Raw genomic sequence first — 67,787 nt, forward strand, 5'->3', positions numbered from 1 at the left:
TCTGGGCTGCCGGTTCCCTGCCCCTGACAATTACAGCAAATGTTTTTGTTAGGCCAGATAAGAGCGATTCTTGCCATCGTACAGTCACCACTGCTGATCTCAGGTCTTGGAAGTCCATTTTTGTGCAAGTTCGTTACAACCTGCTTGCAAACGTCTGCCCAGAGCTGTCCGACCAGTGCCGCGCTGACACTGTGACGTGGCTTTAGAGGCTTGCGTTACTGGTGTTGCCAAACCCGCCCAGCCTTACCGAGCCTACAGACAGTTTATAAATTTCCACACCTCTCAAAGACGTGACTTCGTCAAAAGGATGCAAGATGTAGAGGGAGATTAAAAGCGCATAAAGTTAAAAGGAAGAAAAGGATTAACTATGCATCAATCAGACAGAAGGGCATGTACTACACAAAGAGCTAAAGCCTGGGACTATTGACGGAAATCGCTTGAATATTGTTCTGTTTTAAACGTTTGCGTATGCTAGAAGCCATATGTAAACTTTTCCACACGGAAGAGCTGGTGAACTGTCTCTGCAGGTGAATTACTATACTTCTCCCCCTAGATCACCGGTGACAGCTTTTGAGTATGATTTAGATTTTAGGTGGATTTACTGGGCAGAGACCATCCCTGTGGTGAGTGGAAAGAGATGGATTACTTTGAAACTTATCAGGTTAGGACTAGGGAGGGAAGGAGGAAAAAAGAAGTGCTCTGAAAATCTGAAAAGAAGCCTCTGAACTCTAAAAAACGGGGTCTCAAAGACATAGGGTATGAAATAGGGAATATGAAGCCAGAACACACAGACAGAGGAAAGAGTCCCCATGACATGACTCAGGAGTTCCGAAAGTCAGAAAGAGTTATGGGACATGGTGGGAGCACACGGACAACAGCTCTTGCAACACCCAAAACAACATGAAGTCTGACGTAACTGAAGGAGTAAAGAAGAGAAGATGGCAGATAAAAAAAAAAAAATCAGATTTGTCACTTTTCGCTGAGCCCTGTAGGCTGATAGAGTAGACAAACGGCCTTCAAAGGAGGGTTTCAGAGAAGCAACGGTGTCAAGATCTGAATCAGTAGCCAAGACACCTCTTTGGAAAACTTACACTGAAGGAGGGGAATGAGCACTGAGCAGTCAAAGGAGACTTCATAGCAGACAAGGTGTAGGATGAAGGACTAGAGCAAGGGGTGCTGTTACAACTGTTGATACACCGAAGGCACGTTTTTGCTGCAAAGAAGGAAGATGCAATAGCTGTCAGCAGCCCAGATGCATATGGAGAAGGAGAATGACCCTGAGGTTACAAGTCTGAGTGACAGGGAGAATGTGGCACTATCAAAATCAGAAGTAAGGAGAGATTTGGAAGAAAAAGTAAGGAGTTCTGTTTTGGCCAGATTAGGAATGATCTGAAGGCAAAACAACCAGGATGATGTGTCAGGGAGGCAGTCAGATATGCAAGACTAGACAGAACAGAGCAGAGGGTTTAAGAGTTATAGACAGAGCGATGATAGCCAAATCCGTGTAACTGGATGTTGTCATCCAGGGACATGGGTACAGAAATCTCCAGGCACATCAGGGAGTGACTAAATTCCTTCCTTGACATCTCACAGAGTTCCTACCTAGTTCCAAAAGAAATTATCTAAAATAGAGCTGCAAAAACATGCATAAAAAAACCTGTCTCTCCATAAAATCTAAAGATCATACTGTTTCTAAAATTAGGGCAACCACTAAATGAAAGTTAACCTGAACAATAACTTTAGCTAAACTTCAGGTCACATGCATCTAATATAATGAGATGAAGAATATGAAAAGGCCATTCATAATGGAATTCATTGAGTTAGGAATGCCATGCTTAGCTGCCTTATAACATATAATTAATGATCCTATAAAAACCCAGCAGCACAAACTCTCCTGGCTGCCCGCAGAACTGTTCTTTATGCTGGGTAGGGCAAGCAAGCATCTGCTTCCACAAATACTGCCCTTTGAGAAGCTGAAAAGCTTTTTTTCCCCTGCTCCAACAGGGACCACACTGCCATTTCCATGACACGCTGAGCTTTGAACCGTTACCCACATCAGACTATAGCATTTGGCAACCCAGTACACATCTGTCATGATAGACTGGTTATTGGTGAAATGTTAAAGAAAAAGTCATTAACTCTTTTCCATTGCTTCTAATACCCCACCTTCCTCTAGATTACTTATAATCCCCACTAAACCCACCCTCTGTTTATAGCCTTTTAACACAACGGAGGAATATATACTATCTGGAGAGCTGTCTTGCCTTATACCACTCCCAACCATTTGGTACAACAAAAGACGTTCTCTCTCCATCAAAAGGCGTGATCCCTCCTGAAGCCTCGATGCTCAGATTCAAGGTTAAAGGATTAAGGCCTGAAGCATTGAGTACCAGAGGAAAGGAAGCCAAATATCAAAAGAAACACAAAAATCAATCCTCTTCACTGCAGGAGCAGTGTGAAGAACAAATCAGCTGGGCTGAATCTAAAATTTTCTCTGCGTGGCTCTCAAAAATTAGCACTGTTATAAACGTAATGGGTAGCTCGGCAAAGCCTCAGCACCCATGCAAAGCCACAGAGTTCAGCTCAACACACCAGTAGAGTCTGGAAAGTTTTATGTCAGAATAATTCAGTGGCAAACACACAAAGTCCACTTCAGAGAAAGTGAGAGCTGGAGAGCGAGCGAGAGCACGCGTGCCGTTATCTTTATATGTAGTCTGTATATCTGCAAGTAGCAGGATCTAATATTTACTGCAGTTTGCCTTTTGCTTCAACTCTCCGTGTGCTGAAGTGCAGCCAAGGTCACAAGAGGGGTGGGGGAGTGGGTTTTAGCTTAGTGCAGCTGTGATCATGGCCAGAACAGCAGGCTACAGAGGATTTCTTGCTTAACTTTGTAATACCAATAGCTTTTGTTCTTAGTCCTGCCCCATCAGTTCTGATATAAGCTTTTAAATGGCATGAAAGTTGTGCGGGTGGGTTTAAAAATCTCCTAATTTAAAACTACCTTCCAGAACATTTTGTTTTATAAGATTTTTCTTAACTTTTCCAACTCACAAATTTCTGGGACATATGAATATCTAGATTAAACATCATTTTCTCTTCATCCAAGATTACATATAAAAATAAAAAGTAACAAAATGATATGTCTGGAAAAGTAATCCACTCCAATTTACAAAAATAGAATTCAGGTTTTCAAAATTCAATTCAGGCAGTAAACTAACAGTGTCTACATTTTCCTGTAAAGGAGGCATCTGCAAATGACTTGCAAAAATGTCTCTCACTGTCTGCAAGTGTTGGCAAGGAACAAACTCCTTCAGGAGATGCATGAATTTTAAATATTTCAACCCAAAGAAAAAAAAAATAAAATCTTGGGGCATGTTCAGTTCTGATACGTGATGTTACAGAATCATACCCATGCCGGAGACTGGCAGGAAATCCAAGTTTTGCGAAAATATCAAAGCACTTGAGTTTTACAAGCCTATTTTTACTGATTGCCATCCTATGTTTAGCAGTGTTTCTAACACCAAAGTTCCTGTTCCAAAGGCTTCTGAAGACCTCACCTACAGGTTGGCTCCATCTGACTAAACTACTTACAGTATCTCCTACTTACATCTTATACCTCAAGCCTATCTGGAGGCTTCCTGCTCAAGGTTACTTCGGACTGTAATGGAAATGATGTAATACTGCTGTGTGCAGCATATGTGATCATGAGAACAGAATCAGCATAATTCAGGTAAATGTAAGACAGGCAGCTTCAAAACCCTGCCGCAGTCAGAAGAAAACCTGAAAATGAGTGAACCAACCACGTCAGTGAAAATTAACTCCCCACCCCCCAGTCCGATAATGATCACTGCCTACCTTAAAAAGAAAAATAAAACGCATGCATAGATATATGTAAAAAATTGCCACATACCCCCATTCAGCAATAAGCTTTTAGTAACAACATCAGGACAAAAGCCTTCCCCCTGAGCAAGAAAACCTACCACACCTTCGGAGTCTGCACGTGGCTCTCGTGAAGCAAAAATGTGTATCTGACTGTACTGTCCCGTTACATCATCACAGACACTGTCAGCCATCTGTTGAAGGGATGCTGTGCCTGTACATAGCCAGACAATGCCATAAGAGTAAGAAAAACTCATATCTGCACCTAATTCAGCATTTGCACTGTTGGCAGATCTGCAAGCACTTTTTTTATCGACCAAATGAGTGTCCCTTCCACAAATATCCTATCTAAAAATGACATAAACTTCAATTTAAAACTATCTGGAAGAAGAAAGTAACTTGGGTGTTAGAAGGAGCACTAACAAGTGGGTAAGCGGCTTCCAGATACACAGATTTTATGGGCCATTTGCAAGCACAGTCGATTTAAGCCCGATTTAACTTGCCAGTCTGCCAACGCAGCACATAGACGAAAAAAAATCCCAACAAACTCTATTCAATACATTCCTAAAAGTTGGCCAAGTACTATATAGACACACCTGAACAGACCAAGGACAGCTCATGGGTGAACTGAAGCCTGGGAGGTCTTGGACCCTGAGCCAGCGCTGGTGACAGTTTCTCCTCCAGAGGTTTGGGACCAGAGTAAGAGGAGGTGACGCATGCTGGCGTGAGGGAGGACTGGCAAAACCCCTCCAAATAGGAAACAAAATGGGTGCTACCATTGCCACCGGATTTTACCGCTCAGTGCCCTTCAAAAAAGGGAGCAACGGGGCCAGCGTCAGGTCAGAGGTGGCACAGCTGGGAGATGGAGTGTGATTTTTATTCTGTGTTCCAGTTAGTTGCAGGGGGTGTGTGAGCAAACCTGGATATGCCTGGGACAGCAGGGGGAGCTGCGAGTCCGCGATCCTCCGCACCTCCCCTTAATTGCCTCGGATATTTGGACAAAAACACACAAGTATGCCTGCACATCACCGCCGAAAGATGCCTGCACGTCGAACACTCCGCAAAAAAAAAATATGAAATTGAGTTCATAACAAAGTATTAAACAAAGAGCAAGCGAGAATTGTCACCTTCTCTCACAAGATAATAAAAATAGTTACACCATAAACATAAAAATCTTTTAAAAGACCCCTGACAGCATTCCCTCCTGGAACTATCACCATAGCAATGAGCATTCAAACAGGGGATAAAGTACTCCTGAATTCTGCATTTGATATTTTCAACTAACTAAAAATACAAACTGGAAGAAATACACACGGGTGATACAGAATCAGGCACACAGATATAAAAAGCCTTCAACGAAATTAAAGGTGGCAAAATCCACCTGCAAATCTTTAATACTCCAGGAAATAAACCCTTGAACCAGGTAGCATACACTGAAGGAGTGCCTGCAGACGACTGTAAACCCATCCTGTAGCCGCTGTACCCTGCAATTCCTACTTGTAACACTTTGCACAGGTCAGTCTACGGGTGCTGTGGCAGAACTGGGTGAACGCTGAGGAAAAGATGCACATCTGAGAGACAGCAGCACAAAGCTGTACTGGCAGAGCTGTACAGGAAACCTAAGAATTGGAAAAAAGGGGAACCTTGTATTTTAAGATTTAGGCACACAGCACAACTCTGGGAGAGGGTGCTTGCACAGTAGAGAACCCTATCTTCTCTAGTTGATGCTATTAAATAGGTCTTATTTCCATGATATTCAGAACCAAAGTTAAGATTAAACAAAGGAGAGAGGAGTGGATTGTTTTAAAATTCCTCTCCCAGATGCAGACGTGCACACAAAAGCAGGTGCCGGGCGTATTGATCCTACCGAATACGCATGGAGTGGGTACTTGAGCGTGTACCAAGCATCTGCGTCTGGGAGATGGAAAGCGCTTCGTAAAAGGCTGTTTTATGCTAAACAAATGCATCAGGTTATGTTTTTATTTTGAATATTTTAAAGCGTCTCGAACACTGGGGCAGACTTTAAAAGAAATGATACAGACAACTTGCCATTAATTGTACAAGTTACTATCTCCATAGCTGAGAATTGGCTGTGGGCTCACTTAGGAGCACAACAAGCGGCTGAAAACCATCCTCAATAAAACCTGCTCTGACTGCTGCACCTTAGAGAACTGGAGATCGTGCATCTGAAGACTCTTCAGGTCCCACACGCCGGCCCAGATGCATGCAGGCAAGGGGACAGACACATTTCTTCCCAACAGTTCGACATACCCAGCTGGGGAAGTAACAAATTCAACACTGCAAATTCATACCATGACCATCCAAAGAGGCGGAGATGGACAACGCTTGCTGACTTTTGATAATGAAAACCATAATGGCACATTTAGAAGAGAAAACGAAAAACGCATCCATTAGAAAATTTGGCTGTAGTTTGTAGTAGTCCCCCAGATAAAAGTTTTCCTTTGCACAAACAGTCTATAACCAAAATCTGTATCAGAAATCAAACTCTGCCCTGTATTTGCTCATGGAGTCTTTCTTGCCTCTTTTTAAGGAGGGAAAAAATTAATCCCTACAGGAGATGACAAGATTCCTTTTAAAGTACATATCTCATTTCTGACTACAATTACCTTTCAATAGCCTGGCACAGCTGCACACTCCTATTTGCTTTGTGTTTTTCATTAAGGGCTCCTCTATTATTTGTACCCATCCTATAGCATTTATGCCTGGCAGTGATGCACATTCCCTTGCCTGCGATTCTTCCCACATATAGTAGAGAATAAATTGCAATTAGATTTTCGTAATTGTAGATAATTAACTCAAAATGAGCTGTTAATTATAAAAAACCCTATGTTTTTCAGTTCTTGATTATATTATTTATTTTACTTCTAAACTCCAATACCTCACTTCAGCAAGTTTAGTATTTTAACGGACTTTCACCATTTCTTTTAAAATACCACGATATTTTTAAGCTAAGTTTTGCTTATTTGAAGACTGAAATCAAGTGTCATGCTGTGAGGTTTGCTAGAGAAGCTCTCATGTACGAGCTGGAAGTCAGAGCGGGCTGGTTTGCCATTAGGGTTCCGATATCATTTGCTGTAACAAGAACCACTTGGCAGGTCAATTAAAAAACAAACAAGAACAACAACAATGACAAAAATCAAAGCACACACAAAACCACAAAAAGAGACTGTTAAAAAAAAAAAAAAAGATACATTCCTACCAGCTCTTCCTCCTTCCTAAGCTCTAGCCACACACATGCACACTCTCTCAATACTGAGGAAAACATCACTTACATATTCAAATGCATAAAAGAGACAAATGGACTTGTCTTCTGTAGCCTCTTTCAGCCTTACATTAGAGTAAATTATTTAGGAACCATTCATCTGGTAACCTTTGCGAAACTGTAGATGGCATATAGGAAGAAAAACTTCTAAGTGTTTTGCTGCCAAAGTTTGGGACCAGCTGGCATGGCAACTTGAGACTGCGCGAACACATATTAACTTTGAAAAATTACAGCAAATTAAACCAGGGTAATGAAGAGAGGGTGGGGAACCTTTTGAAATCTGGAACTCTCATTTTGTTAATGGCACAGGTTTTCCTCATTTTTCCCTGCTAGGCTGTGTAGATTTTTGCAGCTTTTTGGTAAACTGTTGTCAAGAAGCCCTACAGATGTTCTAGGTTACATATTTTTTCTCCAAGGGGCTGTGTCTTAAACATATCATGACTCTCCATCTCTTTTGTTACAGTGATCACGCTTCGATCACTTCAGTCTGTGTGAAAACAAAGCAAAAAACCGTTGTTACACAATGAGGACATTCCAGTAACTCACAGCAGCCAAACACCTGACTAAGCAGTGAAGTATTCCAAGGAAACTAACAACTCCTCTTGTTTTGGAGAATGAAGTCTTACACCTTTTCAGTGAAGAGGAATATCAAAAAAAGAAAATAAAATCAGTATCACCTGATGTTAAAAAAGTAAGAAAAAAGAAAGTATTGGACCTATAGTTTATAAATAAATTAACAGCTCTTCCAGTATTCTCGTATTGGAGAGAGAAGCTTATTATTTTAAAGTCTCCTCTTGTCACTAAAGAAGGGGCCATTCAAAGGACAGCTGCTCTCCTTGTCCACCAAACAGATGTTCTCTTTACTCAAAAGCACATCTACAGCTAAAGCACAGAAAAAGAAGTGGTTACTGTTTCAGAAAGGGAGAAAAACCCTGTCAAATTCAGTTTTTATTTGTCTCTTTTCTAATAAGCCTGAATCTTCTTCCAGCATTAACAGGAAATGCGAAAGGGTAGGACAGAAAGAAAAGACAATAATGTATTGATTAAACTTTTAAATAGCATGCAAAATTGAGATAAAGAGCTCAATATTGGCTTAAGTCTACTTCCAGTTATTTCAGTGGCAGTTTGCTCTGCTCGTACTGAAACAGAAGTGCAACACAGCATTGTTTAAAACACAAGTAACTGCCGCCAATTGTAAGAGATCATTTCTATCTGGGATTTAAAGGATAATGTATTTTTTACATCAGATCCAAACTAAAACTAAAGATGTTCAGAATCTAATTGAAAAAATAACAAGCAGTACCTAAAACAGAGAACAAAAGCTAAGATTTTGTGAAAACTCCATTTTGCACTGGGCTAGGTTAGTGTCCTGAAAGGACAACACACCAAACCTGAAACCTCTACAGGAATCAACACCCAAACCTTGAGTAGTAACAGGTCAACATAACTACGGAGTTGACTCATAAAACGACACAGCCAGTGAATTTTACCTTTCCCGCAGAAAAAAGCTCTTAATCTGAAACAAACACATGAACAAATACACTTGGCAGCCAACAGCACGCTGTCAGGAAGATATACCGACACTGTGAAGTACTTAGAATTGAGGAGAGAAATTACCGTAGCCCCATGCTGTTGTCGTTCATCATCAGAGCAAGTTCCCCAGGCACTTCATCAATGGGTACATCTCCTGAGCCAGGTCCGTGGCCTCTAAACCTGAAAAAGCAGAGTTAGCTGGTTTTTTGGATGGTCAAATCATCACACCAAGAAAACACACAAAGGTGAGTCGTGTGTCTACAAACAGAGCACTTAATAAATTTGAATGCAGAAGCTTTTGTGACTGCTTTCACACTTTCAAATATACTTTTGTATCAGAAGGCTGACATGCCCAGTGCCTTTGCTTCTAAAGGTTTCCATTGGGGAAAAAATAGAAAAATTTCATTTACTGATTTCCAAGGACCTGCTCCCTTAAGAAAATGGTCACAGTATCCAATAACAAACAACCCCGTTGGGCTCAGATTACAGCTCCAGCAGCACCAGAGCTCAAAGGCATCGTGTGTAAACTGCATAAAATGCAGAATTCTTTTGAGATGGTTGTGTCTCCTGAAACAATGGGTCCACAGATGATACTCCATTTTTGATAGATTACCTCACCTTTTTCTTTCTCTCCAATGAACACAGAAAAGTCAACAATAGAGGTACTTCTCTGCTTTTATTTGAGTAAAATTCCTGTTTCCAGGTTTTACTCCTGTGTGCCTACTGTGGTGTGGCTGGCACCAGGAGACACCAAGCTGCCCCTTCCCTGCACACACCCCCTTTCTGGACACCCAAGCAGCTATTTCAGACAGAAGGAAACTGCAAACTGACAAGTACTATGCTCACTCGAGGCTAAGTAGGGAAATGTGGAAAATTAAAATGCAATTACAATGCAGCATGGCCAAAAAAAGGATCAATTCATACTTTCACTAAAAGAGCAGAAGAGTTAATAGCCAGTAATTACAAATGGTCAGACCTTTCACTTGTCTTTCACTTTCAGCAGCTCAGAATGGACCTTAACCAGCACTCCACCCATGCAGAAGGACAGGCAAAAATAAACACTATCTGGAAATGGATTTTTGTTGTATTGCTTTTTTTTTAAACTGTCATGATGTTAAGAGATGAACTAGGTTAGAGTCTCCTGACAATGAAGCAAAGGGTATTTGAGCTTAGCTAAACAAATTCTTATTGTTTGTAGTATATAAAATTACCCTGTTAAGAAGTGCAGAAGTGAATTATATACCTAGAACTGAAACAGAACTGTGATGCCCAGGAGATTTACCTGTATATATCAAACATTTAATTCTAAAGAGACAGAGTATTTTTTTAAGAGCAAGCACACTATATTCTAGTTGCTTTTCTTCAAAAGAATATGGCAAATGTGCCTTCACCTGCACCTCTAAAAAGACATTACAAAAACACTGAGTCCTCAGATTGATCACACATGGTTTTCTTTCATACAATTCTTTTAGGTAACTAGAGCTATGTAAACCAGGAAGTTTTTCAGAAAAAAATAATGGCTAAAATAGCTATAATAGCATTAACAAAAACATCATTATATATTTAATGTCCATTTTTTCTGGGCTTATGATGCCTCAAATGCTGAAAAATATCCATCAGCAATAAAAACACCAAAGAACTCAGTGTGTCTGTCCTTCATATTCTACTTGGTTTTCATTAGAGGGATGCATGCATAGAATTAACGTATTTGATGATTAAGAATCCATCTGTTCCTACTTAATTCTCAACTGAAGTTATAACCCTTCTTTGTGACCTCAGTCATTTTCAACACACATGATTGTGACTGCCTTTAAGACAAGTATTTTTAAAGCCATATAAACACATTATTTTCAATGTAACCCACAATCCAAGACAACAAATAAAAGACCACCTAAATTACAGTGCTCTCTTTCAGAGTTTGAAAAGCAACCAGGGGGATGGGATTAAGAAGCGAGGTGATATATTCCTCCATGGCTGTTGCAGTACGTGAATGTAGGAAGTGGGTCATGTAATGCAGACTTTCATGGGATGCTGTCAGCAGCTCTCATATTAAACGAGTGTCAAAATAAGCATCCTTGTGAAACCCTCCTATTGCTTCTTCTAAAAGACTGCTAGGTTTTTCCCCATCGCTTTCCCTTCCTAACGCTGAAATGCTGGTACTCAACGGAGTTACACTGGCGAATTCAGCTTGCTTTAACCTGCTTCCTTTTTAGTGTTGTTCTCAGCTCTAGTAATGTGATACCAATAAACCAGTTTCTCCCTCTTTCTCAGTCTCCACTTATATTGTCAGGAAGGTGTTACCTCACCTTCTGCAACAATCTCATGGGCCTTTCAAGCCATATCCCATATTTCTATGTTTATTGCCTTTCCCTTCTCCTAGTTTTAAACATGTTTTTTGCCTAAGCCTTGGCATTCTCCCTTCCACAAACACCAGTGGAAAAAAAATGTCCTTGCTACACAGAGCCACCTCCTTTTCCACATATATATATATGGAAAAAAATATTTACTCCACATATATGTAAAAAAAAAGATCTCCACCTTTTCTGTATAACACATTTCTTCCAGTCCCTACCTAGGAAGGTGCAGTACTTCAAAACTGACCTCTTCAAGGAAAGAAGGCAGAATGATGCATCTATGTCATCCACACTCAGCTGCTCTCTGGCCAAATGTCTCGTATTCCTTCAAGTGCCTGCACTGAGATCAACCTCTCATTTTCTTCTGCTGCTCTCTTCCTACCTGGTCTTTTAGCAGCACTGTTCTTGTGCCTTTCTACTACATGCAGTTTCCCAGCAGTATATATATAGTGAAATACTAAGAAGTCTCTTCTCTATATCACCATTAAAATTTGTGCTACAGGTCTTGCTTATCTTATCAGTTCCATTGTCCCACTTTAATTAACTATTGCCCATATGTTCATTAGAAATTTTAGATTCTTTTTTTTTTTTAATTATAAACCTCAAAATCACCTGTTATAATCCATGCGGGATTGGTGTAGTTGCTGTTGTTTCAGTAGCAGTTTTGCTTCTTGCTTAGCCAACAAATGTTGGAGTCGTTCTTTTTCAATTTCCAGCTCCATTTTCTGCAGAAGCAGCTTCTGCCGTCTTTCTTCATACAACTTTTTGGCCTGCTCCGTTTCCTTAGGCTGCGAGTCCATGCTGTCATTCAGCCCAGAAACAAGAGAGCGCCTAGAATAACCACAGGTTTTCTGAACCGGCCCAGAGTGTGTTCTAAGTACCTGGCTGACATGGTGGCTCTCTTGCACACTCCCTGAGCTCCCTACATGCCTGCAGGTACAACCATGACTCGCCTGCTGAGGGCACGTGCTCGGAAATTTATTTGCTTTCTGATCCACCTCCCGAGCTGGTTTTACACGGTGAGGGCTCCTCTGCTTGGCTGGGGAAATCACATTGTTACACTTTCTGTGCAAGCGATTTTCTACCGGGTGTTCCTTCAGACACTCCTGACGGTTGTAGTGGGTTTTAGTCTCATAACCGTGATTATTTCTGCAAGGCTGAGACAATGCAACACACGCTGGGCTCCCAGCCTTCGATGCTCTACTGTTCTTATAAACAGTTTGAGGTCCTGCAATATCCAAGTAGGAACCATCCAGCTCCAAAGATGGTTGTTGGCATGAGCTCGTCTTACTGAATACCTGCAATAAGAGAAACAATTCCCTGTGAAGTACCAAAATTTACCTTTGCGTATTAATTTCGCTTGGAAAAGGTGTTCTCTCAGAAACAGACTTGCTGCATCATGCTGATGGACATACAGCCAAACCCAAGAAAACGTTTATCAGAAGACAGACACAAATCCGCTATCAAATCTACATTTCATTCCATCTACACAAGTATAATAAATGTAAAACTACTGCCTGCAGGATCCTCAGCATTAAATGAGTCGCTTCAGAGTATCAAGTAGTTGTGAGCATCTAGGGTTACATAAAATCAACTTGAAGAGTGGCAAAAAAACATTAAATGTTAATGTTTGAAAATGTTTAATTTTGAATACTGAGCCAAAAAATCCATTCAGCCTCTATAAATACTCTTTGATTGGCCATTACACAGCAGGAGATTTGATGTAAAACATTTCACCTTGCACTGAATGGGATATTACTTACCGCTGGAAATTTGATGAGAGTTTTTGAAATATCTTTACAGAAACACAGATAAAAACCAACTACTTTCTGTAAAAAATGGTTGTACATCAAAAGCTGTCATTTAAATACAAAACATGTTTAAATTCAGCTATAAATGTAAGTGATTTTTCAATTAAGCTGGGCAAGTGATTATACTCTGATAAAACTCTGAAGAAAGAAAGCATCTGTAATTCACATTTGTCAACCCAGTGCAGGCGAATTCTAGTGCTTTTGTGATACTTGTGGATATTATGTAACAGACATCAAAATCCTGCTTGCATCCTGGAGTATCTTTGCACTACGGTTCATCTAGACAGTTAAACATTTGAGATTTTATGTACATCAGAACAGCAGTGAATCAGGCACCCACATTTCTTTTGCTGTACCTGTGCATTAATTTCAATAACATACTGTATTTAAACTCCCCCAGCCTCTGTGACCTTTCACAAAGACCTAATTTTTTTAATTACAGAAGCCAGGTTTGTTAAAGATAACAACACTACTACAGTGGAAGTGGTTTAGCAGGGAAATTTGATGAAAAGTATTATCTGCACTCTGGCAATAGATAGGGGTTGTCCACATAGAGTGGAAACAGTCAACAAGGCCCAAAACACTAGAAGTTAGGAATGCAAGCAAGCATCCAGTGATGATTAGAATAGAGAGATATAACCCAAATCTATGCAGTGTTTATATGTATAATTTAAATTCTTTTTTATAAATAAACAAAATACCAAATATACTCTGCTGCCCTTCAAGACAACCAATTACAAGTTTCTTGCAGACTTCACAGAATGTAAATTAACATGGATTAGCACCTGAATACTGATATTTTATTATTTCCAGTTTTGTGGATACAAATAGATCCTCTCTGCCATGTGATTGAAAGCCAAGGATGTCATGCTTTGCCCCAAAGGGCCCAGTGATTTGGAGGCCTTTGCATTAATGTCAGTGCTAAATGTCTGAGCAAAGTCTGGTACTTGGGCTGGGTGAAAAGTGCAGGACATGAAAATATTTTAGAGTCAGAGGGGCAGGCAGGGCAACTGAGCAGAAATGCAACATGCTGCCAGAAAGACGGAGTTTTGTTATTTATTATTTGTAGCATGCCATCCTTGTCTGCAGTATTTTCTAGACAAATAGAGACTAAAAAGACCTTTTAATCTAAATTAGACAATACATAAAGGGACGACCACCAACTGGAAAAAATATTACAGAAGACGTAAAGTAAGAGAATCCTGTGGTTACACGCCCTCTCTCGTTTCCCACCTCACCTGCTTCTGCTAGCATAGCTTTTAGGGCACCAAGAGAAAGAGACTTTCAAACTGGCCGGTTTCCCAGCCGCCTACAACAGCGGAAGGTGGCACACCTGAAGGTGTTCGTAGGGGATCTTTATCAGAGCTGGAAGCTTAGGATGGTCTACAGACAGCGTACACCTACCCTTCTGCAGCCCATAAACAGAAGTAAGCAGGAACAAAAAAAATAAAGACTCAAAAGATGAAATAACTGCGAATTTCTTTATTTTAGCAGTTTGTTTTATTGACTGAAGAGACAAGAGAAATCTAAGCACACTAACGAAGATGATACAAAATAATCATCAGGAGCAGGTTTAAGAATAAAGGCCCATGTGGCAAATTAACTTCATGGCTGAGACTCTATTAAGAGTCCCTGAAGGCCCTAAAGAGAGGTACCAGTTAGCATTTGTTGACCTTGGCTGCCATTAAATCTGCCCTGATGGTCTCAGAAATGGCATTGACATTTAAAGACTTCATAACAAGGCAGAGAAACTTTAATGTTATTTCACATTTACAATATGTTTGCAGGGGGGAAAACTCTCATTAATCTCATTTAATGCGAGTGGGGGTTTTTTATTCCTTCTCAAGGAGGTCATGCTAGGCAGAAGACTAAGTTCCACCATGCCTTTGATGGCTACTCAGTACTCTGCAGGGCCTAACCCCAGGAAAAATTAACTCCTGAGAGTCAGAAGCTAGTCGACAACTTACTTAGCAATTTGTGTTTGTCTGTTAATGCTTTAATTGAAAACTACAGCTGGATGGCAGACGCTGCAGGGCAACAGACTGACATTTACACTACCAGGGATCAAATGAGACCAGAGCATGCCACGACAGAACTATAAGATGCAGGCCAGGTGAAGGGGAAAATTAAAAAACCCAAAAAATTCCAAAGACACACCTACTACCATGAGTCTAAAGACACACAAGCATAAGGAATTGGGTAGTTTTACAAGATGAGTTAAAGAAAGATATTGCCTGCGGGACACATGGAAACCATGACGGACCATGATGGAACAGCTGTGCTTTCCCCTCTGTGGAGCTCTTCCAGGCTAGCTGTATGGTATTTAAAGATACAACTTCCTTTAACTGAGGTTTAAACAAACAAACAAACTCAGACTGCTCCTTGCAACATATGGAGTTAATAAGACTTGATCAGATGTGAAACTCTTGCATAGAAACCAGGAGATATTAAAAAATAGTTCAAATAATCTTTAGAGGGGTTTAAAGAGGAAGACGTGGGGAGCTCTACAAAATCTTTACTGCAATCCCAGTAATTTTTGCTCAGGGATTCAGAGCAGAGCTTAAACAAACATCCAGTCCTTAAAACTTCCTACAAACAGACAAACAGCACACCAGTTTTATGCATGCAGCATTACGATCTCGGCAAGTTCTTCTTAAATGCCACTTGTGCGCTCTGCAGCGTTAATTCACAGCGCTAGCAGCGGAGACACCTCCACAGACTGACTCCAGCACACAGGGCTTTGTACGGCAAGGGGTGAACCAGTAACTGGACAGATCTTACAATCTCAGCACAGGCAAGGTCCTGACTGATTTCACTGGTAGCTCTGCATGTACTACGCACGTTTAAGAAACAGCCCAAAGTCATTACCTCGAGAAGTCTTGCACTCTGAGGGCAAACGCTACGGTCCTAGCAAAATACAGTGCTGTTACAGAGCACAGCAAATTTCCTACAGGTGTTAACAGGGTCAGAGTTTAACCCATAGCAACTGGGTTTGTAGTATGTAGCTGAAACATATTTTAATTCAGAAAAAGAGGCTATAAACTAAATTTGTTCTCAGTTCTATCTTGAGAACATTTCTCTAACCCGGGTTTTCAGTTCTGGGGTTTCTTTTGGTGAGGTGGAAACAGAGGAAGGAACACGCAGGTTGAGAACAAGACCATTGTGTTGATCTGAGCAGGGACCCTGGGGGAAGCCAAGAAGAACAATCAGAAGTAACCAGAGGAGAAATACAGAGATTTAAAGATATTTAAAGATGAAGAAAAACATCTAAGTGGACAAATTAGTATGTACCATAGACAGGGACACGTTAAAGAGCACCAGGGGCACATATTCATAGAATCACAGAATGGTTTGGGTTGAAGGGACCTCAAAGACCATCTAGTTCCAACCCCCCTGCCATGGGCAGGGACACCTTCCACTAGACCAGGTTGCTCAAAGCCTCATCCAGCCTGGCCTTGGACACTTCCAGGGATGGGGCATCCACAGCTTCTCTGGGCAACCTGCTCCGTGACTACTCACCCTCTCCGTGAAGAATTTGTTCCTGATACCCAATCTAAACCTCCCCGCTTTCAATTTAAACCCGTTACCCCTTATCCTGTCACTACAGGCACTTTTAAAAAGTCCCCCCCAGCTTCCTTGTAGCCCCTTCAGGTACTGGAAGGTGCTATAAGGTCTCCCCGGAGCCTTCTCTTCTCCAGGCTGAACACCCCCAACTCTCTCAGCCTTTCATCATAGAAGAGGTGCTCCAGACCTAGCTGACACATTCACTAAAGTACAGATCCCAAACCTAGAACTCAGTCACCACCATGCAGTGTTGACGTATGGGTCTCATCTGAATGAAGCTTGGCTTTGTGTCTGCAGGTCTATTGACAGTATAAGCACTTGCTCTCATCAGTCAAATGAGGAGAATATATCATAAATCAGTTCAGGTGGGATATCAGGGCCACAGAAATGCCGTTTTAAGAACAATTATTTCAAGTGACAGGACTATTCGAAGTGTATTACTAGTGATTAAGGAGCTATTCTTTCCAAGAGTTTGTAAGAATTTATCAAGGAGAATGTAAAAAGCTAAAGATTTTAAAGTAAATTAGTAGGAACTACTGAAGTCTATAATTTTTTTTTCTTTAAATCATACAATACTTTATTAAAATCTCTACCATAAGTAAGCTAGTATCAGTCATTACAAAGTGCTCACATAATAGCAACTGTCTCTGTCAGTACCTAAGATAAATACAGTAGATAACTCGGAAGGTGAGCTGACCATTTTTCAAGCAAGAAATAAAGCACCATTTTCTGTAATAATTACATGTAGCTATGATTACCATATTCCACTGAATAGAACAAGTGGTCTCAAATCAAAGAAACAATATGTGAATGACAGTCACAAGCCAGTATTTTTCCTGTAAAAATCTACTGAACTCAGTACACTGAACAGGTGTAGCAAAAAAAGAAAGAAAAATAATAAAATAAGATCACATCACAGAAAAAGTGAATCTATAGCTGCTAGCTGACAGCACAGGAACACCTCCTATGTTTGCATTGCCTTTAATTTTTTTCCTCCTCTTTGTTAAGTGGGTTTGAGCTGGGATGCCAGGTGCACAAAAAACCTGCATTCAAAGTTGCATGTGAGCATTTGCTGGCACTCAGCTTTAAGTATATATTTTGCATTCATAAACATGCCACCCTTCTTCTTCAGCTACACAAATATTGTAGATAATCTCTAACAAACGCTTCCATTTCAGATCAGCAAACTGGTTTTACGTTGGCTGATAAGGCAGTCATTAATAATACAGTGCTCCAAAAAAACCAAGGCGAGGTGCCTGTATGTGCAGTCTTGGAAGTCACTGTGAGCAGAATGCCCATTAAGCCCAAACAGTACGTACGCGTGGCAATGCAATACCTGACCACTAAAATTAAGCAAACATGTTTGCTTTCCGAAACAAAACTATATCAGACCTGTTTGCACTATAGAAAAATGCCACTGCGCTAATCTTGACAGCACCAAGTCTAACTATTAACATTCAATGTGCTGCCAACATTATAAAAACGAAAAATCACAATCTTCTGACTTCAATTTTTTACTTCTGCCCTTTATTTTACTGAAGAATCAGTAGTTCAAGACCTAGATAAATATTTCAAAAACTATACTATTTGTGAGCAGAGCAGGTCACTACCATTTCCCAGTGCATTTGGAGTTCATGTGAAATAAGGGCAGAAGAGTGATGAGCTGCATTTCTAACATGGGCATACACAGAATAGTTGTCTAGCTGATAGAGAATGCGTAATGCAACATCTGCACGGTGTGCCTTGCCAAAGCCCATCCCAAATAAATGTAGTGCACTCTCCCTAGTGCAATTAACTCTCGTACTCTGGCAGGTTTTGCTAGAAGATCATCAAGGTAGATTACCTTCCAGCATATGAACTAAATACTTACAGGTGTTATATCATCAGTTATTACTTACAAACTTCTGCATTTAACAAGACATCCAGGCAAATGAATGATCTAATTTATGAATTATTTATAAGAATTTCACAGCATGCTCCTGGCGTCATCCATGGCCTTTTCCAGGTCATATGACACCAATTAGAGCTGAATTTTAAATTATTCAATAACCTGAACTCTCTTGTCATTTAACATATAGATATCAATGCAGTAAACAAGTTAAGTCTAATGGGCCCTGGAGGTTTGCGTTCCTCCGCCCATCAGCAGCAGAGGCTGTATGCTACCACCGGAATAGAAAATAATAGAATGCAGCAGTCAAAAACATTTGCAAGGTTTTAATAAGTTATTTTGGCTCCCTTAGGGATTTTAGTGTAACTTACAAGCACTGAATCTAAAACATATTAAAGTCCTTAGCTATGTGCTTTTAAAACAAAATTAGGACATAGCAAAAGATCAGGTCTGACACTAACCCTAATTTAGGCCCTTAATTTGAAATGTAGCGGAAATTACGGTGTAAGCAAGATTTACTATGCACAACTCATTACCTTCAGGCTCTCCTACAGTATAGCCGAAAATAGCCCCTCTCCCAACATACATACATCTGTCTAAAGATAAGGCTACATGCAGGGAAATGGAAACGTCAATTTAACAGCTATCTGTTGACAGGTATACCTCACACTCCTTAGCAATTGGGTGGAGAAGGGACCTCCACCATCCTTCTATCCTAACAGCACTGGAGAGACCAGCACTTTAGGAATCCATCTGGATTTGTGTGTTGGCTTCAAGACGTACCCATTTTAAGAAGAGGTTTAAGGACCTTTGCAGAACATTATAAAAGAAGAGAGAGGGGACGTAACAGCCTCTGAAGCAATGCAACAGACATCTTAAAACCATCATTTTCCACGACGACTACAAGAAGAAATCAACAGCAAAGGTACCGGAGAGGAACAGCACAATTAGATACGTGATTCTGCCTCAGTGTGAAGTCTGCAAGACACACACAGCAAGCAGACCACATCCTGGCTCCAGATCAGTTGCCCTCCGACATTGCGTGAGCCTGCGAGCATGGCTTCATGAGGGAAGGAAGACGTACAGAACCCCCACCTACTGTTGATTCCAGCCTAAGAAGCCCAAGACATACTGGAAAAGATCTGAGATTAGGTGCAGCCCATACAAGCCTGAACTGTGCCCAGCACCGACGGACTTATTTTTAGAGCACCTGTGACCCGGCTTTCCGAATGTTGCTGTAATAAACCCTAGGCCCACTCCTGCAGACGGTTGCTTGCAGACCCCTGTCTGGGAGGACCCAGCGACCCCACTCATCCACACGCACACCTCCTTTGCACTCTCACTGCTTTGCAAGGATTAAAAAATTTCCCGAGCAACATCCAGGAGCAAGAGGAAAAGATGGAAAGGGAGATTTCATCCTTTTAAACATTAGGCAAGAAGTTCTCTAGCTGCTGCTGTCAAGATGAATGTCAAAAAAAAATGATGTTGAGAAAACATCATGCCAAATAAGTAAAACCACACCTACCCAAAATGTCTAGCAACATTTGGAAGAATAAGGATTTAGATAAAAGAACATAACATTGGATTTTCTACCCCCAAACTTATCATAGGAGGGAGCTGCAAAGTAGCTTTTTTTCTTTTTTTTTTTCACTTTTAAAGAAAAATAGCAGAGAAGGGCAGAAAAAAAAAGACAACTGCCTAATCTCACAGCACACATTTTAAGAACATACAAAAATAGCTGTAAGGGATTTTATTTTGGTTAACAGCCAGATTTAGTTTCAGTCTTATGCTGGGCAGCATTTGATTATTTCACATTAAGGGTAGTAACATGTTGGATGATAAGAGAGGAGTTCATATTGGTTTTTACTGAAGAGCAATTTCCATGAGGTATTTGGTCCTTCAATGTAACTTTTTCAAGATTATTTTAAAAAACAAACAGATTTGTACTTGGCATACCAGAAGCTACACGTTACTGGCTACCTCCAGTCTCTTTAGAATTCAATCAACATTTGCTCCAAAGTCATGCTTTCCTAGCTCCAGACACAAGACAAAAGGGCAAATATACCACGACCCTTATAAATAGCCCTGATTACTGTGATCAAACAGAAGACAAATACTTATGTGGATAGGAACTGTAGAGTTTGATGTGTGAAGATTCCTGCAGTAGAGGACATTGAATCAGCATTTGCCAACAGGCACCTCATGATGACAGCCAGTATCACCATTCCCCTGTATTTATAGTGGGGATAACTGTGCTACCATTGGACAGTGATGATTTTTAAGTAATAGACACAGTTCATTCAGAAAGCTTAGCGGTAAGTTTTACTTCCTTCAGAAGGTAAGTGTGTCCTGCAGAGTCCCTGGGGTATGCAGGCTTCAAAATACCTCTGCTGCACAAAGGAAAAAAAAAAAAAAAAAAGGATGACATCTAAGAATTAGAACCATGTTCAGAAGTAGAGACAGTGTTTTGGGGAAAAACATACAACCAGAAAGTTATTTAAATGATACAGAAACCCCACAAAAGCAAAAACAGAGAATCTTTTGACTTTAAAAGAGCAGAAAGGTGTGCCCAAGTGAGCGTGTGCTGTCAGGAGTGTCCTTGTGATAAGAGCCAGCCGGCATTTAGATTCTGCTAATGATCCCATCTCTGGGAAATAATTCATAAAAAGTAAACAGTAATTTTCATGCGTCTGCCCTTTTGATCTTACATTTGTAGGGAGTATCCTGAGGCTAGCTGTGGGCACCCCCGTGGCTCGGGCTGATTGACCTCTAATCTGCCCCTCAAGTAACGATCATGCCAAGGAATGACAACAAGAGTTGCATGTAAGCAGACATTTCAATGCAATTCCGTGAAAGACAGGCTGACTCACTTCATCTTGTCAAAGAAGTTTCACTTTAGGACTCTTGATGGTAATGATGCTATTCTTCAGAATAAAGACAGGAACAAGACTAAGGCACCAACACCTGCCTGGCACTCGCTTTACAGTAACTGGCCAAATCCTAGTGCAGGACGGAACAACGGGCAGCCCCATGACTATGTGTTAAATAGTCTTGGTAGCAGAATATTAAGAAAATCCTCTAGAATAATCAAGTCAGAACCATGGTACTTGTCTTCTCCACATTTCAAAGAAGTATATATGCCATTTACTAGAAATCTAGAGGCTTACACACTGGCTGTTCACAGTCCCATCAGCTTTGAGTTCACAGCGTGCATGCTTTTACCCCACGCTAACCCACAGCAAACACAAGACGGTAGACATGGGGAAACGTGTCTCTATCACTGGGAACGAAGCTAAGACATAAAAAGCCCAGTCCAGAGCAGCTGACCTGCAGAAACTTGCCGTCATACTGACCTTGCCGTCATGCCAAGGTGACTAATTTACCACGAACAACTTCTTTAAAGAAGGGATTGAGGAAACTATAAATTAAGATGCTAGATTACATAGAAATGGGATCACAAACTACTTCTATTTCAAAGTAGTACTGAAAAACCATGCATACTCCTGTTGTGGTTTAACCCCAGTCAGCAATTAAGCACCACACAACCGCTGGCTCACCTCCTCCAGTGAGATGGGGAACAGAATAGGAGAAAGAGGTAAGAAAACTTGTGGGTTGAGATAAGAACAGTTTAATAATTGAAAATAAGTGAAATAAAATAATGATACTAATGATATGAACAAGACTAATAATATATAGTGCAAATACTACTACTACTAATAATGCGTAATGAAAATAATGAGAAGTATTTTCCCATTACTTTCAACACAACAAATTATACAACCACTTACCAGTTGCTCACCAACGCCCAGCCACTCCCCAAGCAGCAAGAACCAAAGCCAGAGATAGAGACAGAGCTTGAGAGACCCAAGAGCCACACCCCAAGACAATTGCCCCCAACTTATACACCGAGCATGACGTTTGATGACATGAAATGTCCCTCTGGTCAGTGCTGGTCAGCTGTCCAGGCTGCGTCCCCTCCCAGATTCTTGCAGGCAAGAAGATGGGGACACAGGTGCAGTACGAGAAACTGAAAATGTGCTTGACTCGATATAAACATTGCTTGGCAACACTAAAAACATTAGTATGTTGTCAATATTCTGCTCCGCACAAATCCAAAACGTAGCCTCAAACTGTGAAGAAAATTAATTGCATCCCAAACAAAACCAGCACAACTCCCAGTGCACTGAAGAGTACAATGCAACATACAGATGGATGAACCTGTAGATTGGTAGCACTGGAGTTGCTACCAAGTCCCTTGATACTCTGAGTCGTCTCTGAATGCTGTCAGAACCCCACCACAGGCAGATATTACATATATATTATGCTTCCAGTTCCTGCTTCAGTCTTGCCACAGTAAATTCATATACCTGTTTAATGAGACTCTTCTCAGATTCTCTTGAATTCACAAGCACTCCATTTCTTATCAGAAGTCAACTTCTTAGTTTACAGCTACATAGAAGCCCATGGAAGTGTAAATGACACTCCACAAATGGTAAAGACATGAATATCTGACTAAAAACACATGTAGCTGGAAGTTTTGTGCAAAGTACAACCACCCCTGTAGAAGTTCCACCTAAGCAGATTTACAGCATGGTATCTGTTACCTAAACTGACAGTCTCTGCATTGGACAGGTGTCCCCTGGGACACCTGAGCAATACACGCAAGCTATCTCACTTGAGTCTGGAAGGCTTGGCTCCCTGAACATAAAAATCCAGATCCCCTTGGCATACAGGCTGTGATTTCTGTGAGAAATGGAATGTTTGCTATTTGGCAGACTTGCAGTATCTCAAACAGGTACATAAATTAACTAATGAAAGCTGAATCAAGGGATAGCTGTAGGAATGGAGCAAATAGCAATCTCCTGTTCCCCAGGGGGAAGCCAACTGGTTTTTTTTGAAGCCCACCATGAAGACTGACTTCCAAATGCCCTCGCACCACTAGAAACGCCACTGAGGATGTCTCAGCAGACCTTCCACCTATGACTGAGATTCCTTAAGAGCTGAGGTCATTCTGGAGTAGGTTTAGTACTGTTGAAGGCAGCAACAGCTGACAGAGGGAAATGACCTCTGATATATCAAGCTACAAAGATCAACTTCCTCTTGACCCATGGAAACGATCTTTTATAGTGCTACTTGACATCATAAAGTATAGCAATGGTATCACAACTATTATTTGCATAAAATGGTCCTAGATGTGTTGCAGAGCAGTTTGACAGTCCATCCTGATGGGTCTCAGCTGCAGAATATTGATATAAAGGCTCTTCTATAGTTACCATAGGCCATTAGGTTGTCTGAATGGACATCCATCACTACCAGCTTGTGTGAAGGAGAACATTAAGTTAAAAGGGCATGACCAAGCATAAATTGAAAGGCCCTCCACTACTCCAGGGCAGCAGTGACCTTGCAAGGCAGCCGCCTTCACTCTGAGACACTGCAGTCTGGAGACAAGACCAAGTGAAACCCACCCACAGGTTTACTAAAGGGGGTTTAGTTTAGAAAAGCTTGCAAGTGTCAGCATTTGCAATAGACTGAAAGAAAGCCCTTACACAAACCTGGGCCTTTGTCATAACCACACGGAAGTATTACAGAACTAAATATATGTTTACAGTCTTACATTAACCGTTAGCAGAATACTGTGCCCTGCTTACAAGATGGGCAGGGGACAGAGAGGGACAGCATCTAACCATGAACTCCTCGTACTGGTTTTAGTCAGAACAGGGTTAATTTTCTTCACAGTAGCTGATATGAGGCTGTTTTGGGTTTGCACTGAGAAGAGTACTGATAACACTGGTGTTTCTAGTTGTTGTTAAGGAGCATTTGTACCAATTCAAGGACTTTTTCAGCTGCACCGGCATTTCCCAAGTTTTTCACTACAAGCTGTGGCAAGGGAACACAGTCCAGACAGCTGACCCAAGCTGACCAAAGAGACATTTCGTTCCACAGAACGTCATGCTCAGTACCTGTGCCAGGGGGACATAGATTGTTTTGCGTTAGTCAGTCAGTTGCTGGGTCAGCTGGATTTCTTCGCTGCTCTCTTACACACTGGTGTGATCGCTTTCGGGCTCAGGCTCTGGCTCTCCAGCTCTGACTCTCCCTACTCAGACCTGTCTGGGCATCGGTCAGAAGGTGGTGAGCAATTGTGTAATACGTTTTGTTCTCCATTATTTTCATTACTTATCAGTGGTGTTAATGTTATAAGTATCACTATTTTATTCATTTATATTCAATTATTAAATTATTCTTAGCACAATCCATGTGTTTCTTCATATTTTCCTCCAATTGTCCTCCTCCACTGGAGGAAGGGGAAGGTGAGCAAGCAGTTGTGTGGTACTTAGCTGCTGGCTACAACTAAACCACAACACCCCTACGCTACAGTCTCTCCAATTTAAAATGGAGTTGTCAACCTTCCTTTCAATATAGAACCATCATATGAGTTGGCGCATGCACAAGTACAGGCTGAGCAAAGAATGGATCAAGAGCAGCCCTGAGAAGAAGGACTTGGGGGTACTGGGCAATGAAAAGCTGGACATGAGCTGACCGTGTGCACTGGCCGCCCAGAAAGCCAACCGTATCCTGGGCTGTATCCAGAGCAGCGTGGCCAGCAGGTCGAGGGAAGGGATTACCTCCCTCTGCTCTCATGAGACCCCACTTGCTGTTCTGCATCCAGCTCTGGAGTCCCCAACACCAGAAAGACAGGGACCTGTTGGAGCGAGTCCATAGAAGGCCACGAAGATGCTGGGAGGCCTGGAGTACCTCTGCTATGGGAACAGTCTGGGAGGGTTGGCCTTCTTCAGCCTGGAGAAGAAAAAGCTCCAGGGAGACCTTATAGCACCTTCCAGTGCCTGAAGGGGCCAATAAGAAAGGGGGTGGGGGGCTTTTTACAAGGGCCTGTAGTGACAGGCCAAGGAGTAATGGGTTTAAATTGAAAGCAGGGAGATTTAGACTAGATATCAGGAAGAAGTTCTTCACAGAGAGGGTGGTGAAGCACTGGAACAGGTTGCCCAGAGAAGCTGTGGATGCCCCTTCCCTTTGAACTGGACTAGTGGAAGATGTCCCTGACAATGGCAACGGGGTGAGACTGGATGATCTTTAAGGCCCTTCCAATCCAAACCCTCTGTGATTCTATGCTTTTATTGTGCTGTGCCCACTGAAGAGCACTGTAGAGCAAATTTTACATACCTCTTTTCCTCACTTTCTAACCAGTGATCTCAGTTTCAAACAATCTGATCCCCACCTGAAAACAACTCATGTAGCATACAACATCCAAATTTGACATTACTTATTCTGAGGTAGGAAACCAATTTATGAATGGAAATTTTTTTCCCCCCATGGAAAACTGTAGAAGTTTCCATTTTGTATTTCACTTTGCCCTGGATTATAATTTCCCAATTTGTGAATCAATTTGTATGAAAAATCTGCACCAATGCAGAAAGCAGGAACTGCCCATGATGCCAAAAAGCATGAATTTTGGAAGTTCTGACAAAATTCTAATGCAGAGTGGAATGTTCCTCTATCTGGGTTCCCGTGCCACTTGTCTGGATAGAGTTAGCTAATAAATGTATTCTGAGTTCCAAGTTTAAGCCTTCTTTATTCCATCTGAAAGAGCTGCAGTTCAGCTCTCCTTCTAAACTCTGGATTCAACAAATAATAGTAATGCTTTGAGGCTGGAAACCTCTAAAACCACCCAGTGCCAATTTTAACAGGGGCAGAATTAGGTCAACAGTAAAATTCACTCCCTTCCAGAAACAGAGTTGAACCATCCAGTTGAGCAGAGAAGAACTTCTCGCTATGTGTTTCCATATCTGTTAAGTCCCTTGGGATTTGTAAATAGTTAAAAAAAATACATTTCCAAATATTGTTGTAGAGCAGAAAACTCTATTCTACTGGAGAAGCAAAAAAGAGATTGAGTCTCCCTCACAGTTACATATTAAATGAGTGCATCTTCTTGACTGGAGAGAAGATATGAAGTTGCAAGTATTCAGAAGAACTGATTGGAAAAAAAAGGAAGAAGGGCCAAGAGTAAAGAAGAGAAGAAAGACAAACCACATTGGTTCAGTCAGGTATTTAAAATGGCTTTTCTTTAATTTGCTGAACTGTAATACAAATTAAAACTGAATTTCTTTTTCACAATATATTTATTGGAGGGGAGGGGATGCAGCTGGCTATTTCCAGAAGAGTTCAAGCTAAAACAGACTCATTTCTGCAGGACTGAAAAGGAGCCAGTTTCCATCCTTCTCAAAAGAACGAAAAGCAACTTGGCAGCAGAGTCTGACTGCAAGCTCCATCTCAGAACTACTTATGAAGCAAGACAAACCTGTGGCGATTGTGACTGAACTCATTAAAATCACTACAGATTATTTAAAGCCCTCATGCCTGACATTTAGGTCCTTTATTACGCTTTAAACACTTAGGAAAAGAAGCTGTAGACATAGGGCAGAAATGAGGGCTTTGATACCGCTGCTGATCGCTAAGTGACCAGTAAAAGTAGTTTGGTGCTACATGGTATTTTTGGCATGAAATCTTAAACAGGATTGATTGTGGAATTTCACTTTGTTTGTGAAATCTTTTGCTTTCTGATGACAGAACTGTTGATGATACAAATGCCCAAGCCCAGCTTTCAGTCTGGATAATGACCAGAAGCAAAGTAATCGGATCTCTTGGATCAGTGTCTGTTTCATGATACGAGATAAGATTAATAGTTTCATGCTGATTTGCCATTTCCTAGAGTGGTGTTAAATTACAAATTTACAGGGGGGTGGGGGGAGGATTGTGTACTGTATGAAACTCTTAGAAAAGGGCAAAACCAAAGCACAGTTATCATAAGATAAAACCGTAAAACAATCACAGCCCTTGGGGGACCAGAAGCTCTGTGCAGCCTCTCATGTGTCAGATCATCATAGGGTGCCTGGTTGTTTTATGATAAGATTATCTAATGTTAATCTCACCACTAGAATTGCCTGCAATAAAAATGTTACCAAGTTTCTAATTTTAATTACTGGGCTCCTGAAGATAACAACTTCAATTCTGTTAAAAAAAAAAAAAAAAAAAAACCAAAACAAACAACCACTCCCCATGGTTTCTCTGAAGCCGGGAGTACTTCAAATATCAAATTTGTGGATTGGATGACTTTCAATGTCTTTAATTCTGTGATGGTTAACATCTCTTTTTCCTCCTATTTTCACCTGGTCATCCTGAGACAGGCCAGTATTACATTCATATAGGATAACAATTTCTTCTATTTCCTTTCACAAATTATAGAAAAAAAGCCATATATCTCAAAAGAAATCCATAATGTAGCTATAAGTAGGCATTCTTGAAATAACGCAGAAGTGGAAAAATTATCTCCTAACCCAAAAATGTCAACAAAACGACCTTAAAATTAGACAGCAGAAGTGGCAACCACCACTGTAACAACTTCAACAGCCAAAGTCCACGAACTGATTCCCTGGATGAGGTTCCTGTTGAGCAATCTCTCCAGAACCCACCACTCATTTACCGAAGAGACAATCTCAAGAGTTAGTCACATCACCTGCTGTTACAACGCGCACGGCCCTCCTTGTTCAATTCTCACAACTTTTTGTGTGAAGTTTTTTTGGCAAGTATCTTCCTCCCACTATCCAATGCACAGCAGCAAAAGACTGCAGAGCCTCAAAAGCTATTGTCACACAACACCAACTGCAGACAAATTCCAAAAGGAGAGATTGCACAAAAACCCTTGAGGGAAACAGTTTTCAGGTACAGAGGGGGGTGGGGTTCCCCAGGAACAAAGAGGAATTGCAAAATTAGATAGAAGAAAAGAAACCAAAAAACCACAAGCAGAACTCAGGCAATTTCAAGAAGATCCTGTTGTATCACAAAACAGCTTGATCTGGTCCAAAACCACACTCTCAGCAGGGAACCCTGTTAACTCACTGACAGTCCACAGTTTGGGTCTGACTCTGTGTTTTTAATCAAACCTTATTACAATCAAACTAAGGACACAGTGTTACAACAGAGGGATGCAGAGGAAGTCTCTTCTAAGAGCTGAAACATGGTAACCCCAAAATAACTACGTCCTAATGACACTGTCACCAGATATTAACCTACTATTGTAATTTTCCGTAGAGGAAACTAGAGAATAAGAAAAGTTGAAGACAATTTAAAGAAGAGTTTTGTCATGTTACTCACTAGTACGACACAATTTGCTTATACATCAGTTACTTTATATATGCATACATAATCTATTGTCTGCATTTCTCCTGTGCTTTTAGCATAAAAATGGTTATAGAAAAATCTAGATGTGTATTTCTCCTGAGTTCACCAGTTCCTGCTGTTTGTTTCTCACCTGAAGTCATAATCCTGTCTTTGACATCATAATCATTTGCACAGCCACCAATTGAGATGTCACAAACGGAGGATTATGGCCAGGTGGGGAATAAGCAGCAGGAGCAGATGAACTCTTAAGAAACAAAAATCTTGTTTTCATGCAAATGTCCTTCATAATAGAGAACAAAAGAACAAAGGAAGAAAAATACAATGGAGAGAAAATACTAGAAGCCGGATTGTTTCTAAATACACGATCTCCCTCAAGTTTCCTCTGAGGAGTCAGCTGCTGATTAACAACTGCATAAATCATTACAAAAATAAAACAAAACTTGACATCTGATGATTGAACCCCCGCCACCACCACACATACACACAGTTTTCTGCTTAACATGAAATCAGCAGAAATACAAGGCACTTTGAGAGAACTTGTAACCTTCAGAGGTATTTATATACATTATGCCTGAATATTCCTGGCAGTAACTAAGCACTGTTATCCTTGCCCTATAGACAAAAACACTAAGGTCAAGGAATACACAGGACCTCTCTGAATCTTGGTCACAATCACATTGCTCTAGACATAGATATTAAAAAATTCAAAGCTGAAGAGGCCCAAATTTTGGAGAAATGGAAAACCCGTCACTCCGGTTACAGTCCCATGGGAGGCTGCTACAGAAGGGCTACTCTGGGTTAGCAATTCCAAAGAGTTAAGGGAATTGTGAACAATTTTTTTATTTTAAAAAGTCATTCATAAATTAATCTGTCTGAAATTGATTCTAGCTATCAATCTGAATGCCAATACAGAGTCTGTGGGGGGGGGAAAAAAAAAATCAAAACTGCAGTCCAGATCCAAAACAACAGAATCTTTATATGTAAAGAGGAATCCAATCACCTACACTGATATCCCTCACACTATAATGTTGCAGCAAAAAACATCCACCAGAAATTCTTCTGCTCCCATTTCTAGTCTCTTCTTTTACTCGGCTTTGGGTAAGCAGTGCTAAAGACTAAATTGGTTAAATTGGCATGTTCTTGGCACTGCTGCTACACCCCATATCAGCAAAATTGGTGATTCTGCATCACTAATTAATAAATATAAGAAATTCATTTTTAGAAAGAGTAAAACACCGTGGTGCTTCACATACTTGTGTTCTGCCTCACTGTTGCCTGTGATGATGCTGAAAGTATGCCATTAAATGTGACAGCATAGATAGCCTACAGCTCAAACAATTCCATCATCTGCCTGTATTCTAGTTCCCATACAGTCTTCTGGACATATCCTGTCCAGATCTTGTCACAGCGCAGCAGATGTGGCAGCTCATTTCCTCAGCAGTAAAGTAGAGGAGGAACCTTAGCATGAAAATTGTGCCTTCTGTCCCCTTATTTTCCATTCTCCAATTTACAGTGCTGAAGTATCAGGACTATTTCAAGTTCATTTGAAATGTCCAAACAGCCTCCCTGTAAATAAATGTGCCATTTGACAAAGGAGTTAATTCAGAAGATAAAACTTCTTGGCTTTGCCAATAATCACCCTGTATTGTGGAAGCAAGCCTCCCCCCGTCCCCTGCTTTCCTCCAAATCTGAAACAAATACAAGCAGAGTTATAAACAGCATTTTAGCTTTTAAACACTAACAGGCACGAGAGCAGACTGCTAACAACACATAACAGTCTTGATATCTGTACAACACAACTACACTTGAAAAAAACCTAAGTACTTTGTATGACATTTATTCATGACTTCAAGTAAATGAGCTGCTGAATAACTCGAGGCTAACCTAGGATTTTACACTTGATGGACAAACACCTAAATATCCTAACTAGATATTAACCAAACTGTAATTGCTCTCAAGTTGTATTTAGCTTTGAAATTTGCTGTTTCCTTTTCAGACTTCAGAAAAGATTTGGCTGCCCAGAACCTTAATAATTTTCCCAGGCACAGCAGTACAGTTTAATAAAAGATATTATGTCTACCTAGAAATTTTATCCTGCTTTTGCTTTTATACGTATGCTGTATTTCTTGAAATAGAAGCCTTAGTCATCCACAATGTTTTTCTGAGCATCTTCTTTAAACCTGTCGCTTCCTGAGTCCAGCCGGTGAAAGAATGTTTTGCTCTTGTACAAATTTATGTATTATGTATTAATAAGGCTGAAATTCTGCATTCAGAAAGCAGGTACAGATATTTATGAATAACCTAAAGAAAATTGCTTTAGAAAAAATACATTTAAATTCTTCTCTCCATTCTGTATAAAGGACAGCAGGCAGTTTGTTACACTAGTAACCACTCTGAACGTGCAAAGTGATGTTTAATTGTGTTCATGTGTCTTAATGGGGGCAGTTAGCATGTTCACAAAACTTTCTCTATTCATACCAAAAGCAACAGACATACAAGAACATGGCCAAGTTAAAAGCAGGGAGCAAGCAATGTGTAAGTCATAGTTTTAGCTCACCTGTGCTGAAGCTTCTCATATAATAGGAAAAGTCTGATACTTTTAACTTTCACTTTTCTAAGAATTTACAAATCTCTACTGAAAGCGAAAGTTCAATCATTCTGGAAAGAGCAGTGTCGGGCTCATATTGAATCTTTACTTTTAGGTGGAGGGAACACAGGGTGGAATCGATTCCACACTAAATATACATCCAAAACCTGTATTTCCTTAACACCTTTGTACTGTGAGGGGCATCCCTGCTGAGAATTACTCACCGAGAATTCCAAGACACAGCCTCTAGATAACATATTGCAGCAATGGATAATGGATACTCTAGGAAGAGGCTGATAGAAAAATGCCAGTTAAAATATTTCAGCACTGAGGAGAGAGTAAGCCTTTAAGAACGAAAATATCGCCTGCTGGAAACATAAGCAGCTAACTACATGCACTTTGCTGAAGTTAAAAAGAACTGAGAATGCAAAATCGCACTTGTAAGACCAAGAACTGAAGGCCAGCCCAACCACCCGAGTACATAGTCTGAAGCGTAACCATCTCATTCTTAGAGGCCATTGGTGTCTGCTGCTAAAGGGAGAAAGTCTGCTAGGTAACAGTATAACCGATGTGCCTCCCAGCCAAAAATCCTTACTATTATAAAACTGATTGCTAAGCAGAGCTTTAAATAAAGTTTGGAAGTGAAATGCTCTCAAATGTTAGCCTGTGATTTCTGAAATTAGAGGTCAACTCTATTACCCCTTGATGCTTGACTTCTGAAATTCCTTAAAATATGGCACTTGCTTCCCATTTTCAGGAACGCATCTCATGCAGTCAAGCATATGCAGTCAATAAAGGTGTCTCTTCATCTGCCATCTGAAGCTTTATTTTTCTCACTTATAAATTATAACTGGTTTTAGTAATAGCAATCCCTACGCACATTTGAAATGCACTTCCATTTTCCATGTTGCAGAGCTATATGGCTTAGTAAATACAAGCAATTTAGGTTCAAAACCATAGCTCCAGGCACTACATATCGAGAATTTTATATTACTGAAAATTAATGCCTTTTTTGCATATGCTTGAGCAATAAATTAAAAAGCTATGTCTTATATGTATCAATTGGGATTTTCTTAGCCTTCATTTTAAAAACAGAATCATGCATACAGAGTTGCAATTCAGTTTCTTCTCTGGGCTTTTAATAAGAGAATATGAATTTATTTCAATTCATCAAAAGACACTAACTAGACCTCTAGGAGTGTTGTATTTTGTGCTTAAATCTCCGTGTGTTGAACCGCACCAACATCAACCTCTGAATACAATTCTCCAACTGAAAAAAAATTGGCACCTGCGTGTACTGCCCTCATGGCAGTACCCAAGTAGAATAATCAAAGTAATAGTCATAATTTCTTGTAGCACAGAAAACTACAGTCCCCATATCAGAGTTGAGTGGAAAATAAATGAGGTTATGATAATTGCTGGAAGGGGGGCACACGGGCTAAGTAATGCCTTGAAGCTGTTCTCTCTTGGAGAGCTCTATCCTATCCCGAATGCTCCATTCTCCAATATACACGGCGGAATGGAAACCCTTCTCTTCTGGCACTGCCTGCTCAAGGCAGCAGGAGACTAGGGAGCTATGCAGGATTTTCTGAGGCCACATGAAGAAGGAAGTCAGAACAGATAACTGGAATTGAGCTTTTCCTTCAAAGTTTACCTTTCAAGCTCCTTGACTACTCTTACCACAACCTCAGCTTGCTACCAGAATGATACCCCTGGTTACTTTTACCCCATCTGTGATAAGCAGCAAAATAGCATAAAATGTGCCAGTTTGTCTAACCTTCAACCACAGGGCCTGTTTGCAGCTAGATTTTAGCATTTACTCACCCTGGCTTTTATCCAGCCTATGTTCTGATAGATTGTGCTACATATTTACTATCTGGCTACCTACAGCGATGCACATACAGATCTATTGATTCCCTAATCTTTACACATGGATTCCTGCCGTTGTCTGGAGCTATTCCATCTCTCAAGTGACCTTTGTTCTAGGCATTTGGTTTATATTTCACAATTAATCCTTCCTCACTTTGCTGAATGAAAGGCCTTTTTTCATTAGTCTTTCAGCATCACCCGGTATAACTCAATGTTATTTGTCCTGTTCAAAAGCCTCTGAAATATATTAGTTTCTCTACAGTTCCTACATCCAACATTGCTTATTTCCACACCTACCACCAATCCCTTCAAAACAGGTCCGGATCCGTAGCTCTTTGTGACCTGAACCTTTGGACAAGCCAGGGATAACCTGGCTCTACGGTTTGTTCAGGAATGTAACACTGCCCCACTGGAGCAAGCACCAGTCCAGCTGAGCAGCCCGTCTCTAGCCTGGTGCCTCTCAGCAGCCCCAGCGATGATAACGAGGAGGTTGCCACCACCCAGGGGACTGCCCACAGTTCCCACTGGCCTGCCAGCCACCCCACAAGAGTGCCGCTGGGATGCGCCATGGGACCCTGCAAGGCGCAGCGGGGCTTGGGACTCAGGAGAACTAGCTGCATCTCCTGCTCAGGAGACAGACTGCACACAGGATCTGACAATTCATTTTACTTCATCTAGTCTTTTTTTTTAGGCAAACTATGGCTATTACTGAATGCTTACTGAAGGTGCATAAGAAACAGGGCAAGAGCTTTGCTGTCTGCTTGCTAACATAACCTCACAGCTTCTGTACCTTTCTCCTTCCCACCCCAGGCTGATCAGGTACCTTAGTTCGAATGCTGCAGTCAGCCACAGCTTACGGACCCCTTAAAATTCAGGCTGCAGTGGAAGCGGCCCAACAGATGGCCAAGGACAGAGCTTTGAAACATCTTTTTGTTCTTACCCCTCTCCCATACCCTTAAACATCACCTACAATACAACAGAACGGGCGCTCCCACTGCAGAAGGAAGAGGCTAGGCTCCAGCCTAACCTAGCTAGCGGCGATGCCTGACCACAGACCACTTGGAGACAGAAAGGCTTCATCCTGAGATCATCAACCTGTTTGTTTCAAGCGTTTTTTGAGACATCTCAAACAGACCTAATTTGGGAGATGCCTTTAATTTTTGCCATCCATTAACCATAAAGAAGACCGAATCGGGAAAGAATCTTTCCCTTCCGTGTGTTATTGTGGCACTCAGAATATTCCTCTGCTCCAAATTCAGATTCAAACTTGGGGACGTTACGCTTCAGGAAGTAAAATTACTGTGTAAAAGATGAAAAAGAACTTTCAATATGCTATCTGATACAACAGTTTTTGCCTCCCAAGTAGAGACAGAAGTAGTAACTCAGTAAGCCAGTGGTGAGGGAATCAGTAGCTTATTTTCCTGTAAATTTTAGGAGCTCACATGCATTATTAGGAATTATACCATGTGATTTCAAGGAATTCAAGTAATCTTAAAATGTCTTCTTTCATAAAAGCTGCAAACAATTACATAAATGGAAAGAATTTGAAAATAAGTATCACCTTCCACCTCATGAGAGCAATTAGTGAGCCAGGCTGCCTGTTTATAAAGGAGAGATCTAAAAAATTATGAACATTTTTAGAAAGAAAGCTTTAATCCATTGATGTTTACAAGGAACACAAAACCCACAGAGATGTTTTTTGCTTGTGTTTTCCAGCAGTGGAATCTCCCTGGAACTGGAGCGATGCCAAAACTTTCCATCCCACAAGGCTCGATCTCAGCAATGGAAGCCTTCTTACAGTCACCTTTTTGAAGGTAACTTTCAAAGTCTTTCCTATATTGCAAATACACTAAATGCACCAAAATATTAATTTTTTCTAAACAAAATGGTATTCATCAAATCTTCAACCTATTATCCCACATTCTCTTTTGGAACAGACATGTCAATAGAACAGCATCGTCAATCAATCCGATAGATTTTGAGTGTATCCACAATAAATCTACCCTGCAATAAATTGGCTTGAGTCATTTAAAAACTCATATCTTAATGTTATGAGAAGAAAAATTATTATTTTGATCTACTCCTCCTCCCCTTAAAGCACCTTGGGCAAGGGCTAAGCATTAAAAAGAAAAATAACCAAAAGCTGTATTACAGCAATCAAACCTAAATAAAAATGATCAATCCAGAGGAGAAAATATAAAAGACATCATTCCACATAAAATACACACAAAGATTTCAACTGAAAAGATTTCAACTGTGTCAAATGTGTTACAGTAATTAAACAAGCAGAAAGGGTGCCAAAACCGTAGGTAGTTAGAACACCCACATTTTCCCCCTTTTCAATCTTTCTCTCTAGATTACCAAAGCATTTAAAATGGTATCCTTTTACACACACTGTTCTACTAAGGTACTTTGCAAGACCACTGTAGGAAAAAAAAAATGGTGACCCAGAAACTGGTACGTGGATTTCTCTCAGCTAGTATGTACAGCACCACAACAAGAGAGCCCAGGATTCTCTCTTCTCTCATTTCATTAGGCAGAAATTTGCAATTCCTTTTCAGAAACTATTCCCATTACACTTCCTCCTCAGTGCGCGTGGCATTACTTCCCGTGGATGAATCCTAGCTATGTTGTACTGCATCTCAGACCCCTATCAGCTCATTTTAAAAGCTTGTTTCCCTTCATGAAATGGTTGTGCCTGAAAATACAGCTGCCACTTAAAAATATCATAATTCACTACAGTTTGGTCAAACAGCAAAGAGCAATTGCTTAGCTCAAATTATAAAGAAAGAAGGCTCACCAAGAGACAGTTTCTGCTGGCCATATAAAATACGTGTCTGACATTAAAGCAACCTTTGAAAGGTGCTGAAGAGCTGAGTGCTTTCAGCTTTCACCAGTTTCAAAGAGCTGAGAACATTCAGCATCAGCATTATTAGTTCAAGCCCATATCAAATCACTTTATCTGAATATATATTTAAACATGTAAAGTAAGCTACAAATATAAGCGAAAACAGCAACATGCATAGAACACAATTAAGAGGGCCAGTTTCCCAAGGCAGAGGATCACCCTTCCAAGGGCTAACGAAGAAGTCTTTCAGAAGAATCCCAAGCCAGTATCCCCTTACACATGAAGGCACACGAACCTGTCTCTAACCCTTCTGATACTCTAAGATCACCCTAAGAAGTTTCCCCAAAGTAACTCTTAGACTACATCTATCATTCTGTTCAAATCAATTCTCTTCAATATATTGCACTAAGAAAGACTAGCTGAGATACGGCTGGCATCAATGACAGCACCATGAAAACTGAAAAATTACCTCTAAAAGGGTTTGAGGAAAAAAATGCTCAACACTATTTCATATCACTGAGCCTGAAACAGAGCATGCTGTTCTATAATGCTCTTTCAAAGTACTAACATTAAAAAAAAAAAATTAAGATGTATTAATGATAGACGCTAATTTACACCACCACTGAGCCGGTTAAAAGACAAACACTTAAAAAGCAAAACATCATAGTATGCACTAACAGGTTAACACCAAATAATAGGCAACAGTTATACAGGATATTAAAAATGGGTGTAATATGATGGAACAGGAAATACGGGTTATAAAAATCCTTTCTGATAGCAAACCACAACAGAAGCATTCCATGAGAAGCAATGGAAGTCAACTTTCATGCTATTTAGGCTGGACAAAAACATTTTAAAAAGGATCTGGAAGGTGAAAGGTCCTGCAGTGGGAACAAGGAGAAGATGAAAAGTTTGGTCACACACAGATTTCAAATATAAGGAATAGATGAATCACCAAAAGTAAATCTGAGAGAATCTCAGAAAATTCTGGGAAATGGCGTTAGAGAAGCTCTTTGTCTTAATCTAATGTTTCTGATTTTTGTATCATTTCCCCAATTTGATGAAAGAAAGCAACTCCAAGTAGGATTAGCAACCACACACAGAGGCAATAAATATAGATTCAAAGTGGAACATCTAATAAGAAAAGAAAGTCTTTCTCTTTCCTACAAACGGAGGATGATGACAATTCAAATGAAAAAAACCATAGCAAACAATATTCATAATATACGGTTTCTGCAGGCTACAGAAATCATTGCGAGGTGCTGTATACTGCAGAGTTTTATGACATTTTTTGGCTGAGTTCATGATTAGGAGATTACATAAGCTGTTTATTACTTGCTGCAGCCTATGGAGCGCAAAAATGAACTGGTCATTTAATTTACACTAAATTTGTACCAGATAGCAGAAAAAAGCAAAGCAACTCGCTGAAGACAGAGCAAGCATTATAATGCTGCGACTGAGAAAACAGCACCATTTTCCAATATCGTGTTGTATAGTGAAAAGAAACAGTTTGGTAAAAGACAATTAGTATAAAAAGCTCTTGAACTCTGCCTGGACCCACGGATTAATGCCTAGCAACAGAAATGTCTGCATGTGTATTCACATGCACGCATGCATAAGCATAGTGGTTGTGGATGGGCAAGGGAAGAGCTTCAGAATGACATGGGGGAAGGGAGGAAAAGCAGCAATTCAGTTTTCATGTTTCCCCAAAGTCTCAACCAGAACTAATCAAAATGAATTCATCTGAATGTCGGTGATGGCCAAAAATTTAGTCACACACAGTCTGGCTGTCCAAATGAATGGTGAGGAAAGGGCTCACATCAATCAGCTTCATCTAAGAAGACTGGCACAACTTCAATAGGGATTGACAGAGTTCAGTGCCTGCCAGACTGATGAGCCAAGCACCAAGCTGAAAATGTTCTGACTATTCATAATGACATTGCAGTCTTGGGCCTTTGATTAATTAATTCAGGAACTAAAGCTTTCAGTTACTGTAAGAACAATATTTGAGGTAGCTGCTTCTCACCCTTACAGTACAAGAAACCCACATCCCACTGCTCCGCACCCAGGCCTCCACTGGTGCCATCACTGGAACGCCCCTGACTGCTGCTACGCAGGCCCTAACGCACACTCCAGCTCCTCCCCTCCCTCTCCTACAAAATACATAAAACAATGTAAATGTTCAGCGCCTTGCCTTTGAGAGGTTTTGCTAAATGAGCCTTCTTCAAGCCACAAAAGAAACATTTGTCTTAATTGTTACTAATAATGTTATCTTTCAGCACTCTCCAAAAATCTGCGACCAACAGCAGGGCCCTCGCGCAGCACTGCTAGAGATGTTGCTAGGTAGCATTACACATGCAGACAATTAACAGCTTAAAAAAAGAAGGTTGATCATCTTATTGCATTATTGTTCAGACAGAAGAAAATTCATTTTCATTAAGATAAGACCTTTCCACTCATTCTCAGCCCTAAATCTGGTTAGAGGAAGGCAAGGTGTCTGCTATATTAATGTATTCCAATTAAACAAAATTGGGTAACACAAATAGGAGACTTGTTCAAGTTGCACTGAAGTTAGGGGGCTGTGGCTACACTTCCTTGCGCATGCAGTCAGTCACATCAACAGCGTTTTGCAGAAAATTGGAAGGGTGCAAGACATTATACACAAGTCAGACTGAAAAATATCCCTATTCCAAGGTCTCTCCAACTCAAGCTCTCTCGCCAATACTGTCCATGTATTTGAACAGAGCATCCAATACAGACTCGGTCCCAAAGCAGTTGCCATTTCTTTTTTCCAGCATAGGTTGTTCTGTTCAGTAATGTTGCTTTCTGTAGCACGATACTTCACAGAAAATAATTTCCAAGGGAAGCAAGAAGCTTGACATAAACAGTAGAACTGAGATCCCAGATAAACAGCATCACGGCAAAAAATGATGATTAAAGCTGGGAGCGGTTAACAACTTACCGTTTTTCTCCAATATTCACTTTGCACCCAGCGTGCACTTATTTTTTAAAATTCCACTTGTTCCAAAATAAAGACTTGCATGGTTCTTGCTGGAACAGTCAATCATCAATAGAATTGTGGCCTATATAAATGGGAGAAACTTAGCTAGAGCCAGACCCACGCTGCTTTGATATGAAAATAAGGAGGCATTTCCTTACTTTTCATGGCCTCTTAAGCGTTTTTTGTGTTTTGGAGTAAGCCTCACCCGGCAGAAGACTATTATGCCCCAAAGCACAGAGGATTCTCAACGCGGCAGCATGAAGTGACCCTACAGGCCACATACAATGAACACCTAAGAGAAATACACCTGGCAACAGAGGATGCAGTAAACTCACCGGATTCACAGATGACACAATTCTCCAAATTACAATCCATTTGTTAGGGACACATGAAGATGACAAGGCCTATTATAATCCAAAAAACATACTTATAGGCTTGTGGCTGGTCACAACTTTCAAGTTAGAAACTCTCAGTTTCGCTCCTGTTGTGAATAAAATATTCCATACAGAGACTAATTTCTTCTCCTTAGCACTGGGAAGTGTGACCTTTAGGACATTCTGTCTCAGTTCAAGCGCTCTGGCTGCATTTCTCCCTTCCCTTGATCCTTCTCAATTGAACATTATGTAATTCATCTCCATCTGCAAAGCCTAAGGAAGCCTACAGGTGGAAAACAGTGTACCAATCCATTACAAAGAGACAACGGGTAAAGAACCATTTATTTTCTCTTAAATACATACTTTCTAAACAAGTGGTCTGCAGCAGTTTCTTGTAGGAAATAAAAGGGTCTGTCATTCCAGTACCTAATTCAGAAATCAGCTTAAAAAAAATCAGAGCAACAGTTATTGCAGCGTAGAAGGATGTGCGTAAAACAGTCAAGAAAACAAAAAGACTGCTCATTTTAATGGAGTTACTGAGATCAAGCAAGTCTGGATGCAATTGAGACCATCAATGACTAAAGCAAAGTCATTCCATCAAAATGCCTATTCACAAACCTGTACTAGTTTCATTTTGACCATACATGGGGTGACACCTTCCATTAAACGGCTAACAGTTGACACGGAGAAGCTTTTAAAATCTTTACTCCCTTCTTCCACGCTGCTGTCACTGCTGTGCACTTCAGCCTCCCTGGCTCTTGGCACAGTCACCTCTATAAGAGCTGCAGAAATATTGCAAATTGACTAACAAGATTAGCGAATCTGCACTTGACTTGTTCAATAAGGTGTTGATGCATGCAGATATATTTGCCGAAATGACTTCATCCGCGAGGCATCAAATCTCACCAGAGCCCCTTCTATTTTCAGTCCCTAATCCCTAAACCTTTCTAACCTGCGTATAACAAAAAAAGGAGCTGAAAAGGAAGGAGAGGAGATAATGATGCCCGCCACGAAGGCAGCCGATCAGGCAGTGCCTCCCCCAGCCCCTGCACACACAATCAGTGCCAGCTGTAGGCCAATTAAACCCAGCCGCTCACAGGTGTTCACAGAAATGACTAACACAAAAGAAATTCGCACTTCAGAACTGCAATATTTAAAAGCTTTGAGGTGGAACCAAGAAAGATAAAAGCCCGAATTAAGTTTATTGCCACCTTGTGCTTCACTCTAATGCAGGTTTTGAACAGGGCCTCCCATTGGTATTAAAAGTTGGATGAACATCTGCATTTAAAATACAGGAAACCAAGCACGTGAAGTGCTTTTAAAACGCCAGTTGCCATAGTAGACAGGGGGCTTTAGTATATGTTCATTTATTATTATAGTTGTACAGCAATACGGTAAAATATATTTGCCAAGTGGGCAATACAAGCCCGACTCTAAGTCAACATAATATGCTAGATTGCCTAGATTTTCATAAATATTTTTTGGTGCTTATTTTCCCTAAACATAACTCTCATTTCCCAAAATAACAATTTCTTTAATTTTTAATGAGAACAAAACCATAGTAAGATCTTATCATGCTCTCTTATGTTCAGATTAAAAACCACAAGAGGGGAGAAATAGGAAAAGAGAGGCAGCCCCCTGATAAGGCTCCATGTTCTCTTAAGTGGTCGAATGACAGCAACTATCCAGTAAGTGAATTCTTTCACTCCCTCCACAGAGCAGCAAACAAAGTATCTCCAAAATGAATTTCTCTTTATGGTTCTGTACCAAAAATGTGTATACAAATTAACATCCAAATGTCTTTAATTCCCATGATATGTCTATTAAGCAGCGATTCTCCATAAGGCTGTTTAGCTATCCAAACAGCAGCCTAAAATTATTATCTCTATAAGCTTTCCATAACTTATCACTCAGTTCCTATGAAAAGCCATTAATTTTGGCCTCTCTCTCTCTTGGTCTCACAGGAAATATTCTGCAAAGGGATGTAATAAAAATGTGATTTCTGCCATCATTTCATTAAAATTCCCTGTTAAATTTCTATCTGAACAGTGTACATAATATAAAAAAACTCAGGGCTCTTATTAATGGTGCTGTTCCTTATGATACGGACTTTAAAAAATAATGAAGACCATTTCTTACTTGTAAGAATATTGTTCATTTTTCATTCCTATTAAAATTTAATCTGGAAGTTGTTTAAAACTGTTTAAGTTTCATTACATTTCAACATCTTAAGAAGGGGAAAGAGCTAGCGAGTTCATGAGGAGGAATGCTGTCACTCATCTGTCTCTACCACTGATATCTCAGCAGTAAATCACTCGACCTACCTATGACTCAATACATCCATTGGCCACATTTACTACAGCTCACTTCGAGAGCACTTCGAGACCACGGTTTCTGAAGAGCTTCAGCTCCATGGGTGGAAGACGACAGAGAACCGAGGAGCGAATCACTTCCTCCATTTCACAGTATCTTTGAAGTTTTGGGAAAGGGTTTATGGGGGTTTTGTCTGGGATTGGGGTTTTGGTGTGGGGTTTTTTTGTTTTGATTTGGTTGTCTTGAGGCGAGTGGGTAACTTTTGCAAGATTTAAGCAAGCTGAAATCTGTGCAGACAATGACGATCAACACACCATAAAAAACACATTAAAAAGCCACTGGGTCTCCAATATGAGAGTATTCCTAGCAAACACTGAGATGCAAACTGGAGCTGCCTTTCTGAAACTGGAGAGCCAAGTTGTGCTGTGCACAGCCTGGTTCTCAAAAGTGGAAAACAGCCAGCTCTCCACACCAGGTTATTTCACATTTTAAGAGGTTTTTAGATGGTACTAGTGTTATAACTCTAAAATGGTCTTCTGATTCCTTACCCCTAAATACTCAGTGGTGAGGCAAAGGTCCACACTCTCACATCGCACGGGGCACCTTCCTGCACTCACTTCAGTAGCCCTCGACACACTTAACTCAAGAGATTTAGACATTTTGGGGCAACACCCCGTTAAACAAACTGACAGTAACCCACCAAGAAAACTAAAATTAAACTATCAGAACTAGGACACGCATGTCTCTACAAACATTGTGGTTAAGCACTTTCTACAATCAGGTCTTTTATTCAGGGGTCTAATTTTAGACATCTAAGTATAAAAATTCTGGCCCATACATTTAATGGAAGCGCGTGATTGCCAAGCTGAGAATGTTAAATCTAATTTTAGTTTTTCTTTGCGTACTTGTTTTTTCACACAATTTCATCAACTGAACAGAAAAATATCTGTGATATTTTCTGGACCATATTCACAATACTCATTTTAGTCATTGCATTTTGTGTAGTTATAAAGCCTACTCCAATGAACTGGAGCTTTTTCATTATTGCCAGTGAGACCAAAATTTCATTCTCAGCAATCAAAGTACATTCTGGTAATTTTTTTTCGTCCTGAAAAATATTTCCATTAAAATTAACATTAGTATATTGTGATCTGCACACATCCTAAATTAGAAACTAAAACTTCCCTGAAAGTCTTCATTTCAGATGTTTTTATGCAATTATCATCCGGCTGTTGTGTTACAGGCAAATTTTTGAATTTTCTTCCTCACGTAGACGGTTTCATAACAGGGATATATTGATTTAAACTAGTTTCATTACTACTAATGCTCTGCTAAATTTTAAAGACAATGCAATATTGAACAGAATAATGTGTTCTATTAATAAGCATGCTATTGAAATACTGAGCAGATTTATTGCATTTGGATGTTCAAATAAACACTAAGATCATTTTCTATAAATCATCTCCTGCCTAAAAAGATGACTGAAATGGGATTTGATTTTTTTTTTAAAAAGTAATAAAAACAATGAAAACTCATTTGAAAAATTAACCAACAGATTTTAATCAAAAAGAGTATTCTCTAATCAGCCATGTTTGGGCCTTGTTTAATGCAGTACTTATTCCCACAGGTATAAAGGACCTTTAAAGGCACTAGCTTTAGCAACAGTTTGAGGAAAGAAGTTTAAAAAGAGATTCAAGCTCTGTTTTGTAAAGGAAATAAAGCAGAGATGGCAAAACTTTAAGTCCACACAGCACAGCGCTTGGCTCTTGCACGCATACTTAAGCTGGCTCGGGAACCAGGAGCTAAGTATCCATGTCAGTGCAGTATCTGCTTGAGCCTGCTAATTAAGCTTGCTGAGAAGAACTAATTACTGATGCAGCTCTGCTGCTTCTGGGAGCCAGGCTAATACCACTATGCAGTACAACATACCAGCCCATTTGGAGCAAGCTCAGGTACCTGACCAAAGCAGGGCACAAGCCTGCCCTTAAGTAATTCATTTCTGATATCAAACAACAAATAAAGATTCTGTTTCTTCAGCAGTGACCCAGCATGTGATCTCCCACAGGCCCCCTCCTCCGTGCCTCATCTGTCACATACAGAAAACATGCTTGCAGGAGTGCACGAGCAGGGAAGGACTTAGTGAAAGACGGGAAAATAACCACCTTCTGATCGCTAGCATAACTGCCACCGAGGGTTTGCACACACTGAAATCTTCTTCATTAACTCTGCAACAAAGCATCCTCATTTCCTGCGTTTTGATTGCCACAAATATTGTACTAAGTGCTCAGGTTAAAAGAGAATGCTTTAAGCCATTTTCCAGCACGTATTTCGGCTGCCATAAAACATGCGCTTCCTATCTTGCCCTAACAGTTCTCCATAAGAATACCGCTAAAATTACATGGGAATCCAAGCTGAGGGAAAAGAGCAAGATTGTAATCAGAATAGCAAGCCCTGCTAGGGCTAACAACAACTGCTGGTTACTACTGCTAGAAGATAACAGCGAGGCAGGCACAGAGCACCGCTGTGCGCTCAGCAAGCACATATGGCAAAAGGCTTCTGTGGTCACCCTGTCTTTCAATCTCTGCTATCACCACTACACATTTTCTTTCCTTTCTCTGATGCTTGTAACCCAAACTGTAAGCTTTACAGGACAGGAACTGTGTTTTATTTACATGTGTATCATCTGCCTAAATGACTCCAGCATTCACAACTGTGGTCCCTTCATTTCCCAGCATGTCTGCAGTGACACAAATAAACCAGAAGAATCTCTGAATTTTGTTTCTAGTTTATGACAGCAGTTCACAAACCCTGGCAGCTCTCTCGGCAGTTCATACGTATTTCCAGTCTCAGGACCCTGTTGCCCAGAATGGCACCACGCTTAGGAGGAGAACACCACCAGCTACTTTGCCAAAGTCCTAGATGTCACTTCCCGACCGCCTAGTACGGAGCCCGTATGCTGCTGCAAGCATCAGGCTGTGCTTCTGCAAAATCGCAGCGTGGGCCACAAGTCTGTATCTTCCTTTAATATTCACGCTATACCTGACAGAATGGAGCCGCAGCATCTAAGCGCTATCACAATACAAACAACTGCAATAATTTTTTACAACCTGCCATTTCTGCTTGCACATGCTGTATGGCCTACAAAAGGTTATGCATATAAAATTGTTAGGTTACAGTTATTATCTTGCTAGAAAAAGCATTTTAACAGTGTTTGAGGAATCAAAGGACTTTTTATTAATATTTCAGTAAAACTATGAGTGTGTAGTACTTGCTTCTGATGTAGGAAAAACTCATTTCAACTCAGTAATCCAGCATAACTATATCCTCAAACACCAACATGCCTCCAAAATCTTAAAGACAAAACTGGGATATAGTGAAAAATCAAACCCAACCTCCACTACCTCACCAAAGACCTTCCACTGCCTAAACAAGCTCTCCAATTGCAGCTACATGGAAAACCCTGCCTGTCAGACATTAAATCTTTATAATCTCAACACCAATTAAGTATATTTTAAAATAGTCCTCACAATTATCGTCATTATGGAGGACTTCTCACTGACATGTGCTGGAAACTTTCTACTGTTCTTCCAATCGTTTTACCCCCTACCCACATCCCCTGCACAGCCTACCACAAAAGCATAAAAGCCTTTTTCATATTGAATGCTCTCATCTTCGATGGGCTGCTGAACTTGGCAAACTCATGCCCCCCCTGGTCTGGGAAAGGCATACACTTACCCTTACTTACAAAGTAAATGTTAAAAGAGTTTCTTCCAAGTTCAAAAGAAATATCCACTCTGGATCTCCACAAAGCCCTCTTCCCAACACTACATGCACTTAGAGATAATTTTCACAATGCTTATCAGAGAAGATTACCCTCTCAAGAAACAATAACCTGGATGAATTCTTCTTCTCCTGGGAGTATCTACTGAGACAACATTATCATAGTCCATAAATATCATCAACAGAGCATGGCTATGTCATCTCCCCATTCCTCTGCTTGAACACATCTCCCTCTTTCTACCCTCTGTCTTTTTCTCATTCCAGTCTTATATTCTTTTTTCCCCCATTTACGGTTAATCTCCAGATAATGACTTCTGTAACAAACAAGTTACAATGAGTGCTCTAGGTAAACATTATGTAAATGTCAGAGGTCTTCGGCTTATCTTCAATCATTCTCTATCTACCAATAGCTTATCGAGTAAATTATTTGCCAACTACTATTAGCCCTCTTCTCATTTATGTCCTAAAACAAGCTTTAAAAACTAAGTTAATAAAAGAAATAAGGATTAAGCACATGAGGTCTCACTAACATACTCAGTTTTTAGCAAGACACTAAAGATTTTTACAAGGACCTGTAGTGACAGGACAAGGGGTGACAGGTTTAAACTGAAGGTGGGGGTATTTAGACTGGACATGGGGAAGAAGTTCTTCCCAGAGAGGGTGGTGAGGCACTGGAACAGGTTGCCCAGAGAAGCTGTGGATGCCCCATCCCTGGAAGTGTTCAAGGCCAGGCTAGATGGGGCTTTGAGCAACCTGGTCTAGTGGAAGGTGTCCCTGCCCATGGCAGGGGGGTTGGAAGTAGGTGATCTTTAAGGTCCTTTCCAACCCAAACCATTCTATGATTCTAAAATTTTTCCATACACTGTTCTTTAAGCGGGAGACCCCTTTCAGTCGTCATGCTTCAGGACCCCTTCCCCGGCTCCCACCCTCTCTAAACAACTGATTGGAACAATGATGGAGTGGCCTCTACCAAGTACTCACTGGCTATTAGCTCACTGCCTAGCCACCATCACTACCTGCTGCTAATACTTGGATTTCCACGAGCAGGCACAATTCAGGCACATTACTGCACTATCAGTTTGCTGAGACATGAAAACTCAGGTTCTCACCTGAGGTTCTTGGGCTCATTTCTGACCAAAAGGAAAAGCAGCATTCAAAAGCAGCAATCTGAGGAGACTAATGACCCTGCTGGCATTTAAACGGTTTGCCATTTTGCATGAGCGCTTCTTATGGCTATTTTATATCTCATAAGTAGGAAAAAATTAACAGACTTGATTCACCACTCTTACTCCAGCACAACTGTGCTTATTTCAATAGAGGTCTTTGGTGAAAGGGAGTAATGACATTATGAATCATCAGAAAGCTTTGTACTTGTGGTTCTCATGCACAGAACTTGGAAAGCTCTCCAAGCATTGGTGGGAAGCACTGTAATCTCACTGTACAAATTGTGACCTTAGGCACACAAAGCTGAAATAATTATCCAAAGGTCGCAGAGTGAGTCAGTAGTAGTTGTGGGACAAGAACCCACTTACATTCACTCCCAAATTCTCTAATGGAGCATCCCTCCCTTACTGCAATGAAGTTTTACGTGTAAATCAATAACTGAGGTCACTGAAAACTTTCTGCATGCAGATTGTAGTGAAGTCACTCTTTAGGAACACACTCACGAAAAGGAAGGTGCTTAATGAGGTTTTTCAGTGGTCCTTACGAAAGGATAGAGCGTTCCGGGAGGAGGTGAGAGGAGAGGACGCTTGCTCAGGAAGACCTGTAGCTGAGCTGCAGTGACAAATCATTACTCCCAGAACACTGCTCAAGGAAATGTAATGCCGCCGTTTTCCAAATGCTGGGTTATAAAACCTTTCACACATACAATATTTAAAACCGTGAATTACCTTCGAGAACGTATCCAAACATCTAACAGTATCAAGTCGTGCTAACGGTTATCTGTTTATAGGTCAGAAGGGCAGTAAATTATTGCAATGGAGAGTAGTAAAGCCTGCATTGTATCTGGTTGTGCTGTTTAACAGGTGATAGTGAAAAGCAGGTGATGCATGGAAACTTCAAGTTTTTATAGCTCCTGCCTCAATCTGTATTCACTTATATAAAGATGTCACATTTTTAAACATTTAAAAGTCAAATTGTCTGGAGAATAGATTCATATAAAATTTATTTTCAGAAACCGATATTTAGCCTACTGCTATCAGAGTTGATTGCTCTTATGTATAAGCTTTATTCAAGTTTCTACAGGTTAGAAAATACAAAGACTGACATTTCAGATCCCATACTCAAGTGTGTCATTAACCAGAAATTGAAATGGGAACATTTCCACTTTCTCAGAAATACTGAGTTTGTTAGGGTGATAACTGCACTAACTGCTTTTGAGTTTTTGTGAAGCTACTAAATATGACTCTACTTCAACACAGACAGGAAGGAGGAGTCACAGTGGTGAAAGAAAAATCCTGAATTGGTGCTGTACCTAGGACAATATGCCCTGAGAATTGAATAGTTCCAAAGCTCTGCCAAAATAGCTATTTGTAAGTGGCTAATGGCAAAAAATGTTTTATTCTGTTTATGTCAAAGACATGTTTGTCAGGCGCTGGACAGCCAGACAAATCAGGGTCTAATTAGTTCAGTCAATTCCTTCAGTTTTATCCTTTCAGTCTACACTGAGTTATTAAAGCATCAGAAATAAAATGCTACTGAGACAGCAATAAGGGAAATAAGATGTCAGAACTCTATTAACAATGGCATTTTCAGGAAGCAATGTAAATAGAAAATCAAATTTATGCAAGAAATATATATCAGTAAGTAATACTCAATGTAATCATCCTACATTTATTTTTAAAGCAGCTTTCATCTCCAACTGTTTTTAAAAATATACTTCAACACATCGACATCGTGACTTCTTTGGAAGAGTGACCATTATTCAGATTCAGATGCCTACCTAGTACAAGAGGATACCCATCCCCAACCAAATACTACAGTTGTACAAATAACAGTATGTGAGTAATAATTTATTCCACCCTTGACATTTAGCCAGCTCAGAAGGAACGTGTGACAGTTAAGCAGTTGCAAGATAAAAAGAATCGGAAAATGCCACATTCAACCGAAATGACAGGAAATATTTAGGTAGACAGAATGTAATAAATTTGGCAGACTTATGGGAGTTTAATTGCCCCTTTGTGAAAAGGGATAAATACATGTAAAAACCATAACTGTGAGGACCAATTTCTGTGAGGAAAAGCTTTCTGTTAGGGTGTCTAAATCTTAATTACTTGAATGTGACCACCGCAGAAAGGAAATTCTCTCATACCACAGTGGTGATGGTTGTGTTGATGGCAGCAGCTCCTATCTCTGCGCCAGGCTTTGTGCAGGCACCCACAAGACAGTGGCCACCGGCCCCAGAGGGGCTGCCACATGTACCAGCAATTTTCTGGTCTTACGCTGGCTCTCGTTTGCTAGCACAGACAGCACCCAAATCGCTGAGCCGCATTTGCTTCCAGAATCATAGAAAGGTTTGGGTTGGAAGAGACCTTAAAGATCATCTAGTTCCAGTCCCCCTGCCATGGGCAGGGACACCTTCCACTAGACCAAGTTGCTCAAAGCCTCATCCAGCCTGGCCTTGAACACTTCCAGGGATGGGGCATCCACAGCTTCTCTGGGCAACCTGTTCCAGTGCCTCACCACCCTCTGTGTGAAGAATTTCTTCCTGATATCTAATCTAAACCTCCCCACTTTCAATTTAAACCCGTTACCCCTTGTCCTGTCACTACAGGCCCTTGTAAAAAGTCCTCTCCCAGCTTCCTTGTAGCCCCTTCAGGTACTGGCAGGTGCTATAAGGTCTCCCCAGAGGCTTCTCTTCTCCAGGCTGAACAAGCCCAACTCTCCCAGCCTGTCCCCATAGCAGAGGCGCTCCAGCCCTCGGAGCATCTCCGTGGCCTCCTCTGGACTTGCTCCAAGTGTTCAATATCCTTCTGATGTTGAGGGCTCCACAGCTGGACGCAGCACTCCAGGTGGGGTCTCACCAGAGCAGAGTAGAGGGGCAGAATCCCCTCCCTCGACCTGCTGGCCACGCTGCTCTGGATACAGCCCAGGATACGGTTGGCTTTCTGGGCTGCCAGCGCACACTGCCAGCTCATGTCCAGCTTTTCGTCTACCAGAAGACAGTAGGATGCACTTTTTTTTCAACCCCTACCACTGTGAAATCTCTTATCTACCTCTGTGGCTCTAAAGTGTCTCTGAAATCCCAACTTAGCTCTCACTGAAGGGTCTGAAGCTCTCCTGTCCATCACTTTTCTCACTAACACAGAGAAAAAAACACCTGCTGATCTCACCAGCATCTTCACTGGATAAGGTGAAGATTTTTCCTGGCCTTTTGCTTGTTTAAAAACAGACTAACCCCTCATTTTACAGTGTTTTTGACACTTCAAAACATTTCTATAATGTTCTTAAACTCTTTATTATAACAGAAGTATTCATCTGTTATTTCAATCTATTCACTTTCTCCTGTTAGGAAAAAAAGTTAAAAGGGCATAATGAACGTCCCCATTTTTTGCCAGGTCTATTTGGCAGCCTGCCACCTGGAATATGCTCCCGCACAGAAGTTTAGACTCACAGGTCCAAAAGGTTCAAGACAAATTAAAAGGAGTACTTACAATATTCACTAATTTTAACACAAAGGATTAGTTCAGCATGTAAACAGCATTAATGATATGTCTGAAAATCAACAAGCCACACCAAGAAAAAGCATGGTCTTACTTATTACTTAGGGAATGTACACTGTGTGTTCAGTGTTGATCATCTTAGTGATTTGTCATCTAATTGCTCATGAAGAAGTAAAAGAAGCATCTTGAAAACTGATAAAATAATAAGGATTTCAGAAGAAAAACATGCCCAGATTCTAGTAACCTGAATCATTAGCTGGATGTGAGTCACCTTCTGGAGATGCATCACACTTTCTCACTCTTGCTTTCTACAGAGGGACCCCAGAGTGACTGATGCTCCCATCACACACTCGTTAGGAAGAAGGAATCAAGGAGCAACTTCCCGATATGCTAGGGTTCACTGAGTTGCACAGTCTGACTGACAAAGCAGAGAATCTACAAGTTTTGAAGTGCTTTTTTAAAAGAAAATCTGTAGTCCTCTACATTTACTTCATTTTAAATAACCGTGTTTTTACAATAACATTACTTCAGGTAAGCCTTTATAATAGAATTAATGCTTAAAGAAACAGTAAGACTGCATAGTTGTGTGTCTAGCTAACAGAGGACTTCAGTGTTTTCTTCTTGTGTTTTACTTACACAGGCACAGACTCTTCATTTCGCATGATGTGATCCTTTTTACCTCTGATGAATAAGCAGGCCCACAAAATAAATCACATAATATGCACCACAGAGCATCAGAGTGTTTTTCCCCATATAGAGTAGTTGTTCTTTCTAACTCAGCACAGGCAGGAAGACTACCTTTTTACAAGTATTAACTTATGTACAGAGAAGTCCCAGAACAACAGAGCTCTCCTTACAATATCTTACACTCATAACTAGACCAACAATTCCTCTTTGCATTTACACAGCATTTTAAATTCACTCAGCTTAGATACCCTAACAAACCGTGGGCCCCATTTTCTATTTAAAGAACAAGAAACTGAGCCAGAAAGCAATTAAATAACTTGATGGCAAGACAGTAACAGAACAGAATTAGATCCCAATTCATCTGCTTGCCAGCCCTCAGCTACCTGGTAGACCACAGCAGCAGCCCCAGCAGCACACGTGTATGCAGAATTCTCATGGTCAGCACAAGTAATGAAAAATATTAATCAAAACTTCTCATGTCCCTTTAATGACATTCCCATGGATAAAATGAAAAACAAAGGCCTAAATATTTAAAGACCTTTCTGCATGTGTGTCTGAACACTCATTTCCTCGGTAAAACAGACCTCCTCCAGGCATACCACTGGCTCTGACTTTACCTGAAGCTTCAGAATCTATATAAAGGACCTAAGATAAAATTTCAAAAAGCTGACATCTGTTGATTAACTAGAATGATGGAGTGAAGAATAAATATATTAAAAAAAAAAAAAAACACAAGAAAACAAACCAAAACACACCACTGGCACTTATTTCTGTGTTAGGATTTAGAAGTAGAAAATAATAGTGTCTCACAATCAGAGGCAGTATTATATTCTGTGCTTGCTCACACGTGTATCAGTCCAAGTGTGAATGCTGAACTTGTGCTGGTGTTTCAGCCATAGGTTTTTGTCTTCACCCGGTGCTACATACTGGTTTGAAAAACAAGAGGGTAGTTACAAGCCAGCCTGCCTATACATTCACATGATGGCTGCACATGCTCCGAGGCACACAGAGCAGGAGGAATTTTGCATTAGCAGTGCTGTTCAGAAGCAAGTCCTTCCCACCTACATGGACATGCATGCTGCTACCTGAAGAGTACTGTGCAATCCAGGTCCCCCACTCCTCTCAGCCCCAACCTCTCTAGGGAATCCAAGGCAGTGCACCCACAATTCATGCAAAAGTTAGAGATCAAATCAACTGGTCTGGCTCCTTCCACCCTATGTCTAAATGTACACACTCACTACCAGGGACATTATCAAATACTCCAAAACTACAAGTCACCAGGAGTCCCAGCGTGCCTAATCAGCACTGAAGGGTAAGCATCCAAAAGGAAGAGCTGTGCCACTAAGCTGTATTAACAGTGGAGCGTTGTGCTTTATGTGATGAATGCATGGATCTCAGGAAAAGAAGTGGTGTCCAAGCTGTCACTTGAAATCCAGAAGGGTGGCCTCAGTTGCTCACAGACTGTTCTACCTTTTCAGCCTCAAAAGCACATTTAATGAGACAAGTTCTCTATTAAAATATTCATTTTCATTTTCTGTAACCGTGAACATAAATGGCTCCTGACTCAAAGGACATCCTCGATATAACTGTGAGTAAAAGCTCTTCTGCTGAAGTTTAAAAATGGCATTAGCCTGCAAGGGTGGCCCTTTGACCCAGCCACAGAAGCCACCAATGTCCTTACTTCTTCGTGAAAAGTCCTCTGTCTGAAGTTTTATAGCCGAGACATTCACCGGATGCGCTGTAAACTGATTGTCTTCAACTGAGGTACTACTGCTCATGACCCAGCTCACTTTAAAAAAGCATTTTTAAAGTTACACACTGGAATCGAGAAGACATCCTGAAAATGTGTTTGGCCTGCTCCAGTCAAAAGGATTGCTGCTGCTTATGGAGAGGAGAACAGATGGGGAAAGATGTAACATGGAAGCAAATGCACCTATTTCAGATTGACTAGAAATTACTCTTACAAGGCAAAGACCAATCTCAAGGTAATCCAGACTGCCGAGACAAGCCAGAGGACAGCATCTGCTTTCCTTTACTCTAAATGTTATGAAGCAGCTCAGTCAGCCTGAGAAACCATGTGTCTCTGTGGTTAGCTTTGACTTCTTCGGTTTCAGATTGACAGTTTCTTGCACAGAGAACTCATGTATCGCTGTTTGTGTTGATGGTATTATGAATCATCACTGGCACATGACAGTCCTGAATGTCTGCGTGGTCTGCTGCTACCCACATCTCAAGCTCTGAAATCATATGAGCGAATTTCCAAAATGAAGAGAAACGTGTATTACTATACATCCGAAAGTGGGACATTTCAGACATTTTCTGGCATCTACCATGAGTATATGGCAACCAAAAACTGTTATGCAACGCTATTTAATGCATTCAGTGGATCAGAGAAAGGTAACCAGGCTGTTCTAAACCATAATCACATGCAATGTGTATGCAGCCTTGCAATAAGTGCCCCAGATGCACAGTCTGTGCTGATGCCACCCCAACAGATATATTCTGCTTATACAGGGCAATGAGTCCAGCTATCTCCAGAACTTTACAAATTTGTCCTGTGGTGGATAAAATCTCAGGAGGAGAGTCCTTATAAACTTCAAATGGCAAACTGTGCATCAGAAAAACTTTAAGTTTGAACTTTTTGCAGCTCAAAATGAAAAACTTGAGCTAAATCTTAGGGTATTCAGAACTAACTCGAAGAGATATTTCTGCAGGCAATCATCCTGGTACAGACAGATAACGAATTCCCACCTTCTTAGCTGAAAGAAAATTATAGTCCTGGCTCTCATGAAAAATCTTTCTGCCATACAAAGACCAACCTACAGTGCCCTGAACTGATAATCACCAGGCTTTCATTAAATAAAGACACTTCTAATTAAACAACCTGATCGACACACAGGAATGTGTGCTTTGCAGGCAAGACATGGTAAACAATTTATCATTCAATATAATAACCACTAATGTCACACTATCTGGAATTTAACCTGATGAATAAAGGTATTTATGTTATGAAGTCCTAGATTAGTCTACAGCCTCTATTCATTTCAATAGAAAGACATAGCAACTGTAATAATTTGCACTTCAAGAAATACGGGTGCAGTTGTTGGACTATTGCTACTGGCCCAGAACCATTTTCTCTTTTTACCCAAACAGGTTCTCACAGGGTGATCTCTCTTGTGGATAGGGTTGGGGAAGAAAGAATACAGAACAGAGTCACAGAAAAATTCAGGTTGGAAGAGAACTCTGCTAGTTATCTGATCCAAACCTCACCAAAACAAGGTCACCTTCAAAGTTACATTAGGTTGCATGTTCAGTCAGGCTTTCAAAGCCTCCAGCACTGGTTTTCAGCAGGTCAGGAACATCAGGACTGTAATCTTGAACACAACATAAAGGACCTGCCACACTCCAAGGAATTCAAGAGGTTCCTTATCAGGAACTTGTGAATCAAAGCGGTTGGAAGTACAGGAGAAACTGATCTTCAAGAATCTCAACTTTTGGAAACGGCCGAAGACAGAAGGACCAAAGGGCATATGCACAGGTCAAATGGACTATACCCCCGAAAGTGCCAACATACAGGTGGGCAGCTGGGATGGTGACAGTCCTAGTGGTTGTCAGGTAAACAGGTAACTCCACAAAATAAAAGGTAGAACCAAAGTTTCTTTCCTCAAGGCCTGTAGTATACTACAGAATCTTTGACTGCAAGGGCAGTCTTACGAAGCCTAGCATTCACTGAAAAAGCCTTACTCACACTTCGAAGGGAGACTGAGAAGATGCTGGTGAATATGGTCACAATGGTCTTTCAAAAGCCACTGAGGGTCATACTGAAGAAATTGCAATATCTGATCTAAGAGTCTGCCAAGTGCTTCTCAAGGATAGGCAGTCCTACAGATCTGTTAAATTCTCCTAAAGATCCAGAGATAATGTTTCACAATAGCAACAGTATCATCAGGAGTCTACAGGGCCAAGAGAACGTTTTGCTAGAAAGGAAGGTGCTGTCTTCTTTCCAGATTTATCCCCCAACAGAAAAATACATACCAGACACGAGTGTCCACCTAAGGACAAGATTTCCACAGGAAGGACAGATTTTAAATCCAAGTGGATGAAACCAAAAGAGGAATCTTCAAAGAAAAGAAAAAGAAAATCAAAAGGCCCTAAAGAGACTAGAGACAAGGCTGATTAAAGACAATATAAAAAAGAAAAGGTGAACTGGCACAGATCTCGGTTAAGCAGTGAACTGCTCAGACCTCGCTTAAGCTGTGAGCCGAGAGTGAGGTGCTTATCACCACGAATACAGCATCATTCACAGCATGCAAGTAGACGGAGCTTTTATGCGAGCCAAACAGTTCTGGTACGGCACACGTTTCCAGGGGACTGAGTGCAGGTGGAGTTCTATTGTGAATGTTAGCAATAGGCAGATATTTCAGTACTGATGTTTCCTTTTTGTTTAAATATTTATGTCCATCTGCACTGTTGTTTGGTGTTAGCATTTTTTAGAAAAGACAGGTAAATTAACTATGACTTACTAACCTAGAGGTGAAAGGAAAAAACATGATTTTTCTTTATCCTGTTATAAGGTAGTCTACTCCAGACCACCCTAAGTTTGAAATATCATTGCTAATCACTTTGAAGACAATGAAGAAGCACCCGAAACCTGACATTCTCAGTATAAGACAGAAAGAATGGGGACAAAAGCATTATCTCTGTTTTACAGAAAAGAGAGGCACAGAGAGAGATCAGAGGATTTGCCGTAAGTAACACAGGTAAGGCAAGGCTATTCCCAGTATTTACTCATGCTAAAACTCTATCTCTGTATGGCCTCGTAAAATTATTCCAATACCCTTGGGTCCACAGCCAAATTAATTCTTTATTTATTATCCCAGTTCTCAAGAATCTTTCAGATGCACTCATGCATTGTTCCCGTACAGCTGGGTAAACACACAGTCAACTCTATCACGCAGGTTTACTTTATAGCATTCAAAGCCTGTTGCATATGTGGGAATTTTTTTCTTGAAGTAAGCTAAGAACATGTTTAAAGGTGACCTGTGTTGAAAAAAGAGAGGAATGGGAAACTCTTGGACAATCAGAAAGCAAGGGTTTTTGAATATTGACTTGTTTCAATATCCTTTTCAAAAGGGGAAAAAAAAAATCAAATAACCAATGTTTGAAGCTTTAGTATGTAATCATCCTTATTAAGGCAAAAATTGACAAAGATACGAACAGGGATTTTAGTCACCAAGATGAAAAGATAACACTTCCTGTTCCTGGCAAGAAAAGGCTTCCCTTGGAATTTGCTGTGAAATTACACCACAACTGTGTCAATAATTTTTAAGATGAACACGTGATTCAAGAAAAATAGTAACATTAAGAAAAGAGTAAAAAAAAAAAGTTATCCTCCCCACAAAAGTTAATCTTCTTAAGATTTTACAATCTTCCCAAAGCAGACGATGTCTTTCAGCATACTTGCAGTGTTTAGTACACAACAGTACCTCGTTCCTGATGAGGGCCTCTGGCACTACTGAAACACAAACACCAAACAGGAGGTAGACCACGTAATGCACAGGAAAGGGGGAGAGCAGACATCCCATTGAAAAATAAATGATTTATATTCCTTTCTGTTTAGAATCCCACCCCGTATCTTTGCCATTTCTACAAGGGGAAGAACCAAAGCTTCAAACACATATACAAGAATCTTATGTAAATCAAGGGAATTAGCAGATGTGTTGGTAATCTTCCACAAATAAGAAACAAAAGCTGCCAGCTGTACTTGTAAATTCAAAGATTAACATTAATAGGCAATGCTGAGGCTACAGGTATTATCTTTCTTTCAGGTGAAGTAGCTCAAGAATCACAGTCCTGCAGAAACTCAGCCGCCTGTCCCACTTCGGTGACTCAAGTCCTGCCCTACACTGCAGAGCATCCACAGATTCACCAGCCAGAGACTTGCCAAAGTAAACTGGATTCTTGCCACTGTTTGAGATAGCAGTGAAGCCGTGACTATATAACTAGGTCAGACCTGATTACCTAGAACAAGGGCAATTTTCTTTACATCTCTGAGTATAGCTTCTGAAAATGGCAGAGACTGCATTTGGGAGCTGCAGAAAGAACATCCAAAAATCATTTTTGATAGAAGTTGTTTAACATTTTATTATGGATGGTATTTTCTATTAAAATCAGGGCAAAAGCCTATTGTTCAGTAGAGCTCTGCACTTCCTTTACACAAGAGCTATCTCTTTGAATCTGAGTCAACTTTAGTGACCACTTTAATATTCACTTTACAATTAATGCTTCTTTTTATGGGTTGGTAGAAGGTAAACCAATTTCAGTTCGGCTTCTAGGTATTGAATTTATTATAAAAAGTTATGTACTTAAAACTGCTATAATGAAACCAGAGGCATCATGAGATATTAACCTAGAGTTAATGCTGAGAAGGCCAGTTTGAATAATTCAATTCATGTCACCTTAAGTATCTTTTCAAATGGAATTAACTTTATCTCACAAAAAAAGGAACCTCCATGTTCCAGTTACTGATTATTGACTCCACAAGAGTTCTGTCCTAAATCATCTCACCACCATCTTCCCAGCAATTTTATTTCACTACTACCAGAACGCTTCCTTAAATTTTGAGGGCTGACTTTCGTTATAAAGGAGCAATATTAGGTAAGAGGAAAACGTGATCTCAGAATTATTGCTACCGTTAGGTGATGCTAAAATAGACAAAAATAAAAGTTAACACCGAAGTAGCTGCATTAGTTCAATACAGCTACAAGCCCAAACTGCATTTGAAACACATGTACACAGCCACTGCAGTCGTCTGCCTCCTGTACAACTCCACCTCTTTTCACAACAAGACATACATCTTCGGTAATGCTGCAGTTCTCTTGACCTGTTAATTGTCTCATTCTAACACAAAGGCCGGCATTTAAAGGCTGCAAGGAGATACTTTCAAATAGCTGTCTAAGCCCAGGGGAAGTGACAGCTCATGGTCAGCATTACTGTACAGTAAGAATGAGGGAGCCAGACAGGCGAGGAGCAGGTGATGCCAAGATACAGGTGTAGCATTAGAAATGATCAAAACAAACAAGTAGGAAAAGGAGGGGAAAATGAACAGAAACAAGAAAGAACAGCTCATAAGAGGCAGAACAAAGTGCTTCAGTACAGGGTGTAACTATGCAGTCCCATGTTTCTGGAAAACTGAGAAAAAAACAGAATGAGATCTTACGCTGAAGCACCGATGCCCCAGTAACATCAGCAGTCACCTGAAATAGGAAATGCTGATTACCTCTCCTAGACAGTTCAAAGAAGTGAAAACTAGGTAGCAAGCCAGTGTCTATTGATTTAAAGCCAGACGTATCCAGTATTTCCTTAATCCAGTCAAAAAGAAACAACAGGGAAAAAACTCCCAATGGATCAGAATTCAAAACAAACTCCAGAAGACTTTCTTTAGCCTAATATTTAAACAAGGTTTTTTTTTTTTCAAAGTCCAGCTTAAAACAGTAAGGCGAGCACAAGAGCTTCAGCAGGGCAGAGAAAGCTGGCATGGGCAGCACTCAGAGCACGAGGAAAGTTTCCTAGGTCTGTCCCCCTCCCAATTCTTACCTCCCAAAAACACAAGCCTGGCTGAACTATTAGGGTTAAGACAACACTCGAAAAGAGAGACCAACTACAAGCCTAAGAGCTCGCAGTTCAAGTGTTAAGGCAAGAGACAAAAAGCAACCAAAAAAAGGTGTGTGAAAATAACACAATAGTCCATCAAGAAGCAGCCCAGTGACTTTGCTGGTTTTGATAGCTATCACATGAGGTGTGCAAAAAATGGTTCTCTATGAGGTGTGGTAGGAAAAAAACCGACACAAAGAAGCAGCCCTGCACTTCTCTCCACAGTTTGAGCCGTGAGGAGAAACATAGCATGAAGTGCTTGTTTGGGGAAAAAGGTAACAGTTTATAAAGCAAAATACAATCAGGATGTAAACAGCTCTATGCCTACCAGGACTGCACAGAAAGAGAAAATTGAAGAGGAAGGCTAGAAACATTAGAAATATTTTGCAAGCTGTAAAAAAAAAAAAAAAAAAACAGCTGAAACATGCTTTGACAGGTTTTTATCTATGCGTACAAAGCTTTGCAGGGGCAAGAGGGCCAGGGTAATTTCAGACCTGCTAGGTTGGAGCTGTAGACTAGATAACCATAAATGAAATGTCAAGGCAAACCTCAATATAATATCTGAATTTGCATTTGTGGACAACAATACCTGTAAGTATAGAGAAAAGAAATAATGGGACCAAAGATATGTTTGATAGAACTTTACACATGAAATCAGAAAACAAGTTCAGAGAAGTCTGTGTGTATACACTGATAGAGTGCTTAGGAAGACAGAAGAACAAGAGATGAATGTGGATTGCTATACCACAAGATGTTGATTTGACAGTTAATGGGCTGAAGGTTTTCTATTATCTGCTTCTGTTCTTTAGCACTCTAGGTGCAATTACACCAGATACCTCTACAACAGCTGCTGACCTAGTACAAGATACGTGTATTTAAAGGTGAAAGGCTAAAGGCGAAAGTTTAAGCACAGCAAAACCAGAGAGAAGTTTCGGCATCATCCCAAACGAAGCTGTCACAGTGTTGTTGGACTACATGGGCTACCCTGGACTGTTCTCCATGGAGACCCCCAGCAAGTTGCCTATCACAGACAAGAACACAGCCATCATCTATTCTCAGAGAAAAGGGTTCTTGTTTTGAACTCAATGCCATCACAAAATGGATGGCAGATAAAAATACAAAAGAATGGAAATTAAATGTTTATAAAGGCTAAAAGCCTGACAAACAGCTCAATGTCCAACAATGTATTTTACAAAAAAGAAGAAAAAAACACCATCAGCAGGATAAAAAACGATTTCTGATGCCAATGAAGTCAGAGAAGTATCGCTACCTGCTTCCTGAACAGAATTAAAAATGCACTTCTTCCTTCAGAGGCTCCCGAGATGAAGGATCTGTCTGCAATTTTGTGAGTAGGGAAACACTGAGAACCTGGAATCATAACACCTTCTGGATACTGTGTGCTGATGACTTTACTTCTAGCCCTATTATAAGCCTTTAAGGCTCTTCCTGAAAAAGATAAGATCAAAGGTCCAACCTATAAAATAAGGCAATATTAGGTAGGGTAGACTCTGGAGAGTCCCAGGTGGAAGCTACTCAAAGAGAGCAGCAGGTATAAACATTAGGTAGAGCACTTGCATAAGTAGCCTTCACTTCCATGGTCTATCTGCTATCAGCAGGGATGCAAATCAAGAACCTAGCTATCAGGAAAAAACAAACAAACAAACAAAAAACCCACCACAAAAAAAACCCTCAAGCAACCATGTTTTCAAGTCTTTGGCCGCACACATCTGAGAAACATTTTACCACTTAATTTAACACATCGTATCTCTAGTCAACATTTTCTGATTTTCAACTGCATATGTAATTATGGGTAGCTCAAATCAGATGGGCTGCCTTACAGACTTGAGAAACCTCTTATTGATCAAATACATCATCTGTAATGTCCTTTTCAATCATCAAAAGCCACAGTGAAAATTTGAATGGCTGTACCTATAGTGACTACAATCATTTTACTATTTAAGAAACAGGACAGAAAATAGAAGTCTATTAACTTTTTCCTTAGCAAAGGCCTGCGTTCCTAGGATTCCTACTCTGTTACAGCATGTCAATTAACTTCACCCATTATATTGACCCAAAACTTGGGTAGGTTGGTTTTTTTCATTTTCTGCAATCCATGTATTAAGTGAAGACTCATGGGAAGCCAGTCACAGAACAGTATTTGACACTGTATAATGCAAGACATCACACTTAATACAAATGCAATTTTAAACAAGAAAAGATGTTGCAATGATGTCATTAAAAAAGGACATGGGAGAAAAGAGCTTACCTTCTGCTCCTTTTCCTTGGCAGCACTGAGTTCAGAAAGGGAGCGTGATAGTTTTTCCTGCTGCTCAGCTAGGTACTTCTGATAAAGGCTCAGAAGTTCCTGGCATTCTCTGTACTGCTGCTGCAGAGGTGAGACATCAGAAGTTAAGGGAAAAATACTCTTTAACAAATAGTTAGAGCCAAATACATACCAACTGACTCTGTGTAAATCTGATTTAGATCCATAACAGTTCAATTTAAAAACAGATATCGTGTGTTTGAGTAGTGCCTAATGATGATAAATCTGCCTAAAGATAAATGTTCAAGTACAACCTTCTTTCTGCTCAGGGAGGGGAAAAAAGAAGAATCACACCAAATTCTTTTATCATTGGAAAAGGGACAGCAGCAGAAGGCAGGTGATGACATTGTTTCAGTTGGAACAATTACAACCCTCTGATTTGTATTCAGCAAAGCCAGACACTACCAATGTTTACTTATAAATAAATAAATAGCCAGCCAAGTAAGTAAATAGTCCATTTTTAAGCACAGACATGGATTCACAAGCCCACATACCCAAAACAAATCTCTCTGCTTGAGCACCAACAGCTCCAAAACGCACAGCCACAGATGCAGCGCTACAGGCCTTTCAGGGACCAGCAAGGATTTTTGGACAGTAATCTGGAGAAGCAGCAACTGTGGTGTTTGCAAGGATATTAGCAAGCAACAGTGTCCTGCCTTGCTTGCAGCATTGAAATTCCAACAGGAGATAAATCTGCTCTTCACCTGTCATTGTGTAATTCCCTCCCTTGCTCATGTAGCATGGTAAACCATTTATGCTCCCCTCTCTCCCCCCTCACTTTTAATTATGCATGCAGATGGGATAAGGGCTCGCTGTCCAAAGAGATTACTCTGAATAAATACTTTAATAACAAGTCACCGCAATTAAGGTAGGGAACAAAAACTTCTTCAATCTATAAAATGGTGTTGAGTTACAGATTTCCTTAACATTTTTATGATCTAATCATTGCTTCTGGGCAAATTCATGTTGCAATCATTTTTGCCAATCATGGCTGCATAAATAACTCACTGCTTTGTTATTCCCTGTTATGACCCTGAGGTTTTTTTCCCTTCTTCTTCTTGCTCTTTTGGGGGAGGGGGGGCTTTGCCAGGTTTTTGTTTGGTTGGGTTTTTTTTGATTTAAATTAAAGGCTACGCAGAGAATGAGCCAAACATTTTAGGAAGGAATGGGTTATTAAACTCCAGCGTTTAAATCAATCAGGAGAGCTCCTAGAACACCTTTGCTCTGCACCTGGAAATACGAGGAGGGTAACAAACAATGGTCTAAACAAGCTAATTGCTTTCCAGAGCCAGCCTGCCTGAAGCCTGAGATGTTTTACATTTCAGTTCATTTCGTCAGAGAGCACCAAAAGGCTGAAGTGATTTGTGGTGGTCTCAGGAGTCTCTGCCAGCTATGATGTATATAAAAGGAATTTTTTATTCTGGTTGTAACCATAGGCAGTAATGTTTATAGTAGGTGAACATATTAGCCTGGACGCAGGGCATGAATTTTACTCTAGAAAAAGCCAGTTCATTTATACAGCCTAAGAGTTAAATGTCGGTATTTGAAGACAAATTATAGGGAAATTCATTTAAACCCATGTTATGTGGCAGAATATAAAAACAGACAGTCCTATCTTTATCAATTTTTTACAGCCTCTTAATTCACTTTGCTTCCAGCAACCCCTTCCCCACAAAATAGATTTTACCCTCTTCTCCCTCCAGCTAGCACACTGCTGGCACGAGGAGTGAGTACCCTCAACCGCCTTGGGGCACACGAGTGATGGCCACGCACCTACCCTCACCCTTGCCACAGCATTAATACCAGTCCTGCTGGAAGGCTAGGCAAGATTGCCCTCGCTCCCAAGCTGAGCACATACACGGTGCAAGCACACCACAAAGGAGATGCCCAAATTGTGTTCTACAGACTGCAGAGCCCTTGCTGTGCACATGATGCCACCACCTCTTGCTTGCAGCTGACATATTTATTTAAAATATAGCTTAAAACGTGACATGCAAAATTAACATTAGGAAAGCATGCCAGCAAATCCTGATTGTCCAAGGGTCGGTTACGTGATCATGGGTCGGAAGGGCAATAGTTAACATGAGCTTGAATGGCAGCTGAGATATCCCTAAAATTCTTCCAAGACTAGGTTAGCACTGCAACTGTTAAAACTTCCTGTAGTAGAAGATTAAAACCTTGTTCATTCACACAACCACCCTACATTAAGCAACGTATTGTTACAGCCACCATAGTCCAAGAGTCCGGAGCCCTGCTTCGCTTACTAAGTAAGTAAACATGAAGCTTCAAATAGGAAAAAAAAAATTTGTTTAAGACAGATGCGGAATACTCGAAGTACAATAATTCTCCATTATATGCTGGTATGCTCGTAGATTTACTGCAGAACATGTTCTTTAGAAAAAAAAACCCTTAATATTAGATCTTTCCATTGTATTGAATTTTTGCTAAAAGCAGCAAGATGATCTTTTTTTTCCCCTACAAATTAGCCAGGCAATATATAACACTGCCAAAAAATATTTAAGTCATCCAGAAATAAGAAGGGCACAAAGTACTATGGCAATACAATCTTTAGACAAATACATGGGCAATGGTAAGTATTTTAATAATCTGCTTAAAAAAAAAAATGGTGACAAAAACCTATAGGACAAGAAGTCCTACAGATTTACATTCCACAGAAAAAATAATGTGCCTAAATGCTCTCATCAGATATTTCTTCATGTGTTCAGGAGCACAAATATTGGATTTACAAGATGTTACTTACCTGAGAGAAGTGGTACTTGGCATTTCACTGAACGGTAGTTTTATGTCCAAAAAATATGCATTTGAATTTATCTGAGTAATACATTTTATGCAGTCTGTTAGTAAAGTATTAAGATTATACATGGGAGGGGACAAAAATATCAAAATTGGAAATGCAGAGGTTAAGATTTCAACAACCATGTTTATATGTCATACTACGAATACCGTACATTTTATTGAATAAATTAGTTAATTTCATCACTGAATGTAACTCACAGAATTAAGAGTTCATTTATGGCTCTTAAGAGATAATAACCTCAGTGGAGACAGAGTTGGCTTTGAGAAGAGGGACTGCTAGCATGCAGTGGTGGCATGCTTACAGAGGCCAGGGAAAGGGACATTAGGCAGGGAACAATGAGCTTTTCCTAGGTAGGGCATCACAAGAAGGCACAGCCAACCTAATGCTCAACTGCTGCCACAGACAGAGTCCCACTCAACCCCCCAGCCTCACTCCCTCGCCACCTGCACCAGCTCTGCCGCTCTCCCAAACCGTTCATCCCCTCCAAGGGCTCAGTGAACTGACCCAGTAATGCAAAGGGTCAGTTAAGCACAAGAGCTGGCACAAAGCGAGCAGAAGGAACGACAGCTGGGAGGGGGGGACACCTCTTCCAGCAGCTGCAACCTGACTGGTAATGTCCATCCACCTTGCAAAGGCCCAGCCTTACTCTTTCTCCAGTTCCACTCTTCAGACTCAGGCTTTGAAGTCTGCTCTGTGACTGCAGCAGCTCCTCCCAGCTTACTCCTTGCTGAAAAACTTCAAGCCCTCTCACAGGCTGAAATAGGACAAACAGCTACGGTTCCTTGCTTCCCCAGCAACTAGGGAGTGGAAAAAAGAGGTGGGAGAGAAAGTGCCAATCCCATACCTGGGATTTACCCTCCTGTACTGCTCCCAGTACGCTGCTTCCACTGCCTATAACTGAAGCCCAGCTTAAAATCTGAAGTGTTTTGGTTTAGAGCATTCAGCAAGTTCCTAAAACGCCCTGAAGTCTGCAGCGGGCTCCACATCCTTCTGTGAGCAATGTTCATGCTATTGCAGTTCGAATACCCACTGGTCTCTTCATCTACAGCTGAGGTTTTCAAATGAAGCCAACACCAGGCTCCTCCACAACGGCTATTTGCTGATGTTCTGCCTTTCTCAAATCAATTCTTGTAAAAGAAAAAAAAAAAAAAGAGAAATAAGGTAGAGGACCTTGTCTTCAGAAAGAAGGAGTGTTTGGCCTGTGTCATTCAAGAAGAAATGTTTAGTTTTACCTCACTTTATTTCAAAGAAAAAAAAAAGCAGCCTCCAATCACAGTAATGTGGGGCTGGAAAAGAGTTTTCTAGAAGATATTAGCAAGGGAGGAGAACACTACTACGATTTTTTTGGCAGTTACCCTAATAACAAAGGGCCTTCTGTATCTTCAGAGTGTTTGTGAAAACGCCTCACCTAATGACTCCCTCTTGTCACAAGCATTTTTGGGACAGGCAGAAGTTCTAGTGTTCCATTTCTACACACAGAAAAACCGTGGCACGAGGAGTCTTCGGGCAGGTCTGCACACACAGGCGCTGCCCAGCAGTCCTACACTCCACAAGCCAGCTCCAGGACACAAGTCTTGTAGCTGTAGGGTAAGTCAGCACAGCTCAGGCACAGCACTGGCAGACCAGATTCGTCTTGCACCTGATTAACTCAGAACACAAGTTTGCCTGCATTCACCATGCAGACAAACCATAAGAGATTTCCCAAGTACCAACTAAGATGCCCAGGAATGACCGATTCCTGAAGCTCCTGACTGTTGCTCCGACCTGGACCATCCTTTCATTCAAGGCTGCATACTCTGACCCGTGTCCAGAAAAGAACAAGAGCTACATCTTCATCTGCAGCAACAAGATGCTCCAGTCCCATCAGCTCCTATATCCACAGAAGATTCTGTGGAGACTCAGAACTATCTGAGATATACCAAGGTAAATAAAGCAAGCAAAGGAAGGAGGGACAAAGTCAAACAGGTACAAGTTAGAATTAAATTTAAATAAGATAGCAATAACTTACACTTTGTGGTAGAAATAAAAGAAACCTTTGGGGATTTCAGCGTGTGATGAAGAAAAGCGTTTTGACATCTGCAATCATGATCTGGTAGCCACAAAACATTTTTTTTCTTCTAATCCCTGCTTAAGGACATGCATCTGGAAAGCTAACCAGCTACTGTCACATTGGCAGTTTCAGCAAAGACCCAACTCTCTTCACTGCCTTAGATAGTCCCTTCAAGACTACTTCAAGGCTGTAAAAAAACTAGACTGAGAAGGGGATGCTGAGGAAGTACCACTGACACTAGGTTGATGAAGTCAGGTTTCAGTCTCCAAAGAAAAACGTATTCAGGTAAGTTTCAGGAACACCTGGGCTTGTCTGGCTGCCCACCAGCTCAGGGTGTATAAGCCAGACCTATTCAAGGAGCCAATACGCAACATCAAGCACTTCGTGCCTAATCAAGTTTACCTTGCTTTCATGTTTTTGTGGGTTTTTCTTTTAGTTCGGCTGCAACGCCAACACTACACCGTTTCCAGAATGCGGCCAGGGTGTGTCTGGCTATTGGGACAATGTCAGAGCAAGCTCACATCTGTTTAATGAGCACACCTCTGCATCTGTAACTTTGGCACCTTGGAGTATATGGCACCCCGCTGCACGGTTACTCGGTAGCCCAAAAATGCCTTAAAATGCAGCTGCAAGAGCAAGAAAGCCTTTCACCAAACTCAAGCAAAGGCTAAGACCCAACATACCTCGGTCTCCAAGTAGTATTAAACCTGTATCTACAATAAGGCTCAAGCTACACAGAATTGCTCATAATACGAGGGAACTGAATTTGCAGAGTCTGCAGAGTCCCAAAGGCCCACAGCAGCCTCGTGGCAAACTCTGCAAGTGTGCTCAGACTGGAGTGGGCCCACATTTTTCCATGCATCACCCAAGCATATATTTTTCAGTATTTTGACACATGAGGCAATGACTTTTATTTTCTACCTTAATATTTTGCATATCAATCGGAGAAAGATATCGTGCCTTTTGGGAAAGAAGCAATATGTATGTCATTCTGATTTCCACCTGCAGGCTCTCTTTTTCCTAACCAAAGAACGGATTAAAATAATGCAGCTTCAACTACTTACATATGAAAAGTCATATGAATAAAAATAAACTGCTGGTATTAATGAATTAACATCTAAAAGGAACACTTTAAAATGTAAACTAAGATATTCTAAGCTCTTTCCTTTAGCATTAAACAATTACATACTTCATTGGAAGCTGACCCACATTTAATTTTAAAATACAACTCGGGTTTAATACATATACAGTCCCACGCTTTGACAATCTCATCTCAGAAAAGCAACAACAGCACTGTGTTTCGAAAATCAAACTATCCAGGCATAGATCAAAGTCAACCCTAACACATTTCTTCTGCATTTGGAATTAAAGGAAATAAGTGGCTTCAACCTATGTGAATCATTGTTCTGTGAAAGGGTGAAGACTAGTAACTTCTATGAAGGTTTATTATCTAAACTCTGAAGATGCTGCAAAGACTGAAGGTAATAAAATGTTTTATGAACAACTTCGCTTCGCTCGTTCTTATATAACTGAGTTTATGTGGACTCCTTGGCACAGCAATGCTAAGAACCTGTAGGGAACTTTCTGCACATCCATTTTCAATATATTAAAGAAATCACCTGGTGTGGGTCTGAACCTTATGAGCCTTCAATTGAAAACACAGTCTCTTTCTGATCCAAAGTCCTCAGGAAGCACATTTCTGAAAACACTATAAAGAAGCCAGTCACATACAATAAGATAGAGTGATCTCCAATCTGAAGCCCAACAGTTACATTTTAATTTACACTTGAATATTTTAATGTTGTTATCCAGTCAGTAAAATTAACTCAAGATGCAAGAATAAAAAGGGAAGATGCATAGGGAAAAAGGTCATAAGGTCCACAAAAGTTAAGAACTTCACTTCTGTTTGAAGCATCAGCATTATGTTGTTGAATGCCACAGCTCTCACAGAAAGGAATTGCTTAATACATTCCCATTCTGTTTGAAGGGAAATTAAATTTACATTCTTTGGGAATATGGTATTGTAATTAGTTCATGACTTGATTACACTTTGAAGTGAGCCAAGACTGCATATGGTGCATACAGATTAGTTAAGTTATGGTTATCTACCTAAAGAAAAGCTACGGACGGAGTTAAGAACGAAGTTAGGGACAAAGCCAGGGCAGTCCTTTGGAGCTTTCAGGAAGCATATGTAAAACATCAAATTCAAATCTAGTCTCTGGACTTACGGATGTCAGATGGGAACAGAAATAAAAATTGCAGTTTCCTAAAGAGCTGAACGAGTTATTTTCAAAAAATAATCTTTCACTCTTTC

General features: G+C 40.6%; 1 protein-coding gene across 1 annotated transcript; it reads right to left on the bottom strand.

Moving 5' to 3' along the window:
* Positions 1–8,779: 8,779 nt before the first annotated feature.
* KIAA1328 (KIAA1328 ortholog) lies at positions 8,780–60,668 on the bottom strand (the record flags this gene model as incomplete). The annotated part of the gene is made up of 3 exons (XM_010161952.1): positions 8,780–8,875; positions 11,662–12,347; positions 60,549–60,668. Coding segments are annotated over 3 exons (902 nt in total), but the record flags the coding sequence as incomplete, so codon positions are not given.
* Positions 60,669–67,787: the final 7,119 nt, after the last annotated feature.

The sequence above is a fragment of the Eurypyga helias genome, unplaced genomic scaffold (assembly GCF_000690775.1).
Source record: "Eurypyga helias isolate BGI_N326 unplaced genomic scaffold, ASM69077v1 scaffold34650, whole genome shotgun sequence".
Lineage (NCBI taxonomy): Eukaryota > Metazoa > Chordata > Aves > Eurypygiformes > Eurypygidae > Eurypyga > Eurypyga helias.